Source organism: Zea mays, chromosome 2 (assembly GCF_902167145.1).
Source record: "Zea mays cultivar B73 chromosome 2, Zm-B73-REFERENCE-NAM-5.0, whole genome shotgun sequence".
Lineage (NCBI taxonomy): Eukaryota > Viridiplantae > Streptophyta > Magnoliopsida > Poales > Poaceae > Zea > Zea mays.
In genome coordinates this window covers 90,800,772-90,872,261 of record NC_050097.1, presented here as the reverse complement: position 1 = coordinate 90,872,261, position 71,490 = coordinate 90,800,772, and the positions used below count along the sequence as shown (strand labels likewise).

The 71,490-nt window shown below is 49.0% G+C and overlaps 1 protein-coding gene across 3 annotated transcripts; it reads right to left on the bottom strand.

Moving 5' to 3' along the window:
• Positions 1-31,312: 31,312 nt before the first annotated feature.
• LOC100273106 (uncharacterized) lies at positions 31,313-37,804 on the bottom strand. 3 transcript variants are annotated; one of them, XR_004855884.1, is made up of 13 exons: positions 37,444-37,804; positions 37,229-37,355; positions 36,937-37,064; positions 36,790-36,859; positions 36,597-36,699; positions 35,725-35,842; positions 35,277-35,358; positions 33,922-33,983; positions 33,344-33,416; positions 33,151-33,268; positions 32,433-32,513; positions 32,030-32,306; positions 31,387-31,746 (listed from the first exon to the last, which is right to left on the bottom strand). XR_004855884.1 is itself a non-coding variant. In XM_008669282.2 (12 exons), the coding sequence occupies exons 2-12, from the start codon at positions 37,288-37,290 to the stop codon at positions 31,573-31,575; spliced, it is 1,032 nt and encodes a 343-aa protein (XP_008667504.1). In that variant the 5' UTR covers positions 37,291-37,355; positions 37,444-37,799; the 3' UTR covers positions 31,313-31,572. The 3 variants fall into 3 exon arrangements, 2 of the variants coding, with proteins under 2 accessions (XP_008667504.1, NP_001141027.1); XM_008669282.2 differs by lacking the exon at positions 32,030-32,306 and having other exon boundaries at positions 31,313-31,746; positions 33,185-33,268; positions 36,937-37,059; positions 37,444-37,799; NM_001147555.1 differs by lacking the exon at positions 32,030-32,306 and having other exon boundaries at positions 31,379-31,746; positions 33,185-33,268; positions 37,444-37,770.
• Between the last annotated feature and the right edge of the window lie 33,686 nt (positions 37,805-71,490).

The window sequence follows — 71,490 nt, the reverse complement described above, 5'->3', positions numbered from 1 at the left end:
GAGGCAGAAGTCATTATTGCATTTGTAGCCATGTGCATTCATGGGAGAGGTGTGGAAACTATTATGTGGATGTGGATAATTTGGACTTATGCATGGTGATTCTACTTGGCGTTGAGTTTTTAGTTACTTGTTTGCTTGCTGCAATTTACTGTTCAAAAGAAAAGAAAGAAGTTCTGAACCACGTGGTTGTGTATGCACAGTTGATTTACAATGTCCTATTTATTGTTGTTATGTTTACTTGCTGAGATGTGTTATCTCACATCTTGCATTGTTTGATGCAGGCACCTAATTTCTGCTTTGGGAATAGAGGGATGTAGCAGCACGGCCACTACACCTTTAATAAAGGAACCACCATTTAATAATGTTGTTAATTAGAGTTGGTCAAGTCTAGTGAATTGCTTTGTTCTTGGTTGAGCGTTTATTTTGGGGTGGGCTGAGTTTCTTACCCCATTTGTTTCACTTCAGTTGGGGCATAAATGAGCTTTACCACTTTGCATCTAGTTTCTGCTATGTGAATTATATGTCTTTATATCCTGTATGAACTTCATGTTTTTCCCTCCTTGTTATGTTAGTTTCAAAGGAGGTGCTGCCGGATTTTGCTATATTTTTCTTTCTTTATTACGCCTCTTGTGTTGAGTAAGTTAGACTTGTGGGGTTTTTGGTGATATCCATTGTGTGTTACCAGTGGGGTGTTACAGTTGGTATCAAAGGAATAGGTTGTAGATCCTAGCAAGTGGGGTAATAATAAATTGACACACTGCACATGTAGGATGGGATTTCTGTCTTGCTATTGATATGTTATGTTATTGTATGTGCTAGTTTGGCATTATCTGAAGAGATGTTATGCCAATCTTATTTACTTATTATTCTCATCCCTGTGGCTGCAGCTATGCCGCCTCGTAGGGCTCGAGGTAGTCCGCAAGCTCCTAGTGGGGACTCGATGAGTCCGGCGGCAATGTTAGCCGCGATGCAGGCCATGCAGCAGGAGTTGGCCCTTCTGAGGCAAGCCATTCCTGTCGCCCCTGCGGATGCTGCTCAGGGTGCTGGAGGTGGAGAAGTGCCCGGGGGCGCTGTCCCTGCGGGTGCTGTTCCAGGTGGCGGGGCCGAGGTGCCTCTTTCAGTCAGTGGTCTTTCTCTGATGCAGTGGATGGGCATGAAGTTGGATTCTTTTGATGGCAGTGGTACTCCGGTCGAGGCGGCAGATTGGTTGACTTATGTGGAGGATAAGATGAATGTCTTCGAGATTGCTTATGGAGATCGGGTTCGTTTTGGCACTCAGCTACTGAAGGGAGAGGCTCAGATTTGGTGGAGAGGCGTGCAGGCAGCGCACTCCTCCTCACCAGGAGTCCTATCTTGGGATGTTTTCATCAGGCAGTTTGAAAGGAGATTCTACCCGGTCACCTTTCTAGAGAAAATGAAGATTGACTTGCAGTCCTACAAGTCTGTCACAGAGTATGAGGTGGGCTTCAACAAGATGGTCCGCTTTGTCTCTCATGTGGCTTATAATGAGATGGAGAAGGCGAGCCAGTTTCGTCAGGGTCTGAAGCCTTCTATCAGGCATGCACTGGGGGCCTTTCCGTTGGTGGACTTCCGTACCACGGTGGAGCAGGCATTGGGTGTGGAGATGCAACACCAGTATACCATGGAGTCGCAGAAGTCTTCGGGTGTTGATCAGCCTCGTAGCCAGGACGCGAGGAGGGGCAACACTGGAGGTCCAGTCCACAAGAGGGGCAAGTCTCAGCATCAGCGCCACCATCCTTACCGTGGCAAATCTTCTGACTCGGGTACTTCGGGAGGAAGTACTCAGAGGTTTCGGGCCGTTCCTAAGCCCGGGCTGGGGCTGGTGTGTTTTCGCTGTGGTGATGTGCATCGCCGTGCAGAGTGCCAGTGGAGTGGGAGGTGTTCTATCTGCAGTCAGGACCATAAGGATGTGGTGTGTAGGAGGAATCCTAATGGGAAGCTCAGATAGGAGCCGGTGACTTCCTCCTCTTCTCAGGGCACCATCAACATGATGTCAAGTGCTGAGCAGCAGTTTTCAGTTCCTCTTCCTCCGCAACAGCTCTATGTGCCTGGGACTTCTCAGTTTGTGTCGATGCAGGGTTTTCCTCAGTATCAGGTCGCCCCTACTCCTGCACCGTCTACTCCTATGTCGTCTCAGTTTGGAGCTCCACGCCTGCCTCATCCAGTGGCTCAGTGGGGTTCTTCTGTTAATTTCACTCCGGGGGCTTCCTCTTCTGCGGGTATTTCTGGAGCTTATGTGCTACCCGCTACGGATGGCAGGGAGCAAGGAGACGTGGTGACAGGTACGATTTCAGTTGATTCGTTTGCAGCCCATGCTCTTTTTGACTCTGGCGCTAGCTATTCGTTTGTTTCGGAGGATTTTGTGTCGCGGGCTGGTCTTTCGGTGCAGAGGTTGGGTCACCCAATTTTGGTTAGATCTGCTAATGGCTCCATTAGTAGTTGTTCAGTTTGTCAGGGGTGTTCCGTCATTCTTGCTGATGAGGTTTTTTCGGCCAATCTGGTGGTGATTTCCTTGGGGGCATTCGATGTTATCTTGGGTATGGATTGGTTATCCCAGTATCGCGCGGTTATATCCTGCTTCTGGAAGACAGTGTTATTGCAGGCGCCATCGGGTAAGGAGGTGGTATTCTTGGGAAGTTCCCCGAAGTTCACGTTATCCTTGTTGGCGCAATTGCTTCCTGATCGCCGGTCAAGGAAGTCGGGGATCTTTTTCTCCATGGTGGTGGAGGGTGAGGCTGCCTTGCGGGTGCAGGACATCCGGGTGGTGTGTGACTTTGTTGACGTGTTTCCGGTAGAGCTTCCAGGCATTCCTCCGGAGCGCGATGCAGCTTTTGAGATTAAGCTGATCCCGAGTACGCAGCCTATTCATAAGGCCCCGTATCGAATGGCCCCAAAGGAGCAGATTGAATTGAAGCGGCAATTCGATGATCTGCTGGCTAAGGGTTTCATTACGCCTAGCAGGTCTCCATGGGCTTCCCCAGTATTGTTTGTCGAGAAGAAGGATAAAAGCAAGCGGTTGTGTGTGGATTATCGCGCTTTGAATCAAGTGACAATCAAGAATAAATATCCTCTTCCCCGAATTGAGGTCCTCTTTGAGCAGTTGAGGGGTGCCCAGGTGTTCTCCAAAATTGATTTGAACTCCGGTTATCATCAATTGAGGATTTGTGAGGAGGATATTGAGAAGACCGCCTTTTGCACCAGGTATGGGCATTATGAGTTCATAGTCATGTCTTTTGGCTTAACTAATGCCCCTGCTACCTTTATGGAAGCAATGAGTAGGATGTTGCATGAATTCCTGGATGATTTTGTGGTCGTGTTCCTGGATGATATTTTGATTTATTCAAAGACCGAGGCCGAGCATGAACAGCATCTCCGTCTCGTTCTGGGTGCCCTAAGGAAGAATCAATTCTATGGCAAGTTAAAGAAGTGTGCCTTTTGGCTATCCGAAGTGGCTTTCCTGGGGCACATGATTAATCAGCAGGGTATTGCGGTTGATCCCAAGAACGTTGCAGCTGTGGTGGAGTGGAAGAGACCTTCTAGTGTCTCTAAAATCCGAAGTTTCTTGGGGCTTGCTGGGTATTATCGGCGCTTCGTACCAAATTTTTCCAGCATTGCTAAGCCTTTGACTAGGCTCTTGGAGAAGGGTGTTCCCTTCGTCTGGTCCGGCGATTGTGAGGTCAGTTATCAGTCATTGAAGAGCAAGTTGGTGGACGCCCCTATCCTAGCTTTGCCTGAGAGCGGTAAGCGTTTCACAATTTATACGGATGCTTCGCGTATTGGTCTTGGCTGTGTGCTGATGCAGGAAGGCAGAGTGATTGCTTATGGCTCAAGGCAGTTGAGGAAGCATGAGGGGAATTATCCAACTCATGATCTGGAATTGGCCGCGGTGGTTTTTGCTCTAAAGTCGTGGAGGCATTACCTTTATGGCGAGGCTTGTGACATTTTCACCGATCACAAAAGTCTCAAGTATATTTTTACTCAGAAGGAGCTGAATTTGAGGCAGCGTCGGTGGCTGGAATTGATTAAAGATTATGATTTGTCCATTCATTATCACCCGGGGAAGGCTAATGTGGTGGCTGATGCCCTTAGTAGGTCCGGGGTTCCAAAGGTGGCCTTGCCGTTGATCGCCGATCTGGACCGTTTGGGGATCGCTTTGTGTTATGTCGGCACCGCTAGCAAGGAGACTCAGATGCTTCTTCAATCCTCTCTCATGGAGAGAGTGCGTGTGGCTCAGCAGCAGGATCGTCTATTGTAGGAAGCTCGAAAGAGGGTGGGTGATGGTAAACCGCGGGAGTTCACCATTGATGAGAATGATTTGGTTCGTTTCAGGGGCCGCCTCTGTGTGCCTCAGAAATCAGAGGTGAAGATGGATATCTTGAGAGAAGCTCATAAAACGCCTTACACCGTCCATCCTGGCGAAACCAAAATGTACCGAGATTTGAAGCAAAACTTCTGGTGGAAGCGGATGAAGGTTGACGTTTCTAAGTATGTGGCCGCCTGTGAAGTATGTCAGCGCGTGAAGGTCGAGCATAAGCGGCCTGCAGGTTTGCTGAAGCCATTAGAAATTCCAGAGTGGAAATGGGAGCATATCACCATGGATTTTGTGGTGGGTCTACCTCGTTCCCCTCGTGGCAGGGATGCTATTTGGGTGGTAGTGGATCGCTTGACTAAGTCTGCGCATTTTATTCCCATGAAGACCACAAATTCAGCTTCAGATTTGGTTCCCTTGTATATAAAGGAAGTAGTCAGGCTTCACGGGGTACCTAAGTCTATTGTTTCTGATCGAGACTCCAAATTTGTATCCAAATTCTGGGAGAGTCTCCATAGTGCTTTGGGCACCAAGCTTTCTCTTAGTGTCGCTTTTCACCCTCAGACGGATGGTCAGTCAGAGCGAACAATCCAAACCTTGGAAGATATGTTGCGTGCTTGTGTTCTGTCATGGAAGGGTAGCTGGGAGGATCATCTTGCACTGGCAGAGTTTGCTTATAACAACAGCTACCAGGCTAGCATCAAGATGGCACCATTTGAGGCTTTGTATGGCAGGCGGTGTATCTCTCCTCTGTGCTGGGAGACTTTGGGAGAGAGATCCCTGGTTGGTCCTGATTGGGTTCAGCAAACTTCTGAAAAGGTTCGGGAAATTCGTCAGAATATTTTGGCATCTCAGAGTCGTCAGAAGAGTTATGCTGATGTGAAGAGGCGGGATCTGGAATTTGCTGTGGGTGACCAAGTCCTTCTCAGGGTATCACCCACTAAGGGAGTTGTTCGGTTCAGTGTCTATGGGAAGCTCAGCCCGAGATACATTGGACCGTTCACTATCTTGGCCCGAGTGGGCAGCCTGGCTTATCGCTTGCTACTGCCGGATTCCATGGCAGGGTTACACCCGGTTTTTCATGTCTCTATGTTGAGGAAGTTCTTGCGGGATCCGGACCATCAGATTGAGATGGAACCAATTGCGGTGCAGCAGGATCTGACTCTGGAGTGTCGTCCGGTGCGTATATTGGAATTCTCGGAGTGTGTATTGAGGAAGAGATCAATTAAGTATGTCAAGGTCTTATGGACTAATCAGTCTGAGCGCGAGGCTACGTGGGAACTTGAGGAGCTGATGCGGCAAAAGTACCCGGAACTTTTCGTTGTGGGTAAGTGTTGTTGATTCATTAAACTTTTCTTTTTTCATTCCGATAGAAGCGTCAGAATTCGAGGTCGAATTCTTTTTAAGAGGGGTAGAGTGTGATACCCGGTTTGCAAAGAAGAGAAGTTGGGGGTTGTTCTTTTTTTGTTTTTTTCCTCATCCGGTTGTTGTTTTGGGGATTTGGAATTTGTGGAAAACATTCATAACAAGGGCAGTAGAATTTATTTGGTTTTGCGCTTGCGATGGGGGCGGGAGCTGTCGCGTGGGCTAGTTGGGCCACGATTGGAGATTCGGCCCATTATTCCTCCCAAACCCTAGCCGCCCTCCCTCCTAACCCCCTCCCCCTTGGTGCAGCCGCCCCCCCCCTTCCCCCACACCTTGGCCGCCGCCCTCCTTCCATCTCCTCCTCTCTCAATCCTTGCAGCCACACCACCATACCCTAGCCCCCCCCCCCCCAAATCTCCTCCTCCCAAGGTGCCAAACCTTGCCGCTCGGATCATCGTCACGTGGTACGAATCTTCAATCGTTTTGGTGGAGGGAAGAAGGGAGGAAGGAAAGGGGGAGAATCCAAGGTGATTTTTGTGTTCATCCCTTGTTCATTTGCGCTGCAATTCAATTGATTAGAGGTTGCGTTTGCGATTGGGTAGAGGGGGCTGTCCAGAATTTTAGGTGGTGGATGAACAGCAGTAGTTCTAGCAGTTTCTGTGTTTTTTCGTAAGAAATTAATGGAAATCAGTTTGGGGATCATGTAGAGCTTTGTCTTACCTTTCCAACGAGTATTTATACGCTCAATTTGGAGTTATAAATTGAAAGTTGTCACCGTTTGAATCCGGGTATGTGGCTGTCCAAAAAAACAGATTTTCAGGGGGATGAACAGCCGCAGTATTAGCAGTTTCTGGGGATTTTTCAGGAGTAATTAGGGTTAATCAGTATAAGAATAATGAAGGTCTCTTTCTTATCTTTCCAACAAGTACTTATGCGCTTGATTCGGAATTATATTTTAAAAGTTATCGCTGTTTGAATCCAAGTATGTCGCTGCCCAAAACAGGAAAAACAGATTGCAGGGTTTATTTTGTGGACCGTTTAGGGGTAATTAGATGTTAGAATTTAATCATAAATTGTATACAAAACTTGTGGGGAATTTTTTGTAGTTTCCTCTGGAGTTTTTGTTTGACACCACTGCTGTCTTAATTTTAAAGTTATGGAATTGTTAAGCAGCGCCGCTGCAGTTTGGTTGGTGTGGGGAGAATTGTTACCCGCGGCGGGGTTTGAGATTGCGCGTAGGTGCGGCGTTGCTTTGAGTTTTTTTATGTGAATTTGGTGCACTAAGTTGGGTGTCAAAAACAGGTGGTGGACTTCCAGATCGTTCTTAGGGATTTGCCCAAACTTCCGGTGAAGGCAAGTAAAACTGTGATGGTTATTCCGTCTGTCAGATGAGGAGTCCTATACTTGATTATGTTGTGCTATTGTGTTCATATTCATATTTTCTTTTGAGTACCATCATTTGAAAATGTTCATGTTTCATGGATTTCATATGTTGAGTTTGAGGTTTGATTATGTTACTCAAGTGGTTATTATGTGGAATGGGTGGAAGTAAATGTCTAGCACCTTTTTATTTGGGAAGAACTCATGATGTTGTCATGCATAATGCACTCATCATCCATTGCATTGAAGTTTCGTCGCGATCTTATGGTCCGACCGTACTGGTACATTGAGCATCATATGTTGCCCGAGAAGGGGTATGGTGCAGCTTCATATCCTTAGAGATATGGAGGCAGAAGTCATTATTGCATTTGTAGCCATGTGCATTCATGGGAGAGGTGTGGAAACTATTATGTGGATGTGGATAATTTGGACTTATGCATGGTGATTCTACTTGGCATTGAGTTTTTAGTTACTTGTTTGCTTGCTGCAATTTACTGTTCAAAAGAAAAGAAAGAAGTTCTGAACCACGTGGTTGTGTATGCACAGTTGATTTACAATGTCCTATTTATTGTTGTTATGTTTACTTGCTGAGATGTGTTATCTCACATCTTGCATTGTTTGATGCAGGCACCTAATTTCTGCTTTGGGAATAGAGGGATGTAGCAGCACAGCCACTACACCTTTAATAAAGGAACCACCATTTAATAATGTTGTTAATTAGAGTTGGTCAAGTCTAGTGAATTGCTTTGTTCTTGGTTGAGCGTTTATTTTGGGGTGGGCTGAGTTTCTTACCCCATTTATTTCACTTCAGTTGGGGCATAAATGAGCTTTACCACTTTGCATCTAGTTTCTGCTATGTGAATTATATGTCTTTATATCCTGTATGAACTTCATGTTTTCCCTCCTTGTTATGTTAGTTTCAAAGGAGGTGCTGCCGGATTTTGCTATATTTTTCTTTCTTTATTACGCCTCTTGTGTTGAGTAAGTTAGACTTGTGGGGTTTTTGGTGATATCCATTGTGTGTTACCAGTGGGGTGTTACATAGAGCAAGTTGATCTTGATGAGATAGGTGATGAAGAGGCTCCGTGCATCACGCTAAGGAACATGTCCATTGGGGATGTGTGTCCTAAGGAATCCGAAGAGCCTCCAAATGCACAAGATCAACCATCCTCCTCCACGCAAGCATCTCCACCAACTCAAAATGAGGAAGAGGCTCAAATTGATGAAGGAGAAGATCAAAGAGATGAGCCACCTCAAGATGACGGCAATGATCAAGGGGGAGATGCAAATGATCAAGACAAGGAGGATGAAGAACAAAGACCGCCACACCCAAGAGTCCACCAAGCAATCCAACGAGATCACCCTGTCGACACTATCCTCGGCGACATCCATAAGGGGATAACCACTAGATCTCGTGTTGCTCATTTTTGTGAACATTACTCTTTTGTTTCCTCTATTGAGCCACATAGGGTAGAGGAAGCACTTCAAGATTCGGATTGGGTGGTGGCGATGCAAGAGGAGCTCAACAACTTCACGAGGAATGAGGTATGGCATTTAGTTCCACGTCCTAATCAAAATGTTGTAGGAACCAAATGGGTATTCCGCAACAAGCAAGACGAGCATGGTGTGGTGACAAGGAACAAAGCTCGACTTGTGGCCAAAGGATACTCCCAAGTCAAAGGTTTGGATTTCGGTGAAACCTATGCACCCGTAGCTAGGCTTGAGTCAATTTGAATATTATTGGCCTATGCTACTTACCATGGCTTCAAGCTTTACCAAATGGACGTGAAGAGTGCCTTCCTCAATGGACCAATCAAGGAAGAGGTCTATGTTGAGCAACCTCCCGGCTTTGAAGATAGTGAGTACCCTAACCATGTTTATAAACTCTCTAAGGCGCTTTATGGGCTCAAGCAAGCCCCAAGAGCATGGTATGAATGCCTTAGAGATTTCCTTATAGATAATGGCTTCAAAGTCGGAAAGGCCGATCCTACTCTATTCACTAAAACTCTTGAAAATGACTTATTTATATGCCAAATTTATGTTGATGATATTATAGTTGGGTCTACTAACGAGTCTACATGTGAAGAATTTAGCAGGATCATGACACAAAAATTCGAGATGTCTATGATGGGGGAGTTGAAGTATTTCTTAGGATTTCAAGTAAAGCAACTCCAAGAGGGCATCTTCATTAGCCAAACAAAGTATACTCAAGATATCCTAAGCAAGTTTGGGATGAAGGATGCCAAACCCATCAAGACACCCATGGGAACCAATGGGCATCTCGACCTCGACACGGAAGGTAAGTCCGTGGATCAAAAGGTATACCGGTCGATGATAGGTTCTTTACTCTATTTATGTGCATCTCGACCGGATATTATGCTTTTCGTATACATGTGTGCAAGATTCCAAGCTGACCCTAAGGAAGCTCACCTTACGGCCGTAAAACGAATCTTGAGATATTTGGCTTATACCCCTAAGTTTGGGCTTTGGTATCCTAGGGGATCCACTTTTGATTTAATTGGTTATTCGGATGCTGATTGTGCGGGGTGTAAGATTAATAGAAAGAGCACATCGGGGACTTGCCAGTTCTTGGGAAGATCCTTGGTGTCTTTGGCCTCAAAGAAGCAAAATTCCGTCGCTCTTTCTACCGCCGAAGCCAAGTATATTGCCGCAGGCCATTGTTGCGCGCAATTGCTTTGGATGAGGCAAACCCTTAGGGACTATGGTTACAAATTAACCAAAGTTCCTCTTCTATGTGATAATGAGAGTGCAATCCGCATGACGGATAATCCCGTTGAGCATAGCCGCACTAAACACATAGCCATTCGGTGTCATTTTCTAAGGGATCACCAACAAAAGGGAGATATCGAGATTGCATATATTAACACTAAAGAACAATTAGCCGATATCTTTACCAAGCCACTAGATGAACAAACTTTTAACAAACTTAGGCATGAGCTAAATATTCTTGATTCTAGGAATTTCTTTTGATATCTTGCATGCATAGCTCATAACCATATACATTTGATCATGTCTCTTTCATATGCTATGATTAATGTGTTTTTCAAGTGAATTTCAAACCAAGTCATACGGATATTGAAAGGGAATTGGAGTCTTCGGCGAAGACAAAGGCTTCCACTCCACTCCATGACTCATCCTTCGCCGTCGCTCCGAGCATCTCTCCGTATTTGGTATAATCTTCACTCATGTTTTAATTTGCCAAAGTGGAGAAAATAGTTAGGAGAGGGCTCTAATGACTCCATTTTTGGCGATTTATGCCAAAGGGGGAGAGAGCATGAGCCCAAAGCAAAAGGACCGCACCACACCACCTTATTTTAAATTGATTAATTTCAAATTGGTACCTTACTGTGTTCAAAAGGGGAGAAAGTAGTATTTTCAAAATCGATATCTTAAAACCCTCTTGAACACTAAGAGGAGGATTTCATTTAGGGGGAGTTTTGTTTAGTCAAAGGAAAAGCATTTGAAACAGGGGGAGAAAATTTCAAATCTTGAAAATGCTTCTCAAAATCTTATTCATCCACCTTTGACTATATTGCAAAAGGACTTTGAAAAGGATTTACAAAAAGAATTTGCAAAAACAAAACAAGTGGTGCAAGCGTGGTCCAAAATGTCAAAAATCAAAGAAACAATCCATGCATATCTTATAAGTTTCATATTGGCTCAATTCTAAGTAATCTTTGCACTTACATTATGCAAACTAGTTCAATTATGCACTTCCACATTTGCTTTGGTTTGTGTTGGCATCAATCACCAAAAGTGGGAGATTGAAAGGGAATTAGGCTTACACCTATTTCCTATTTGATTTTGGTGGTTGAATTGTCCAACACAAATAATTGGACTAACTAGTTTGCTCTAGTCTATAAGTTATACAGGTGCCAAAGGTTCACACTTAGCCAATAAAAAGACCAAGAAATGGGTTCAACCAAAAGAGCAAGGGACAACCGAAGGCTGCCCGGTCTGGCGCACCGGACTGTCCAGTGTACCACCGGACAGTGTCCGGTGCACCAGGGGACTCCAAGCCAAACTTCGCACCTTCGGGAATGTTCAGAGGGGCTTCGCTATAATTCACCGGACTATCCGGTGCACCACCGGACAGTGTCCGGTGCTACAGAGGAGAGCAACTATGTACTCGCCAGCTTCGGGAAACCGCTCCGCTATAATTCACCGGACATGTCCGGTGCACACCGGACTGTCAGGTGAGCCAGCGGAGCAACGACTACTTCGCACCAACGGTCGACTGCAACACATTAAATGCGCGCCAGCGCGCGCAGAGGAGCAGAGCACGCGCGGGTGGCACACCGGACAGTCTACAGGACTTGTCCGGTGCGCCACCGGACAGCCAGGCGGGCCCACACGTCAGAGCTCCAACGGTCGGAACCCAACGGCCTGGTGACGTGGCTGGCGCACCGGACTGTCCGGTGCGCCATGCGACAGCAGCCTCCACCAAATGGCTAGTTTGGTGGTTGGGGTTATAAATACCCCCAACCACCCCACATTCAAGTCATCCAAGTTGTCCACCTTCCAACCACTTACAAGAGCTAGGCATTCAATACAAGACACACCCAAGTGATCAAATCCTCTCCCAATTCCACAAAAGCACTAGGGTTAAGTGAGAGTGATTTGTTGTGTTCTTTTGAGCTCTTGCGCTTGGATTGCTTTCTTTCTCATTCTTTCTTGAGATCAAACTCACTTGTAATTGAGGCGAGAGACACCAATCGTGTGGTGATCCTTGTAGGAACTTTGTGTTCCAAGTGATTGAGAAGAAAAGCTCACTCGGTCCGAGGGACCGTTTGAGAGAGGGAAAGGGTTGAAAGAGACCCGGTCTTTGTGACCACCTCAACGGGGAGTAGGTTTGCAAGAACCGAACCTCGGTAAAACAAATCTGCGTGTCACACTCTTTATTCGCTTGCGATTTGTTTTGCACCCTCTCTCTCGGACTCGATTATATTTCTAACGCTAACCTGGCTTGTAGTTGTGATTAATTTTGTAAATTTCAGTTTTGCCCTATTCACCCCCCCCCCCTCTAGGCGACTTTCACTAGTAAAGGTGGAAAAAGCTCTGAAGTCGTTCCCAAGGGAATGCAGAGCTCAAACGAAACACCTAGTAAAGGTAGAAAAAGCTCTAAAGTCGATCCCAAGGGAATGCAGAGCTTAAACGAAACACCTAATAAAGGTGGAAAAAACTCTAAAGTCGTTCCTAAGGGAATGCAGAGCTCAAATGAAACACCTAGTAAAGGTGGAAAAAGCTCTGAAGTCGTTCCGAAGGGAATGCAGAGCTCAAACGAAACACCTAGTAAAGTGGAAAAAGCTCTAAAGTCGATCCCAAGGGAATGTAGAGCTTAAACTAAACACCTAGTAAAAGTGGAAAAAGCTCTAAAGTCGATGCCAAGGGAATGCAGAGCTCAAACAAAAAACCTAGTAAAGGTAGAAAAAGCTCTGAAGTCGTTCCTAAAGGAATGCAGAGCTCAAACGAAACACCTAATAAAGGTGGAAAAAGCTCTGAAGTCGTTCCTAAGGGAATGCATAGCTAAAACGAAACATCTAGTAAAGGTGGCAAGGACTCTGAAGTCATTCCTAAGGGCACACTTGCTTTCTCTCTTCTTTACCATCACCTCTTGCACCATACATCATGCACCATGACATCATTTCATCATTGTCGAGGACCATAATTAGGGGTACCCCCAAGACTCCTAATCTCAGCTGGTAACCCCCATCAGCACAAAGTTGCAAAGGCCTGATGGGTGCGATTAAGTCAAGGCTCGGTCCACTCAAGGACACGATCTCGCCTCGCCCGAGCCCAGCCTCGGGCAAGGGCAGCCGACCCTGGAGGATCTACGTCTCACCCGAGGGCCCCTTCAAGCAGCGGACACACCTTCGGCTCGCCCGAGGCCCGGTCTTCGCCAAGAAGCAACCTTGGCCAAATCGCCACGACGACCGACCATATCGCAGGAGCATTTAATGCAAAGATGGCCTGGCACCTTATCCTGACACGCGCCCTTCAGTCGACAGAGCCGAAGTGACCGTAGTCACTTCGCCGCTCCACTGACCGGCCTGATAAGAGGACAGCGCCGCCTGCGCCGCTCCGACTACTGTGCCACTCGATAGAGTGAGGCTGAAAGCAGCCAAGTCCGGCCTCGGGCGCCATAGGAAGCTCCGCCTCGCCCGATCCTAGGGCTCGGACTCGGCCTCGGCTCCGGAAGACGACGTACTCCGCCTCGCCCGATCCCAGGGCTCGGACTCGGCCTCGGCCCCGGAAGACGACGAACTCCGCCTCGCCCGATCCCAGGGCTCGGACTCGGCCTCGGCCCCGGAAGACGACGAACTCCGCCTCGCCCGACCCTAGGGCTCGGACTCGGCCTCGGCCTCAGAAGACGACGAACTCCGCCTCGCCCGACCCCAGGGCTCGGACTCGGCCTCGGCCTCCACCGACGGTCTCTGTCTCGCCCGACCCAAGGTCTCGGACTCGACCTCGACCTCGGAAGACAGACTCAACCTCGACCTCGGAGGAGCCTCTGCCTCGCCCTACCCAGGGCTCGAACCGACCACGTCACAGGAGGGGCCATCATTACCCTACCCCTAGCTAGCTCTGGCTACGGGGAACAAGACCGGCGTCCCATCTGGCTCGCCCCGGTAAAACAAATAATGATGGCGCCCCGCATGCTCCATGACGACGGCGGCTCTCAGCTCCCTTACGGAAGCAAGGAGACGTCAGCAAGGACTCGACAGCCCCGACAGATGTCCTTCCGCAAGGCTCCAGCGCTCCTCCGGCGGCCACGACATCACACGAACAGGGTGCCAAAACCTCTCCGGCTGCCACGACGGCATGTACTTAGGGCACTAGCTCCTCTCTGCTAGACACGTTAGCACGCTGCTACATCTCCCATTGTACACCTGGACTTTCTCCTTACGACTATAAAAGGAAGGTCCAGGGCCCTCTTAAAAAGGGTTGGCCGCGCGGTGAAGGACGGGACGGCGCGCGCATAAGCCTCTCGCTCCCTCCCGCGCGGACGCTTGTAACCCCCTACTGCAAGCGCACCCGACCTGGGCGCGGGACAAACACGAAGGCCGCGGGTTTCCCCTTTTACGCCTGTCTCCCTCCGGCTTTTTCCCCCCTTCGCGCTCCGTCTCGCGCCGACCCATCTGGGCTGGGGCACGCGACGACAATTTACTCGTCGGTCCAGGGACCCCCCGGGGTCGAAACGCCGACAGTTGGCGCGCCAGGTAGGGGCCTGCTGCGTGTTGACGAACAGCTTCCCGTCAAGCTCCAGATGGGTAGTCTCCAGCAACCTTTCCAGCCCGGGACGGTGCTCCGTTTCGAGAGTCTTGAGTTCATGTCCCTCGACGGCAGCTACGACATGATACTCCTTCCCCCGTCGCGCGACAGCGACAATGGCGGTCGACAACCCGCCCGCCGGCGGCAGAATCGACGACGTCTTCCCCACGTGGCGGAAGAACAACATTCGGGTTTGTCCCGTCGCCTCCCCCGCCGATGGAGGAGGAGGCGGGGCAACCAAGGCCAAGCAGGAGGCGGCACCTCGTCGGCTGTCGAGCGAGTCGACGGCGCCAGCGCCCCAACGGGGGGCACATCGGGCATCGACCTCGCGTCTGAGACGAAGACGAGCGCTGTTTCCCCGCAACACGCCATCTCCAAGCGGACGGACGACGCCAGCACGCTCGCAAAGGACTTGCTGGGCGTCACCCTCGTACCTGAGACGACGGTGCAGTCTGCCCCTGACGTGACTCCGTCACTGCCCGTCGACCAAGAGGTACCGACCGATTCCCATCTCGTGCCTTTTGGATTCAGCCTCGACCCACCAAGCGACTTCGCTTCGGTGGACGCTTTCATAGAGGCGAGTCCAAACCCTCCGGGGTACGGTATGCGGTCACCCTGGGACCGGCTGACAGTCGTCTCGATCTACGGGCCCTCGGGTTCCGAGGAAGATGACGAGCCCGACTTTGGTTGGGATTTCCCCGGACTTGGTAACCCCAGTGCCATGCGGGACTTCATGACCGCATGCGACTACTGCCTTTCCGATTGTTCCGACGGTAGCCGCAGCTTCGGCGATGAGGGCTGCGGCCCGAGTCGTGAATGTTTCCACGTCGATCTAGGGGGTCCCGGCGAAGGCAACCATCTTGGTATACCGGAAAATGGTGATCCCCCTAGGCCTGCGCCTCGCGTTGACATCCTTCGAGAGCTAGCTGTGGTCCCAGTCCCTGCGGGGGGTCAGGACGCACAGCTCGAGCAAATCCGCGAGATGCAGGCCAGGCTCGACGAGGGAGCAGGAACACTTGAGCCGTTCCGCCGGGACATCGGGCAGGAATGGGCAGGCCAACCTCCGGCCGGAAAAGCGCGTCATCTACCCCAGGGCATCTAGCACCGCATCGCCGATGATGTCAGGGAAAGGCCGCCACCGGCTTCGAGTGGGGTCGGCCAGAACCTGGCTGCAGCGGCAATACTTCTCCGCGCGATGCCGGAGCCATCAACCATCGAGGGGTGGCGTATCCAGGGAGAGCTCAAGAATCTCCTGGAGGATGCCGCGGTCCGACGGGCCGAAAGCTCTGCCTCCCGAAGGCAGGGGTACCCCTCGGAGCATCGCGCCGCGACTTCCCGATTCATGCGGGAAGCCTCGGTCCACACCGGGCGCACGCGCAACACAGCGTCTGCGGCCCCGGGTCACCTCGGCAACGAACACCCTCACCGCAACCGTCGAACCCACCTCGATGAGAGGGTGCGCCGAGGCTACCACTCCAGGCGTGGGGACGCTACGACAGCGGGGAGGATCGGAGTCCCTCGCCCGAACCACCCGGTCTGCAGGCTTTCAGCCGGGCCATACGACAGGCGCCGTTCCCGACCCGGTTCCGAACCCCGACTACTATCACAAAGTACTCAGGGGAGACGAGGCCGGAACTATGGCTCGCGGACTATCGGCTGGCCTGCCACCTGGGTGGAACGAACGATGACAACCTCATCATCCGCAACCTCCCCCTGTTCCTCTCCGACACCGCTCGAGCCTGGCTGGAGCATCTGCCTCTGGGGCAGATCTCCAACTAGGACGACCTGGTCCAAGCCTTCACCAGCAACTTGCAGGGCATGTACGTGCGCCCTGGGAACTCCTGGGATCTCCGAAGCTGCCGCCAGCAGCCGGGAGAGTCTCTCCGGGACTACATCCGGCAATTCTCGAAGCAGCGCACCGAGCTGCCCAACGTCACCGACTCGGATGTCATTGGCGCGTTCCTCGCCAGCACCACCTGCCGTGACCTGGTAAGCAAGCTGGGTCGCAAGACCCCCACCAGGGCGAGCGAGCTGATGGACATCGCCACCAAGTTCGCCTCTGGCCAGGAGGCGGTTGAGGCCATCTTCCGGAAGGACAAGCAGCCCCAGGGCCGCCAGCCGGAAGATGTCCCCGAGGCGTCCACTCAGCGCGGCACCAAGAAGAAAGGCTAGAAGAAGTCGCAAGCGAAACGCGACGCCGCTGACGCGGACCTTGTCGCCGCCGCTGAATACAAGAACCCTTAGAAACCTCTCGGAGGTGCCAATCTCTTCGACAAGATGCTCAAGGAGCCGTGCCCATATCATCAGGGGCCCGTCAAGCACACCCTTGAGGAGTGCGCCATGCTTCGGCGCCACTTTCACAAGGCCGGGCCACCTGCGGAGGGTGGCAGGGCCCGCGACGACGATAAGAAGGAGGATCACAAGGCAGGAGAGTTCCTCGAGGTCCACGACTGCTTCATGATCTACGGTGGGCAAGTGGCGAACGCCTCGGCTCGGCACCGCAAGCAAGAGCGTCGGGAGGTCTGCTCGGTAAAGGTGGCGGCGCCAGTCTACCTAGACTGGTCCGACAAGCCCATCACCTTCGACCAGGGCGACCACCCCGACCGCGTGCCGAGCCCGGGGAAATACCCGCTAGTTGTCGACCCCGTCGTCGGCAACGTCAGGCTCACCAAGGTCCTCATGGACGGAGGCAGCAGCCTCAACATCATCTACACCGAGACCCTCGGGCTCCTGCGGATCGACCTGTCCTCGGTCCGGGCAGGCGCGGCGCCTTTCCACGGGATCATTCCCGGGAAACGCGTCCAGCCCCTCGGACAACTCGATCTACCCGTCTGCTTCGGGACTCCCTCCAACTTCCGAAGGGAAACCCTCACATTCGAAGTGGTCGGGTTCCGAGGGACCTACCACGCAGTGTTGGGGAGGCCATGCTATGCCAAGTTCATGGTCGTCCCCAACTACACCTACCTCAAGCTCAAGATGTCGGGCCCCAACGGGGTCATCACCGTCGGCCCCACGTACCGACACGCGTACGAATGCGATGTGGAGTGCGTGGAGTACGCCGAGGCCCTCGCCGAATCCGAGGCCCTCATCGCCGACTTGGAGAGCCTCTCCAAGGAGGCGCCAGACGTGAAGCGTCGTGCCGGCAACTTTGAGCCAGCGGAGACGGTTAAGTCCGTCCCTCTCGACCCCAGCAACGACACCTCCAAGCAGATCCGAAACGGCTCCGAGCTCGATCCCAAATAGGAAGCAGTGCTCGTCGACTTTCTCCGCGCAAATGCTGACGTTTTCGCGTGGAGTCCCTCGGACATGCCCGGCATACCGAGGGATGTCGCCGAGCACTCGCTGGATATCCGAGCTGGAGCCCGACCCGTGAAGCAGCCTCTGCGCCGATTCGACGAAAAAAAGCGCAGAGCCATAGGCGAGGAGGTCCACAAGCTAATGGCGGCAGGGTTCATCAAAGAGGTATTCCATCCCGAATGGCTTGCCAACCCTGTGCTTGTGAGAAAGATAGGAGGGAAATGGCGGATGTGTGTAGACTACACTGGTCTAAACAAAGCATGTCCAAAAGTTCCCTACCCTCTGCCTCGCATCGATCAAATTGTGGATTCCACTGCTGGGTGCGAAACCCTGTCTTTCCTCGATGCCTACTCAGGGTATCACCGAATCAGGATGAAAGAGTCTGACCAGCTCGCGACTTCTTTCATCACACCTTTCGGCATGTACTGCTATGTTACCATGCCGTTCGGTTTGAGGAATGCGGGTGCGACATACCAAAGGTGCATGAACCACGTGTTCGGCGAACACATTGGTCGAACGGTCGAGGCTTACGTCGATGACATCGTAGTCAAGACAAGGAAAGCCTCCGACCTCCTTTCCGACCTTGAAGCGACATTCCGGTGTCTCAAGGCGAAAGGCGTAAAACTCAATCCTGAGAAGTGCGTCTTCGGAGTCCCCCGAGGCATGCTCTTGGGGTTCATCGTCTCCGAGCGGGGCATCAAGGCCAACCCGGAGAAAATCGCGGCCATCACCAACATGGGGCCCATCAAGGACTTGAAAGGCGTACAGAGGGTCACAGGATGCCTGGCGGCTCTGAGCCGCTTCATCTCGCGCCTCGGCGAAAGAGGCCTACCTCTGTACCGCCTCTTAAGAAAGGCCGAGTGCTTCACTTGGACCCCGGAGGCCGAGGAAGCCCTCGGGAACCTGAAGGCGCTCCTCACGAACGCGCCCACCTTAGTGCACCCGCGGCCGGAGAAGCCCTCTTGATCTACGTCGCCGCTACCACTCAGGTGGTCAGCGCCGCGATCGTGGTTGAGAGACGAGAAGAGGGGCATGCATTGCCCGTCCAGAGGCCAGTCTACTTCATCAGTGAGGTACTATCCGAGACCAAGATCCGCTACCCACAAATTCAGAAGCTGTTGTACGTGGCGATCCTGACGCGGCGGAAGTTGCGACACTACTTCGAGTCTCATCCGGTAAATGTGGTGTCATCCTTCCCCCTGGGGGAGATCATCCAGTGCCGAGAAGCCTCGGGTAGGATTGCAAAGTGGGCAGTGGAAATCATGGGCGAGACAATCTCGTTTGTCCCTCGGAAGGCCATCAAGTCCCAAGTCTTGGCGGACTTTGTGGCTGAATGGGTCGATACCCAGCTCCCGACAGCTCCGATCCAACCGGAGCTCTGGACCATGTTCTTCGACGGGTCGCTGATAAAGACAGGAGCAGGTGCGGGCCTGCTCTTCATCTCGCCCCTCGGGAAGCACCTACGCTCCGTGCTACGCCTCCACTTCCCGGCGTCCAACAATGTGGCCGAGTACGAGGCTCTGGTCAACGGGTTGCGCATCGCCATCGAGCTAGGGGTCTGACGCCTTGACGCTCGCGATGACTCGCAGCTCGTCATTGACCAAGTCATGAAGAACTCCCACTGCCGCGACCCGAAGATGGAAGCCTACTGCGATGAGGTTCGGCGCCTGGAGACAAGTTCTACGGGCTCGAGCTCAACCACATCGCCCGACGATACAACGAGACTGCGGACGAGCTGGCTAAGATAGCCTCAGGGCGGACAACGGTTCCCCCGGATGTCTTCTCCCGAGACCTGCATCAACCCTCCGTCAAAACCGACGACACGCCCGAGCCCGAGAAGGCCTCGACCCAGCTCGAGGCACCCTCGGCCCCCGAGGGTGAGGCACTGCACGTCGAGGAGGAGCAGAGCGGGGTCACGCCTAATCGAAACTGGCAGACCCCGTACCTGCAATATCTCCACCGAGGAGAGCTACCCCTCGACCGAGCCGAAACTCGGCGGTTGGCGCGGCGCGCCAAGTCGTTCGTCTTGCTGGGGGATGGGAAGGAGCTCTACCACCACAACCCCTCAGGCATCCTCCAGCGATGCATATCCATCGCCGAAGGCCAGGAGCTCTTACAAGAAATACACTCGGGGGCTTGCGGTCATCATGCAGCACCTCGAGCCCTTGTTGGAAACGCCTTCCGACAAGGTTTCTACTGGCCGACCGCGGTGGCCGACGCCACTAGAATTGTCCGCACCTGCCAAGGGTGTCAATTTTATGCGAGGCAGACACACTTGCCCGCTCAGGCCCTGCAGACGATACCCATCACCTGGCCGTTTGCTGTGTGGGGTCTGGACCTCGTCGGCCCCTTGCAGAAGGCACCCGGGGGCTACATGCACCTGCTTGTCTCCATCGACAAATTCTCCAAGTGGATCGAGGTCCGACCCCTAAACAGCATCAGGTCCGAACAGGCGGTGGTGTTCTTCACCAACATCATCCATCGTTTTGGGGTCCCGAACTCCATCATCATCGACAACGGCACCCAGTTCACCGGCAGAAAGTTCCTGGACTTCTACGAGGATCACCACATTCGGGTGGACTGGGCCGCCGTGGCTCACCCCATGACGAATGGGCAAGTAGAGCGTACCAACGGCATGATTCTGCAAGGGCCCAAGCCGCGGATCTACAACGACCTCAACAAGTTCGGCAAGCGATGGATGAAGGAGCTCCCCTCGGTGGTCTGGAGTCTGAGGACAACGCCGAGCTGAGCCACGGGCTTCACACCGTTCTTTCTAGTCTATAGGACCGAGGCCATCTTGCCCACGAACTTAGAATACGGTTCCCCGAGGACGAGGGCCTACGACGACCAAAGCAATCGAGCTAACCGAGAAGACTCACTAGACCAGCTGGAAGAGGCTCAGAACATGGCCTTACTACACTCGGCACGGTATCAGCAGTCCCTGTGACGCTACCACGCCCGTGGGGTTCGGTCCCGAGACCTCCAGGTGGGCGACCTAGTGCTTCGGCTGCGACAAGACGCTCGAGGGCGGCACAAGCTCATGCCTCCCTGGGAAGGGCCGTTCGTCATCGCCAAAGTTCTGAAGCCCAGGACGTACAAGCTGGCCAACAGTCAAGGCGAGGTCTACAGCAACGCTTGGAACATCCGACAGCTACGTCGCTTCTACCCTTAAGATGCTTTTAAGTCGTTCGTACACCTCGTTCACACACAAAGTCTAACCATCAAGGAAGGGTCAGCCTTGCCTCGGCAAAGCCCGACCCTCCCTCGGGGGCTAGAAGGGGGGAACCCCCTCCGCGTCAAAATTTTCCTCGGAAAAGATCTTTTCTGCTAGAACGTCTTTCGTGCTTTTCGACTACTTCGAAAGTGGGATCCTGAAAACGACGGAGTACACGTAAGCAGCCAAGGCTGACCGAGCCAAGGGACTCCTACGCCTCCTGGATACGGATACCTCACTCATAACCTTCTGCGATAAGTAACTCACGCTCGGATAGGTGATTCCACGAACCGAACAAGTCTTCACGCTCGAAAACTCTTCTGCCGAAACGATTTTCGGGCCTTCTCGACTATATCGATAGCAGAATCCTACGGACGAGTAAGAGTACACGTAAGCGGCAAGGCCGACCGAGCCGAGGGATTCCTACGCCTCCGGGATACAGATACCTCACTCATCACCTTCCGTGAAAAGTAACTCTCGCTAGGACAAACAATTCTGTTACCGACAAATAAGTCCAGATACTCGAAACAAGAGGAAAAGAAACGCAGCTTTACAACACGACGACAGTATGTTTGGGCCTCGGCGGCCGCAGAAAACATACGCACACTACAAGATGAACCGATCCTACAGGCTCGGACCTTGACGGAGGGGGAGCAGCAGCACCCTCGGCGTCAACTACACCTTCGGCGAAGTCAGACCTAGCCTCGGACGGCAACGCGGTCGGAGGATCTCCACTCCGAAGGACGACATCAGCACCGCACCAGGGCCATCGCCGCCAGGGTCTTCTCCAGGAATCCGGCCCGAGCAGACAGCTCGGTCGGCCACCCCGAAGCCTCAGCCAGCTATCCCCCGAGGACATTAGCCCGGCTCGTGGCCTCGGCAACTCGACTCCGGCATCGGTCCCGCCAGTGGATGGCCCGGCCAGGCTCCGGCCGACGAAGTCTTCTTTTCGAGCCAACTCTGCCTCTGTCCACACTGACACCGCTGCCTTCGGCTTCGGCTCATCGAGGAGCGGCCGAGGGATCATTTAACCAGGCAAGAGAAGCCTCGGGCGGCAAGGCCGACCGAGCCGAGGGACTCCTACGCCTCCGGGATACGGATACCTCACTCGTCACCTTCTCACGAGGCAACTCACACTTGGTTAAGCGGTCCAGTTAGCCGACAGGTGAGTCCTAGTGCTCGAAATGAGGAAAAAACACGGCTCCGTGCCGAAAATACATACATGTTCAGGCCCCGACAGCCACAATGAACAGACACCGGCACTCAAGGTGCCATTACAAACGGAACTCCGGTTCCGTCCCCGCGGGTATGAACAACCTCCACACCGGGGAGCCTGCGAGGCGACTCGCCAGCGACCTCTGCAGCAGCAGCCATGGTCCTGGGACGGACGCAGCCACTGAAAGGCTCTCGTTCGCGTCCCCACTCAAGGGACACGAACCAAACATTTAAGCCAAAGAGCCAGAGGTTAGTTCGTAGGCGGCGCTGACGGCCTCGACGATGGGGAAGCTTCCTCCAGCTGCCACCACGTCAGCACCGATGGCGGCGTCCGCCTCTCCACCAACGCCGCACCGGCAAGCGCGGGCCGCTCCAAAGCGCACCGGCAGGTCCTCGCTCCCGTCCTCGCCACGAAAGCGAGGAGGAGGACGGAATGTTGCATCCTAGCTGGGCAGCAACAGTTCGCCTTCCCCGGCATGGCTGGAGGACGCCTCCTCCGCAGAGCTGGAGGATGGTTTCCACCACCAGAAGCTGGAAGAGGAGGTGGCCAGCCGACCCGTGCGGGAGGTAGAGCCCCGGCTCACCTCGCTCTCCACCCCAGCAAGGATGATGAAGATCCTTGAAGCTGAGGGCGGGACCAAGATCGCAGCCCGGCTTGCTTCTCCCCACCCAGGAGCTGGTGGTCACCGTCTTGGGTGACCGCCGGCGAGGGGATGCGGGCGGGCTGCCTGATGAAAATCCTTGAAGCCGAACAATGGCTGAAAGGTACCAACTTCCGCGAAGTTGCGTTCCTCCAATGACAAGGCGGAAGAACTGCGAGTGTCCCCCATCCGGGGGCTCGGAAGGTGGAAAGACGCGATGCATAAGGGGAGCGCGAAGACATGGTTGCCTTTCAAGGGGTCACCCTCCTTTTAAAGACAACTCTCCCCACTTGCATCCTCAGCCATCGCGGGCTGAGTCTTCTCCAACACGCTCCAAGGTCCTCCCCCTACGACACGGGGGCTGGGTCCCACGAGTCATGCAAGCTGGCCCAGGGCAGAAGAAGCCAAACCGCCGCGTGCGGTGCGCACAACTGCCCAGCGGTTACAAGCATTCCTCCACTTTCGCCCAGACCAGCGGGTGAAAGGGCGGACCGCCATGCAGGCGGCATGCAACCGCACCAAGTGGGCGCACCCTTTCAACTCCAACGCGTCCAGCACGGGGGCCCAGGCCCACACGTCATGCAACCGGTGCGCCGGTTGCTACGTGCAAGAAACTGCACCGCCACTCATGCCACTACCGTGCCTCCTCGACTGCGGAACCAGTACCGCGACTCGAGGCAACCCTGCGTATGACCCAACAGTGCCAACCAGGCACGTCGGTCACGGGTCAGTCAGCCGCGGGAGAAGGCGCGACGGTCGATACGGCCAGAAATGGACCGGCAGTAATGGCGGTGGCAGGCGGGCGGAAGCAGCGGTCAAGTCGTCAGCCAAGCTCATGTCCCCTCCAGGGACAGCGAGAGAACCCTCTCCCACGGCGTGAAGACGGTGCGCCCGTGTTTCGTTCCTCGAACGGCTCGCGCACGCGCAACGGCCGCCCCGTGAACCACTCGTCCCGTCGCATTAACTCTACGGTAGGACGGGCGGCACCTTTGGCGGGCGAAGCAGGCGACGCTTCGCTTCCGCCATAATGACCGCGTCAAAAAAGGTGCGCCACGTCATTCGATTTCGTATCATTTTCCTCTTCCTCTTTCTCTCTCTTACAACAGGGACCAGGAAAGGGGATACCTCGAAAGGGATCCTTCTCCGCGAAGGAAACGGGCCCCGAGCCCCCCTACTGATCAGAGGTTCGAAGGCTGGCCCCCCGGAGGGGTTCAACAGCCGCCTCAGAGCGCTCGGGCTCCGCGCCCACTACTGGTCAGAGGTTCGAAGGCCGGCCCCTCGGAAGGGTTCAATGGCCGCCTCAGGCCACTCGGGCTCCGCGCCCACTACTGATCAGGGGTTCGTAGGCTGGCCCTCGAAAGGGTTCGACAGCCGCCTCAGACGCAGAGCGAGGGATGACCCTGGGTACGTTCGATACATAACCAAGGCTTGGGCTACGCTCCCGAGGTACCCTAGAACATTTCCGAGACCAACGGGAACGAATTTTGTAACGGAATCCCATCAGAGGGAGGCATCGAGCCCTCGCCGTCAAAAGGGGACCGGGTCCGGCAAATCACCCGCAGGTACTTTTGGAGCGCGCCTCCGGGCCACTAGCCGACCCCTAACAAATGGGGCACGGGCGTCCACTCGAATTACCCGTTAGCAGCTCACTGGAGACACCATGTTCAGCGCCCTCCAAGGGCAACATGGCGCTTCCCCCCCCCTCCTCCTTGTGGAAAGGCGACGCAGGGGCGTATGTAAAAAAGTCGAGTCTGTCCTTGACCGCCCTCTCGCTCTATGCGGGGGCTCGGGGGCTGCTCTCGCAAACCCGGCTCCGGCCAAACCGTTGACAGCGTCAACATACCAGCCCGAGAACTTGGGACCCGACCGTGCACCCGGGCTACGGCCAGCTCGCATGAGGGAACAACCAGACCGACCGAAGCATCGCGAAACGCATTAAGACCTCGAAGGAGTCAAACCACTCCTCCGAGGCCTCGGGGGCTACACCCGGCGGGTGCGCTCGCGCGCACCCACCGGAACAAAATGCAACCGAGAAAGGCCGGTCCCCTTGCAAAAAAGTGCGACAAAAGCCTCCAAGCGAGTATTAACACTCCCTTTGAGGCTCGGGGGCTACTGTCGAGGACCATAATTAGGGGTACCCCCAAGACTCCTAATCTCAGCTGGTAACCCCCATCAGCACAAAGCTGCAAAGGCCTGATGGGTGCGATTAAGTCAAGGCTCGGTACACTCAAGGACACAATCTCGCCTCGCCCGAGCCCAGCCTCGGGCAAGGGAAGCCGACCCCGGAGGATCTACGTCTCGCCCAAGGCCCCCCTCAAGCAGCGGATACACCTTAGGCTCGCCCAAGGCCCGGTCTTCGCCAAGAAGCAACCTTGGCCAAATCGCCACGACGACCGACCGTATCTCAGGAGCATTTAATGCAAAGATGGCCTGACACCTTATCCTGACGTGTGCCCTTCAGTCGACAGAGCCAAAGTGACCGCAGTCACTTCGCCGCTCCACTGACCGGCCTGACAAGAGGACAGCGCCGCCTGCGCCGCTCCGACTACTGTGCCACTCGATAGAGTGAGGCTGAAAGCAGCCAAGTCCGGCCTCGGGCGCCATAGGAAGCTCCGCCTTGCTCGATCCCAGGGCTCGGACTCGGCCTCAGCCCCGGAAGACGACGTACTCCGCCTCGCCCGATCCCAGGGCTCGGACTCGGCCTCGGCCCCAGAAGACGACGAACTCCACCTCGCCCGATCCCAGGGCTCGGACTCGGCCTCGGCCCCGGAAGACGACGAACTCCGCCTCGCCCGACCCTAGGGCTCGGACTCGGCCTCGGCCTCGGAAGACGACGAACTCCGCCTCGCCTGACCCTAGGGCTCGGCCTCGGCCTCCGCCGACGGTCTCCGTCTCGCCCAACCCAAGGGCTCGGACTCGACCTCGACCTCGGAAGACAGACTCAACCTCGACCTCGTAGGAGCCTCTGCCTCGCCCTACCCAGGGCTCGGACTGACCACGTCACAGGAGGGGCCATCATTACCCTACCCCTAGCTAGCTCTGGCTACGGGGAACAAGACCGGCGTCCCATCTGGCTCGCCCCGGTAAAACAAATAATGATGGCGCCCCGCATGCTCCATGACGACGGCAGCTCTCAGCTCCCTTACGGAAGCAAGGAGACGTCAGCAAGGACTCAACAGCCCCGACAGCTGTCCTTCCGCAAGGCTCCAGCGCTCCTCCGGCGGCCACGACATCACACGAACAGGGTGCCAAAACCTCTCCGGCTGCCACGACGGCATGTACTTAGGGCACTAGCTCCTCTCTGCTAGACACGTTAGCACGCTGCTACATCTCCCATTGTACACCTGGACCCTCTCCTTACGCCTATAAAAGGAAGGTCCAGGGCCCTCTTAAAGAGGGTTGGCCGCGCGGGGAAGGACGGGACGGCGCGCGCATAAGCCTCTCGCTCCCTCCCGCGCGGACGCTTGTAACCCCCTACTGCAAGCGCACCCGACCTGGGCGCGGGACAAACACGAAGGCCGCGGGTTTCCCCTTTTACGCCTGTCTCCCTCTGGCTTTTTCCCCCCTTCGCGCTCCGTCTCGCGCCGACCCATCTGGGCTGGGGCACGCGGCGACAATTTACTCATCGGTCTAGGGACCCCCCCGGGGTCGAAACGCCGACAATCATCATATCACGCATATCACTGCGCATGACTATGAAGGGAAAAGAAGGGAAATTGTTCCCATCGAGATATTGAGAAAGGAGGGGAAATTGTTATTATCCTCATGGTATACAGGTATATTCAGATGTTTTCACGATTCTGTGCAAGTCTTTTTAATGACAAGAATTCTTTGCAAAACGTGAAAAGAAGGGAAGGTGCTTTTCGCTTCCACTCAAAACGGTACATACAACTATTTCACTCTTTACAAATAAATAGTGTAAATACAAAGCATATGTACATTACACAGATGTTTACAAAACAAACCCATGGATGTTCCCAAATATCTTTACACAAATGCCTATCACTCCTCCCTTAGAATTTTTTCAGCTGCATCATTTAGAGCTTCATTCACAGCTTCGTCCATTATTTTATGTGCAACTTCAACTGTGGCTAAAACATCCTTGAGCTCCGGGTCATTCTCAGGTATGTATGGGTCAGGTGGAGGTGAAAGAGCAGCTGTAGAAAAGACAAGTATAATCATAACATAGGAACAGCCCTCCGAAGCGCAAGTAAAATAGGCGAGAAAAATACCTGTAAGTTCTTTTAAACGCAGCGCTTCCCTAGCTTCTTTAGCTACCTTGACTGTCTGGTGAACCTAGAAAAAAGCAAATATCGTATTTGAATAGGGAGTATAAGTAACCAAAGCAGTAAAGAGCAAAAATTTAAAAAATTTATCCAGCATCATCTCTAGCATATTCATCCACCATCTGCCTACCGCCCCTAAGCCAAACATCAGAATAAAATTTTCTTCCTAGTTCTGTAGCTTCGGCTCAGGGAGTCTTCATATCATCTGTCGCAACATCAAAATCTGACTGAATAACCAGCTTTGCATGCTCGCATCCTTACTTCTCAAGCAAGGAGACGACCCCTGATGCGCCCACACAAGCGCAGAAATCCCCTCGACCAGTAAGCACTTCGTCAAAAGCTTCAACCTCACCTTATATTCATTTTATAGCCCCAACGGCATCACCGTGAATAAATTCCTCTTCGCTAGAGAACACTCCAATATTAGTAAACTTGTTCTTCAGCTACTCGCAGCATCTAAAGGCAGCCGAAAAACTTTCTTCCTTCGACTCCCAAAGCTCTTCAACAATCTTCTGAACTATGTTCTTTTCAGTTTCGACAATATCACGCTTCTCTTTCTCAACTTCCAAATCTCCACTCACTTCATCAAGCTTTTCTTTCAATTCGGACATTTCGGCCTCTAACCTTAGGATTTTATCGTATTTTTCTTCAGATAACCTTTTAAAATTAGCACGATCCTCAACCATTTCGTTAGCAAACATATTTAATATTACTTCCTTCTCCTCGGTCTAATGCCAAAGCTCGAAGATTTCCAAAAGTAATCTGAGTGCTCTCGTCATCGACATCCTTTTTAGCCTTCAAGGCCTTACTAAGAATGCGTCCCTATGTGTAAACATACATTAAAAGTTGATCAAAAAGAATCATGCCTATCCAAAAATATACAAAATAAGCATGTCAAACCTTCAAGTTATTATATGACATACAGTCTGCAAGTTGGTCCTTCGACATAGCAGATAGCCCGTATTCGAGCTTCGGATAACCCATCTTATCCATTATCTCACGACAAACTTCAACTTTTCTACTCTCTAGAAGACAGTAGAGGTAGTCGTCTTCGTCATTACCTCCATAGACAAGAGAGCTTGGGGTTACCTTAAATGTTTCGCATAGTTTTGAACTTCAGCAATTTTCCCAGCAGTTAGTTTTCCCCCAAAGCATGGCGAATAATGTATTTGGGGCGTGCAGCCGACGTTTCTTTAACTGCTACTGAAGTTTTCTCAACTTCAGATACATATGTTCTTTCTTCTTCTTTTTCTATGATAACATCTATTGTTGAATAGATATTTGAAGCACTAGCCTTGTCCACAGCAAGAGAAGCCTCTAGGCTGACAAATGCCTTTAGCATAGTGGTCGCATTTTCAGTAGCAAACGCACTGAGTGGACTTTCGATAACCTTCGCCGCTATGGGCGAAGACGTCCTTGTAGGCTTCAGAACAGACTTCAGAACGTTAGCCATCCTTTTTCCTTTTCGGGGTGTTCCTCTAGGCGTTGTCTTAATCTTTGACTGGACCTCAACCTTAGATGGCACCTCTGGTTGCAAGCTAGCGAAGGGAGTTTCGACTTGGATTAGTACCTCTACACCCTACACTAAAATTAAGACATGTCAGAATGTTGCAACATAATAGACAAAACTAAAAATAAATATGAGTCAATATACCTTCGTAGGTGCAGGCAACAGAACCTTCAACATTTCAACCTTCGACTTGTCAGTTTGCACAACCTCAACATCAGTCTCCTCAGTAGAAACTTCAGATGTAGGAAGCTCCACTGCTCTATCCTCATAATAATATTTTGACCGACTTGATAAAATCTTAGCCTTTTATGTTTCAGCACAGCCGAAGGAGATTTCAAAGCATTTTTTCTTTTCTAACCTTTACTCGGAACAAGAAAGTTGTAGTCCGGGTAAACAAAGCTAATAGCATCAAAAACTCGATTCAATCTCCTCTTTCCACGAGCACCGAAGGCGATGGTAAGAGCTTCATCTTCTTTCCTCATGAAATTTCCGAGCATTTCATTGCTTATAGCTTCGATAGCATCCAACCAATCATCATCTGGCTCCCTGAACTAGCTTTTATACCGATAAGTATATTTTAAATAGACCAAGCCTCCTTTTCCAACAACCTGGATAGATGCGTCTCCTTCTTCCATCTTCGACATTTTCCACCCATTCACAAGAGGCCATACTTTAAACAATTAATCCTACTTTAAAAGCTATATACTCTTGAACCAAGTCCCTAGTACAAATATAGCTACAGACAACATTAAACGCTACCAAAACAAGATTGCGCTTCTTCAAATTCTACAACAACTGGCCTCTTTATGCCGAAGCAGGATATGATAGGCCTTTGAATAATACCCTTAAAACCCTCCATTTTGTCCAAGTCATTCTTCACATAAAACCATTGCTTCATCCAGGAGCCAGGCCACCTTTGTCGAAATATTGGAATAGGGCATTTGGCATCTGACCGATATACGAAAGTGTAGCAACCGAAGTTATTGTAATATTGTTCCTTCCCGGTAGCCTTCGCCTGGTAAGAAAGTTCATGGATGTTGCAAAAACAATCGTCATTTGGCTTCATACCTTGACTCCTTACTGCCCAAATGACCACTCCAACCCTGATTAAAGCTTCAAGTGTGGGTTGGTGAAGGTATATATCAAACTTCTTCATAATTTCCACCAATGTCCTATGAAGAGGAAATCAGAGTTCAGCCTTCATAAAACTTCGGTATACAACTATCTCATCTCTTTTAGGATGGGGGACGATACCTTCTCCACCTGACCTTGCAATAGAAACATTATGAAAGTATTTGCCCTTTATCGCCTCAATATCCCCGGTCTTAGACTTTCCAAAAACCATATAGCTAGGTTTCCATGGTCGTTCCTCAGCTTCATCAGTGGTCTCTTCAAAATCAAAATCCTCGCTATCCTCAGAATCATCTGACAAACCAACCAATATCTTATCGGCAATCCTTGCAACATTTGTCTTCTCCATAGCCTCTTGGAACTAAACAATTGCAGCTTCCTCACTTTTGTTGTCATCAGCCATCGCACACAAGAAGTAGACGAAATTGTGTGAGCAATATGAAAACCAACCATCGAAACTACGGAAAAACACGTGAGCTATTTTCAGTGAGCAATATGTGCAGGTTATGAATTCATTTTATATGCAACAATCTAGGTGCGCGTGGGAGAAATAAAATTCATAAAAAAATTCACCGATGTAAGGGGGACCCATATGTCATAATCTATGTGAAGAGCTTATTATCCTTCTGATAACTAAGCTTAGGAAACATGTTTTTCGTAACTTCAACACAAGGCCTTTGATCAATTCGCGGTCCAAGCTCGTTGCAAAGAAACGGACTAATGCCGCAAGGGGCTACCGTTGGGGGCCTTCTTCCCGCGAAGGTTCTTGAAACACCAAATTAACAGTCATTTCTTGGTATATGTTTAAAGCATTACAGATGCCCTCGACCGAAGTACCTTCGGAAGGACTAGTTGGAGGCACAGGAATATGCTTCGGAACATAATCAACAAAAAGCGGATAAACAAGATACGAAGGATGGAAAAGCCGAAGCTATTACCAAAGCAATGAAAGAAAAAAGACAACATCACCCTTGTGTTATTTACTAACGTATTTGTGAATTTCATGGACACATGTGTAATTCCACAGAGTTGTATCTCTCCCCTATAAATAGGTGAATAGTGCCCTACATAATTTTAGCTTTTTTGAGGGCGGTAAACTTCATTTCACTTGGTCTTTGAAATACCTTCGAGCTATCTTATACAAAAAAGCTCGGTATGTTTATAATATTTATATAATATGAAGGAGGATGAAATAAATAATGCTAAGGCTCAGGAGATGAGTTTCATAATTCATTTTTTCATTATCATTTTGTTCGATACTGTTTTATTTATATCTCCGTTTAAAGACCTTCATCCTCAAGTTAGCACTTCGAAGAAGTGATAACTTGAAGATGAAGGTTTAAATTTCTTAACTTGTGTTGCCTTGTTTTTTATGCCATACAATATTTAAAAACAAGATCACAGCAGGTTGCAAAACTTTTTTTGCGGTAAAGATAGCAACAGTTAGACAAATCCTTAGTTGCACTAGCATGTTTGGTTATCTATATAGGTTTTATTTAAGAGATTAATTATTAGCCTAGTTTAGTGCACAAACTCTCTTAGGTGTCTGTGTTCTGCGTTATTTATTCCCGATAATTGTTTAGATAACTTTTCGTAGAGCAAAAATGTTTTTAGTAAATTTAGAGCTCCTAATCTATAACAAAATAGATCTTCACGGCTAAGAATCCTGATGAAAAAAATGGGTACATGTTCCATGCAAGCATGAGCAAGGATTTTACCGCAAAGTCAAAATGGTTATGTCTACAGCTATTGATATACCCCGACGTGGCGACGTATATGTGTTACAACAATTACATAGATCATTTTCACAGCCCCCCCTGCGTGGGCACTGCCCCGTGCGACAGGGCCCACGCGCAGTGACCCAACTACACCCTGCAGTACCGCAGGCAATCCGCTTCCCGACACGCTGTTCAAGTGGATGCGGCTACAAGTCTTTCATGCATCGGTGTCGTGTATTTTGGTGGCAACAGAGAATCGACACTAGCAAAATATTCTTCGTCACTGGATGGTTCCCTGTTTACTGGCTTGTCAAGAACGCTGTCCGATATTGCGTCAAGAGTCTCCTCCAAGAAAGTTTTCACTGTCTGCACAAAGAACATCACACAGTTAATGCTTTACCATTTACGAGCTTCTGTCTTGAGAAAAAAAAACTTGAAATATACAAGAGTTGAATTTTGCTCATTTTCATTTCAACGTCAAAATGAGCCTTAAAACTAATAGTATGCCATTTGTTGTTTGAGTGGCGCAAATTTTAGTGAGTGGATGTGTCGGGAAGGTTTTTTGAGCCTCCATTTGGGAGTTCTTTTCCTTTCTTACAGAAAGGCGAAAGGGCCTCTAGCCTGGTGGTTAAGGACTTCCGAGTGGCACCTCCAAGTCCTAGGTTTGATTTCCCTCGAGAGCGTATTTCCAGGCTTGGTTCAAAAAATCTTCTCGCTGTGTCCCATCTACTCTCGGGTTACGATGTCCTGCCGGTTGGGCTGTTGTAGAGTGGACAGTTGATGCCGGCCCGTTAGTGATGGGTCAGGGTTCGGGGATTTTCTCGGCCGGGACCATTGTTTCGGTCTTTTCTTAATATAATACCGAGATGGTGGTCTTTCCCTCCCCGGCCGAGTTTTTTTTCTTACAGAAAGGATGTGTAGCACTCCTGCGTTGTTCAATAAAAAAACTAATATTATCGCTTGTTGTTTAACGCATTAATAAAAATGCATCTTCATTCTGTAATTATTTGTGGAAGCAGTGATATGGCAGGAGTGAGGTTCTATTATCTTACCTTGCAATGACGCAATGCAGAGTCAGCTTTGCGTTTCCATAGGCTGTTGCCAGGTTCTGAGTGGAATAAGTTTAACAGTGGCTGTATCAAAATCAAGTGATTCCCTCTGTCATTAACAGGGTTAAAAGGAAGTGATCTCAAGTGTATATAAAACTGGAAAAGGCAAAATACAATTAGCACTAGAATTGTCTTGTAAAATATAAACATTTGAAAATGTAGCTGCTACTTAATTAGAGAACAACAATACCAGGCCAAACATATAAATATGCTAGATCATTAGAAATGCTTCAGGTAAGTTCATTTGGCAGCATCACACCTTTTGAGTACTTTTTTTTGAAGCGCAATGGCACGAGCTCTGCCTTTCAATTAAGATAGGGAAAGAGTTTATGTACATGTTTAAATTAAAAAAAACTTCAAAACAGGGCGCCAGACAGCACAGAGGTGCAATAAACCAAAATTACTCTTAAGATTCTACACTTCCCAGGTTAAGGCCCTTTTGAGTACACGTCTCAAGACATATTTATTCCTGATCCAGGAACAATCTTTTATGACAATTTTTATGCATTAGCATTACAAAACTGCAATACACTTTAGTGTAACATGGCACAAAATTCTTTGCCATTACAAAAAAAAAACTTGTATCCAAATGTGATAGAAATATAAATGATTTGCTTAAATGGTAGATTCAGATATCCTCCACTTGTCAGAGTGCTCATACCGAAGTGTTTTTGTCACCAAAATGTAGCTCCTACCTTGACAAGTTGTCTCACATTTGGCCTGCTGGGGCCATACTGGTCAATTATTGAATCACCATAAGCTTGGTAGTTCTCAAGTATCTAAGACAGAGAGTTCATAGTTCAGATAAAGGGAGTAATAGCAGATAGCTCAAATAAATATGTCAACCGCTAAACCTGGCGACGAGAAATGTATCTTGTTTGCTTGCCATAGATTTCCCCATCCACATGTCCTAGCATGTTCCATGGACTGGAAAGTCCAGCAAATATGAAATTATAAAGACGTTATCTGACATTGGAGTTAGTACATAAATCAAATTCTTACAGAAAAGAAAAACCAATGTGACCAATATAATCTCATATATAGGGAAGAACTAAAGTGACCACTGGAACTGCAAAGCATAAGATACACTTGCAGTTGTTTTCTAACACACCAGACAGCTTTGTGTCATTTCGAGATCTATCTAAAAGGGTTCACTTTAGTTTGTGTTAGAGCCCAGATGTGGCATTAGCTGGCTGGACTGTAACATGGGAAAGGCCAGCCCATGGGTGACACAAGAAGCAGGCTCGGCCAATCTGTGTGGCAAGGGGCAGTCAGGCTGCTGCATTCACCAGCACCGTTCATAGGTCCTGTTCATCCACAGAAATGGTGCCAGATACCATATCATGCCATCTCCTGTTCTTTCCTTCCCTTGTATCTTTTGATCCTTGCCAGTAACAGTTTGCAAGTTCAAAAAAAAAAAAAAAGAACATACTTGTTATAAGCAGCCCGGCCAACCATAACTCCGTGTGCACCTTGTCTCATGGATGCACTAACCTATAACAAAACAAAAGAGCTGTAATCAAACCAACATAAGGTTAACATTCATGGAAGGTTTAGTCAACATTGTGCAGTCCCGATTAGCAGGGAAATGCAGATAGTTGGAGATGTCTCTAATGCGCCATATGAAATATCTTTATCTTGAGTGTACAGCAGGTTCTAGTTCTCTAAAAAAATTGGAGCCTAAAACAGTTGATAATTGATGCATTACAAACAGAAATTCATCTATATAAGGATATACAAAATTCAAGTCAACCATTGTTACAGAAAATATGCTTAGAATTTCTTGCATCTTTGCAAGGGATTTCTGAAGGGTAGCCCTGGTACAGTGTTGAGGGCTGTTTCACTGCGTCATCAGGTCACAGATTTCAAAAGAGTTCTCCACATTTGCACAGGTAGGCTTGCCTCGATTTATCTCTTCCCAGGCCATACTCACGTGGGAGCCTCTAGCACTGTGTCCGCCCCTTTTTACATGGGATTTCTGGTTCAGGTTATTCCAAAGGGTAGGCCTACAGATCCTTGCCCCTCGGATTGGAGAAGAGTTCTTTGATAATTGTTGGGAGAAGATTATCCTTGCTGTTGGAGAACTGCAGAAAGGCCTCGACTCCCTTATGAACCATGGGGCTTGGACCATTTGAAATCACTGCAATAGATGGGTATTTGATGCTGTTCCTCCTCATTTGGCCATAGCTTTATTGCTCTCTATCGAGGAATTACAGTACTAGGGTTTTGCCGGGGCTAATAGTATTTCTTACCTTTTCACCTAATCATTGTAGTAGTATGTGTTTAGGTCACAGTCATATCCTTGTAGTTTCCTAGCGCAGATGTGATTGTAATAACTAATAACGTCTTTGGGTGTGTGTGGTTTGTAAGGGTTCTTCACCTTTTTCTTTATAATATTAATGATGCACAACTCTCCTGCGTGACTTTATGCAACTAAAAAGTAGCTACATTTTCTAGCCATGATAAGATCACTCCACTTTAGAGGTCACATGAAATGCAATTACCATTGTAGTTTCCTAGCTACATTATTCAATGAGGTCATGAACTAGTAACCGAAAAGAATTGAAGCAAGGCAGTGAGAGACTGAGAGTGAGTGAAAGGCCATTTGGTTCGCAACCTGGCCTGGGGCACCCAGGCAGGTCGATCCAACCCCAGGTGCTAAAACATGAATACGTGGAATGGATGCTTGGCCAAGGCGATTTTCCCAGGTCAGGAGGCAAACAGGCCCTGAATTTCATTGACACTCTTCTGCAGGTAAGGAACACCAATGGTAATATGAGCACTTACTTGACTAACATTGGTTATGCCACCATTTAGAGTAAATTTTATTTCTGGGAAGTCCCGCAACAAAGCAAAATAGTACTCATATCTGCAATCATGTTGATAAGCAAATCTTAAAATTGTTCCAAGGAACCAAACTGACACAAAATGAAGCATTCAGCACAGGCATGTCCTGATCCAATTCAATAATGGCATTCTCTTCGCTATCTAGGTGCAGTGGCTAGGATTAGAAATACACAATTCAACAATTCCCACTGGTATCCACTTTCTTGATTATCCCAGATTGGATATGAGGATTAAAAATTCAGCCGTACAACACCTAATAGTTACAAATGTTTCAATAGCTACGATAAAAGAAAGAGCAGAACAATCACGGACATGACCATTCCTCTCTAGAGATATTATTGGTGACCATCATAAATGTTTCCTTATGCAAAAAGATGGGAAAACATACTTCAATGGAGGAATCTTCCGATTCTCTGCGGGACTGAGACCACTAAGCAATGCCTTCCGAGCATGAATAATGAAATGCCTGGTTGGAGATTTTGAGATAACTTTATCTACAAATTCACCTGGTGAAAACCAAAAAATGTAGCATATATTAGAACATGTCATTATGCTAACAGAGTAAGGGAGAACTAACCATCAAGAAAGATAAGTATTCCTTAAAAGAAAGTATACCGTGAAAAGCAATGGTTGTTCTGGAGTCAACAAGAAATTGAACTTATTTCTAGAAAAATGCAATTGAACAACAGATTGGAAAGCAGTCAATCATATCGTGCACTATAAAGTCAGAACAAATGAGACTATTGAAGGCATCTAGCATAAAATGAGTAAGGAAATTCTCAAACGACATGGGAGAGTTACGTGTCATTTCAATTATAGAACAAAATGTAAAGAAGAGGCTAATAAGCCAAATCCAAGTGAAGATCAATTACAGACATGCCATGAAACTTGAACCATGTGGCACCAGACTGTTTTATTAAACTTGAATAACAAGGTGTCCAGCTGCTACGAGATTGTTTGAAGTAAAAAGAATTCAAATTTCTAGAGAACCAGATGCTGACGAAGCATTAATCAACTAATGTATGCTGCCACCATTGTTGCTCTATTATATCTATTCTGCCCATATGGAAAACTATCTTCCTTTTGCAGCTAGTCCCCGTTGTTCATTTTCTTTGTGAACATATATGATTCAATACAGTGCAAACTAAACTCAGGTTGTATCAATCCAATAGAGTGTAATCTCAACTCGGGAATCCCGTCCTAATCTTAGGCAAGCCTACTGGACATTTTAGAATGCCAGGATTTGTGAAGAAGACTCACATAGTTCTTCATAAGAATCACGATCGTCAACACCAATTCTGCATTTAACACTAACTGGGACATCACAATTAGCTGCGATAGTTGACATGGCATCTCCTACAAACTTCAGAAAATGGAATCAACATTAAATAAGGAGATAGGAAACAGATATCAACAATCATGGATTTTGATATGTTGAATTCATGGAGCAAACCTCTGGATCAAACATTAAGCGAGCACCAAAGCAACCATGACCAGCAACTTTGCCGCTTGGACAGCCACAGCTGTCACAAAAGTAACATGTAAACTATTCGAAAATAGAAAGCACTGCATGATTACATGAGGTACAAATGAGTGTTACTTTAGGTTGATCTCATCATATGAATAATCATTTGCCAGTTCTGTTGCTTTTGCTAAATTTTCAAGGTTACTTCCACCAATCTGCAGCACAATAGGATGTTGTTCCTCCGGAAATGCTAGAAACCTATCCTGCATATTTGACAGTAAGCAATTAAATTAATCAGCTTTATCAAGAGAGAATATACTTCTGTGGAAACAAAGTGACCCATATATTCCGGAAGAGTTATGTGGACCTATTCTTTATCTGCCAGGCTCGAAAAAAATCAAGATAAGCGGCAACATAACACTCTAACCAGGTTATCCTTCTGATGCACGATGGTCTCGGCGACGACCATCTCAGTATAAAGCCAGGCATGCCGCGAGATAAGCCGCGCGAGCGTCCGATAGTGGTTGTCCGTCCAGTCCATCATCGGCGCGACGCTGTTGAGGGCCGAAAAGAAATACTTGGAATCAGCTTAAACCCAAGAACATTACCTTGTCAGGATGTCCATGTGGATCGTCCGTTCACCTGAACAATGGAGGGAGATGCTTTCCGGCGGCCGGCGCGGTGGTGGAGCTCGCCGCTCGGCACGGCTCCAACCGAGGAGCGATAGACAAGGAACAACCACAGAGGAAGGGGCGAGGACTGCGGGGCCCAAGCGGTGGAGAGAGTATGGCTTGACGCGCAGCGGCCCGCATCGCCATGGCCGTGTCCTTCCAGAGCGCTTCCGAGAGCGGCGGCCAGCACCCTCTACTTCGAGATGCGGTCGCCGGTTGCGAGAGGCCAGTGGCCGGCAGCGCCTTGGTCAGGACCACCGCCCGATCTGAAACGAACGGAAGAAATTGTCTCGTCGGCTTTCTAGCGGAAATTGCAATTCAACGGTTCGGTCAGTCGGCTTGTTTCACTGGAGCGTTTTCAAAATTGTCACGTTATCTAGAATGATAAAACGATGAGTAAAAAAATCCTAAACAATGCAGCATTTCATTTTACGGTACAACTAAGCGTGGAGATGATTAGAATTTGACTATGACTTTGTTGCCTCCTTTATTATATGGATCGATCTGTATCCATGAATTCTGGACCTAAGGATAAAATTTCGAAGGCTAGTGTTGAAAAGGACAAATTTACAAATCTCTTGCTAGTGTGTCGACATATGTCGTTAGGATATGTTGGGACATAGCTCTTAACCATGTGATTCCATGAACAGGAGCCATCTAATCTAAGAACGCACACGTCTTCACATGTCCCTGTGCAACAACAGAACAAAGCGCATGATCACGCACGACAAACCATCCTTTGCACCATGAACCACAATCATGTTTCGTCCTGTTGCGCCTTGTCCCCTCGGTCGTGACAGTATCGTCCAACTTATAAGAGCACAATTACGAAAACATCCGCATCGACAGTCGTTTTAATATACTTGAGCTCATATAGATCTCGTAGACAGCCGAGTATCCTGTGACACCCCAATCCATCTCTTGAGAATAGTAGAGTAGGGGTAGATTTTCAAACAAAAGAGTTGAATATATTATTTGATGCATTCATCTTGGAGCATGTTTTTTGCTTGATAAATAATTGCAATGATTATTTTGGATGTTACAACTATTTGTCCTTGTCAAAGATATCTTATTTATGAATACCTCACAAACACTTTGAAGGTTTACAAGACATATTTTGGGTATAAGTGGTCATGTGTAGGCAAAAAGAAAAAGGAAAGGGATTTCAAAATTCAAACAAAAAAGAAAAAGGGAAATGTCTTCCCCCTCCAGGCGCACGCCCGAATTCGGCCCACTCGTCCCGCACCCCACGCTCATGCCCACGTCCCCTCGCCCTGGCTAACAAGCGGACCCCACACCCGTTTCGCTGAAAGGTGGAGCCCGGCTGTTAGTCTCTTCTCCCCCTTTCCCTGTTCTTCTTCTCCCCTTTCCTTCCTCGCTCCGACGTCATCGTCGTGCCTCGCTGACATGTGCGCGTGCGTGGACGACTGACCGCGAGATCTTTTTCCTCTCTCGGGTGGAGCTCCCTTTCCTTTTCCACGCACTCATTTTCCTTGTCCCACTGCTCTACTTCCTTCTGCATGAGCACCATCGCATCGCCATGGTCGAGAAGATCTGATCAGATCAATCCCGGCCAATTTCCTTCCTTCCCTTACCCTCTTCTGGTCTATAAGTACCGCCCCGAGCTCTGCCACTGATTCCACGCCTCGGTGCCTGCTCCCATGCTCTCATGCGCCTTGCCCACGTCTCGTCATCGTCGTCGTGCCACCGCCCCTTGTGGCTGTGCATCTCCGAAGCCTCCGAGTTCGCCCCGAGGTCGTTGACGTGATCCTCAAAGCTTGACGTCGCTTGCCCGACCTTCTCCGAGCTCGCTCCATCCGCCATTCGACCTCGCCGCGTCACCCCAACCTCATCAAAGCTCCATCGTCCGCCATTCTTCGTCGCCAATCATCCTCGCCCCTTCTACCCTCTCGGTGAGGCCTCTAACGTGCTCGCGTTTTTCTCAGCCTCACCTCGAGCCTTGCCCTAGTCATGTTGGCCGCTCGGAGTGTCATTCCGGCCGACTCTGGCGAGGGTCCAGCCATGTGCCACCACACGCCGCCCCACACCCTAGCATCGCCCCTCTTGGCTCTCGGAGTAGCGCGCTCGAAGCCCAGCCAAGCCCCTGTCCATTGGATTCTGATCGCGAGGATCGTTTTGCTTTAAACCGAGTCGGCTCACCCGATTAAATTAGAGCCCTTGGATGTTGAAGAGCCCGACCTTTTTAGATAATCACGGATAGGTCCTTCCATAGAGTAAAAGCCTTACGATTAAGTCCCTGGTTTTACGGTTAGGTCCCTGGAGTCTGTTTTTCTCTATTATTTGACACTACCAAAGTATTTTGACCATAAAATGCTTGTTTCAAATCCAAATAAATTGATTCTTATTTTGTTAATTTCCTAAATTTATGCTAAACATTTTAGCATGATTTTTATAGCAGTTTTACAATCCCTAAAATTTGAGTAATTCTAGATTATTAGTAGGTTTCTCAGTTAAAGTTTTTAAAAGGGAAAAAGAATCTTTGTTTTCAAAACCAAAAATAGGGAGGAATAATAGGCTAGCTATCTTTCCCCCATGAGCTTAGTTATCTATGCCTTCTTTTGTTTAAATGATTGGTGCATGTTTATTGAATGGTGTATGTTTTCTTTATTTGGCATGTGTGCTTTTAGAAGACGCTTCTATGATAGAGGATCAGGAACAGTTTGAAGAAGACCATCAAGACTTTTGTGAAGAAGGCAAGTGGACATCTTTCCTTGCATTTCTATTTGATCCCAAATCATCATGACAACTAAGTTCATGCTTTATGATATGCATCATCATGATGGGATTACCTACTTAACAATTACTAGTCTTTACCAACTCGTACCTTGATTAAACATGGGTTTTATGCTTTGCTCATTACTTGTTAATGCTTTAACTCAGCTTAATGTTATCACTCCTTTTATGCTATTATTGTTCTGAGGATTAAGCATGTGCTATCATTATGGTTAATTGGATAATTAGAAAGATCATGTTTGTTGAAATTGGAACATGGAGTGACCACTTAGGAAACCATTGCAACCACGAGTGCCATCATGGCTCTAGCTTTAGCAACTAACCTAATATGCTTAGTGCCTAGTAACCTTACTTGAAATATGGGAAAATGGGGGAGCGGTGGATGGTGGTAGCTCACGTTAACATGGGGGTGTAGTCTTGGCTAAGCTACCTCACCTAGAGGGCCTCCACACCGACTTGGAATCCTTGCGGGTTTCTTCGTACTATGTTTTGTGAAAGCCTCATGGTGGATCCCTAGCCATTCACCTCAAAAGTGAATGTGCGAAACACAAACCTAGGCTAGAGAGGATACACGGCTTGTGGGTAAACTTGTACCACTTCTGCAAAGTGTATAAATGGAAATATCATTTGTGCTCACGATTAACAGCGACCTGGACCCTCACATGATAATCAAACATGAAGATGGAGATTAAATCATTATTCTTTTTGGATTCAGGTGGTTCACTTAAGTATAGAGATGGCAATGGGTAAAAACTCCCTAGGTATTACTTGTCCAAACCCATACCCGCGAAGAAAAAATACGCCCGCTAAAAAACCCATACCCATGACGGGTATAAAATTTTGCCCAAACCCATACCCATGCGGGTTTCGGGTACCCAACAGGTTTCCCATACCCACTAACATCAACATAAAAAATAATTCATCATGTAAATGACAATCAATACATTAATAAGCTAGCATAAATGGAACAAGTGATAACTAATTTTAGCCTAAAATTTGTTACATGGAGTTTATTTCAATTAGAACATATTCAATTAATAATATTACGAGACATATTTATAAGGAATGTTGATTTTAAGGCGAGTTTTAAAAACCCATGGGTTTGCGGGTATGGGTAGTGGAAGAACAAACCCGTGCCCACGTACCCGTTGGGTTTCCATTTGAACCCATTAACAAACCCATGGGTAGAGAAATTGACCCAAACCCATACCCTAATAGAGCAAAAACCCATTGGGTTTCGGCAGGCCCGTATATGGCCCAGTGCAATTGGGCCGACGGAACCAGGCCACCAATATCAGTAGGCCTCCAATTATGAATTCTCCATATACACGTGGTCCATGTATGCTGGTCCAGGATATACTTGGCCTCCAAATTTGTGCATTACGATTGAAATTCTAGGCTTTGTTTCTTCCTTCCGTAGTTCCGCCAATCTCGCTAGCTGAAACGACGCCGATCTGGGAGTGCGCCGCCACCACAAACGCTCCATCGCCAGTCATCACGCCATCGATGCCGAGCTACTATGGGGCCGTGATCTCGCCGTTGCCGACGCTTTGACCTTTGCCGCACCTGGACGTTGCAAGGTCGACGCAACAAGCCAATCGAGACTGCAGGTATGTGATCAGGAAACACTCCATTGTTTTTTTTCCTTTGCTTGCAAATTGCAATCGATAGGCAAATGATTTACTTATAAAACTAAAGTTTATGTTAGTTAATTCTCCAATCTAAATACATATGGTTAATTGCAATATTATATAAATATAGGCCTCCACTTTGTGTTTTGCACCAGGCCAAAATAAACTCAGGTACGGGCCTGGGTTTCGGGTAGCGGGTACCCATTGCCATCTCTACTTAAGTATTTTGCTTAAGTATTTTCAAGATGATGATTAATGATACTCATTAGTTGGGTTTTGGGAAATACTTACACTTCGTAAGTAGGTGTTGCTAATAAAAGTTTGACCAGCTAAAATGCTAACCACATAAACTCTCATCCTATCCTTGCTAAGCTTTGCATCTTTCCCCCTCTTGCTGAGTACCCACCGTATGTGTACGCGTCACCCTTGCTTAATTTTGATCAGAAGAAGGCTTTGACGAGGACGTCAATGATGCCTAGATCTAGCGATGCGCCGGTCATCTTCCTGTGAGAGATTACCCATGAGAACTGTTGTGTTGTGATGGAATAATGTTTAAGACAATATGTCATTTGAGTTGTAATACAGTACTCTACTCTTATTTTAAGATTCGAGCATTGTCTCTTGATATTTTACACTTGTGATGTCAACGTATGTGTGGAAAATGGATCCTGGCACACATATGCTATGCATTCGATTTTGCCCCTAAAACCGAGTGTGATAGAAGTTGTATCAAAGTAGTGTTGACCCTAGGTCGCTAGATTAGCTAGAAATGGAAAGCCAAGCCTATTCAAAGCTTATTCTATTTGCTCCCATAAAATCTTACTTTATATAATGGCTTATCTCTCTTATCTTCACTTACCTAAAACATGTTTCTCTTTAGGTCAGATGGCTATCAGCAGGAAGACTGCATGCAAGAGCACCAGCGGACGCATTCGCATCAACACTGGAGCCTTTCCACCACCTTCTTCTCCTGAGGCTAGACTTTCTCGCATCACAGTGAATGACATCCCTGAGGGATTTGATGAGCAGATCGAATACTCAAAATTTGAGAATGAGGAGGAGCCCATGGAGGTCGAGCAACCCTAGGATCTGCCCCAGTAGAACTTGGATGTTGAGCTTCAGCAGGATGCTCAACCCGAGTTGCCTGTAGCACCGATGGTCCCATAAGTTGTTATTCTAGATGATGACGACGAGGACTTGGAGCACAAGATATCTAATGGGAACGTATCCTCAGGAGAGACGGACTTGTCCGATGAAGATGATGAGAACATTATAGAAGCTTAGCCGGAGGCAGAAGACCCAGAGGAGTTCATCGACATCGTTGGGATGGGAACGCTAGAGCGATTGATTTCTGGAGTTCTTGATCCAGAGGCCCCTGCACCTTATGTTCCCACACCAGAGAGCCCATCACCTGTGTTCGCTCCGCAACCCGTGTGGATGACTTCGGTTAATCACAACAATGGTCTGACCCTTCAGTTTTCCCGTATGCTTAGGAACCTATTCATAGCTTTGGGATTGGGCGAAGTTATAGTGACCTAAGTTTGTGTGTGCCTCTAGCATGGTCTTGGACTCTACCCTTTCGAGTATATTCATCCATTTTTTGAAGAAGTTTGTCTAGAGTCTTAGGAGGCTTCCTAGCAAAATACTTCGTTGTTGGACCTGGCCGAAGCCCCTTGATCATTGCTTCAATGATGATTTCATTCGACACTGTTGGTGCTTGGGCCTCAAGTCATAAAAACCTTCAGACGTAAACCTATAGGTACTCCTCATGGTCCTGTGTGCATTGGAATAAGGCCTGAGCTGTCACTGACTTTGTCTGAAACCCTTGGAAACTCATGATCAACATGTCTTTCAACTTCTGCCAAGATGTTATTGTTCCTGGCCAGAGAGAGGAGTATCAGGTCTGAGCAACACTTTGGACCGCCATGACGAAGGACTTGGCCATGACGACTGTATTGCCACCATAGGATGATATGGTTGATTCGTAACTCATGAGGAACTGCTTTAGGTCTGAGTGACCATCATACATGGGAAGTTAAGGTGGATTGTATGAAGGTGGCCATGATACTGCCTGCAGCTCTGTAGCTAAAGGAGAGGCTTCATCAAAAGCAATATTGTCATGGTTAAAAGCTTCATACCACATATTTTCGTGGTTGGGTCCTTCCTGTCAAAGATCTCTCTGGTGTTGTTGATACTCTTGATGCTCAGTATCATGTGCAATGTGTCGCATCTCTTCAGCTGCTTCACCAATCTTCTTTTGCAGCTCAGATAATCGAAGAATTTTTTCTCTTCTCTTTTCCACCTACTGGTGTATGGCTTCAAGGTTATTGATTTCTTGGTCTAGCTCCTCATCCTGTGGGGTTGGGCTAGCGGCCTTCCATTTTTGGCGTCGAGCTTCTCTTAAAAGAACTCAGTCTTGGTTGGTGTCCAGAGGAGCAAGAACAACCTCTAGCGCTGTTGTCTTCTTCGGCGGCATGATGAAGGTGGTCGTTAATGAGTTCAACGTAACGGAGGTGGGTGCCAATGTTGGTTACTTGTTCCCAATTGCTATACATAGTTGAAAACAAGTCAACATAATATTAAAAAGATTGTTGGGGGTCTTCTTCCCTGCCGAAGGTCCTCAGAATAAACAAGCTACTTTGATTCATCTAACAAACATGCTGCAATACCAAATGCCGAAGCTAGAACAGCAAACCGAGGAACACGAGGGATACGACAAGGCTTCGACAAGTATCATAGCTTCGGCTTAAGCTGGTTCCGAAAGTCACACGACAAAACAAATCGAGAGTAGAAGGACTTATTTGTCCTTAGTATTTGTGTTATGGCAAATGTATAGACATCAGGGGCACAATTGTAAACTAGCCTGGGCTGCATCCCCTACCTATAAATAGATGAACAGTACCCCGTACTGTTCATGCGATCATCAAAGTGTAAAGAGTGCAATCTCAATTTCCCATTTACCGAAGGTCATTCTCGTATTTTCCTTCGCATTGATCCAAAGGTACAAACGTAATCATATATTCATGTATTATTCATAATATAATGATAGAAACACATATATAAGCAACTAATGAGGATGAAGCATTTCAACATCCCTGACATTTACCAAAGGAGTTATCTCAATTGTCCATTTACCGAAGCATTTCAACACATATATTCATCTTCGAATGAGTTATCTCAATTGCCCATTTACCGAAGGTCGTTCTCGTATTCATGTTAAAAAAATAATCAACCTTTGTCCTCAAACGGTTATCCTTTCGGGATAACTCCTTCGAAGACGAAGGTTGGGTTTTTAATTGAATAAATCACACCAGTATATTAGCTCATCCATGGCATTTCAACATTTCATCTATCCTCTTTTGTATCATAAATTTACAATTGTACGTTCGGCTCAACAGAATGAATTAGAGCGAAGGTGTACTAGGAAAAGATTACACGAGTCAGTCATTCCGCCCTCCAAAAAGGTACTTTATGCAGGACACTGTTCATCTATTTATAGGGGATCGTACAACTTCGTACATCTGTTGTTGCATTACGATCCCTTTCTATATGGTGGAATTCTATGCCTTCGAATTTATCTTTAATTTTCTTGACCGCAGCGCGGTAGTTGCCCATTGAATCGATGGAGCAATTCCAGTCTTTGTTGACCTGGCTGATGACGACTAGGGAGTCACTGTATACCATCAGTCTCTGATGTCGAACGGCACAACACTGTTGAGCCCATGTATCAAGGCTTCATACTCTGATGCGTTGTTGGAGACTGGGAACAAGAGTTGATGTGTGCTTACTTGGGTTGGTCCCCTTTAGGGGCAATGAAAAGGATCTCAGCCCCTGCTCCTTGCAATTTCAGTGATCCATCGAAGTACATCTTCCAAACCTTGGTTGACTCAAGGTTCTCGGGAACCTGGTGTTTAGTCCACTCTGATATGAAATCCACCAGAGCCTAGGTCTTGATTGCAGTGCGGGGTCAAAACTCTATGTCGTGAGCTCCAAGTTCGCATGCCCACTTGGCTGTCCTTCCCACTACTTCTTTGTTGCGGAGTATGTCTCCTATTAGGAAACATGTGACTACTATGACTTTGCGATTGTCAAAGTAGTGACACAACTTTCACGTAGTGAGGAGTATCACATACAACAACTTCTAGACTTGAGAGTATCTTATCTTGGAGGGCCCGAGGACTTCGCTGATGAAGTAGACAGGGTGCTGAACTAGGAATGCATGTCCTTGTTCTGCCCGCTCGTGTAACACCCTGAATTTGGGGGTATAAAATTTCTTTCCTAATATCCACCAAATTTAAGTGTTACCCTCTCTTTTCTTTAAATTTTCTTTTCTTTTCCTAAATAGTGGAGAGTTATTTTGTGTATGAGTGTATATATATGTATGTTAAGTGTAGTAAAATAGAACCCTAAAAGAGTCCTTGATTTTTTGCGTAACATGCCGAGATATTTTATCGTATGTGAATTGTTGTGGTGGTGCATCCATTCAAACTCGTGAAGTATATTTGAACTTTCGATTCAAAATTTATATCTAAATTCAAATAGAAATAGATAAAAGAATATGAAAAAATAGAAAAAACAAAAGGGCCCAGCCCTACTTCTTTTTTCCCCGTCGGCCCAATTTCCCTTTTCTTTTTCCCCACCGACCCGACTCCCTTTCCCTTCCCCGCGGTCTGCTCGATCCACCCCCTGGCCCACCCCCACGCCTCCATGTCCCGGCCCAGCAGGAGCGCTCGCCTAGGCCCAGCGCCTCGGCCGTTGCGCGCAGCCCCCCATGCCCCTGCCTCTGCCTCTGCCCTAGCGCGCGCCTGGGAGCGCCGTCGCCTGCGCGCGCACTCCCCGGCCGGCCTACTCGCGCCTACCCAGCGCGTCCCCGGGTGGCTGCGCCGCGTGGCCCAGCCGCGGCCCCTCCGGCTGGCCTGCACGCGCATGCCCCTGGCCGCGGTTCCCAGCTCGCCCGCGCGCCCGTTTGCGCGGCTCGTGCCTCCATGCCCCTGCTTAGCCGCGTGCGCGTGCATGCGCGCAAATGCCGCGCCCCATGCAGCCACGACGCACGCCTGCATGCACGCCCGCCCTGCGCGCTCGCCCACGCCGCACGTCGCGCGCACCCACGTATGGGCATGCGCCAGGCGCCGCCAGAGTCACTGTTTTTCTTCCCAAATTGTCTCTCTCGCCTTTGCCGTGCCCACCGCTAGAACCTCACCAAAACCGCCGTGCAGCCATGGCCGGGCTGTTTCCCCGTCGTACGTCCACACCGGAGCTCCAGCGCGTCCCCGGGCGCGGTGGCTAGCCGCTCTGCCCCTGCGCTTTTGAGTCCCGCTGCGGCCTCGCCAGAGCCGTCTCGCCAGAGCCCGCCCGCGCCTAGGCGAGCCTCCCAGCCCGCGCCCCTGTGGCTCCCTTGTCATCCATGCGCCATTGCAGCCCGCGCCGTGGGCTAGAGCCTCATCGCGCTCCCTCACCCATTTCGCCGAGCACCACCGCGTCGCGTCCCCGTCGGCCGTCGAGGTGAGCTCTCTCCTCCTTCTTCTCCCTCCCCTCCCGGTGCAGCTCGTGGCGCGGCTGTTCGTGTCCACCTATGTGGCTCGGCTCTAGCATGGCGAACGCGGCCAGCGCTCAGCTGCTAAGTGTGCCTAGTGCAGCCCCTGCGCACAACCCTCGCATGCTCCTCGCCGTGCCTCGCTACTGTTACTTAGCGCGTTGCGTACTCGTCAAGTCTCGCGCGCGCGGTTTCGCACGTGATCACAGGTATTGCGCGCGCCATCGTCGTTGTTTGCATATTATCCTCACGCTGTTTCGCGCGTGTCGCGCGCACGATCCGCGCACATTAGTTAATCACTTCGCTATAATCGTCCATGCGTAGTAATTAATTCTCGTTTAAATCATTGATTAATTGATAATTCACTTTATCTAAAATACCCACACAAATAATCTATGTTAACTAAGTTGAACTTAGAAATATAGTTTTCTGCGTATAAGCGTAATCTAGGGTGTTCGTTCGTCGCGTCATTATTTAGCCACGGATTGTTAGCTATTCGATGCGTTGTGCGTCGCAAACCTGTTTCGACTTGTTTCGGTCGTGTCAGCTCCGTAGCAGCGTCAAGTTCACATTAGTAACATTATTTTGTCACGACTTAAGTTTTAATCAACTAGTTAATTATTGGTTATTTATTAGAATAACAATTTGAATAAAACTAATTGCTAGTTTTATTTGCGCATTTATAAATACCTGTTTATATGATTATTCTGATCGAAGTGCTTTTGGATTAATATACTTAATATAACATGATATCTGTTAGTGATCCTCGTGTGTCGCGCGCGTTGTTGTGTGCATTGTTTCGCGCACGCACAACGCGTCGTTAGGGTCCCGCCGACATCCGTCTACCCCCTAGACGACGTTCGTCTACCCTTAGACGACTCCCGTCTACCCTTCGTCTACCTCGTTTATTCCCTTGCGCTAATTAATTTCCTATTTAATTGTCAATCAGTAAACTGAGTACTCAATTGGATTAAAATTATGATTTTAGTTAGGCGATTGTAAATATGTGGTAATGTGATTTTAACAACTTAGATGTGGTATTTAATACCTATTTAGTGTTTAGTATAAACGCGATGTCTATTAGCGACACTTGTGAGTCGTGCGCGTCGTCGCACTGTCTACACGCTGTTCGCACGTGTGACGCTCGTCGTGTTGTTCGTGCGTATAGTTCATTTGTTACTCGCGCGTGTCGCGCGTTGCCGTGCGCGTTGTTTCGCGTGTCGCAGTGCTGCTTCGCGAGCGTCGTCGCGTGTGCCGTTCACACATGTTGTCGCGCACCGTTCTCGTGTGTCGTGCGGAGTTTGCGCGGGATAATAAATAGTTTGTCGCTTATAAACAATCATGATAACGATGTTAATGCGTCATGTCATATATTTTAGATAATTAACTTAAGGTTCGCTCGACTAATATTTATTAGATTGATATTTCAATTAGATTAAATATGTAGTGTTCAACCGCGCTTTTATAATATATTAACATGACCAATATGAACTTAACTACTTTTTAATTATTTAATATTTGTTTAGTATAAACGTGTCACCTATTTAGTTTTCTCGCCTGTCGCACGTGCTGTTCCGCACGTGGTGGCGTTCTCGTTCGCGCTGGTCGCGCGCTGTTTTTGTGTGTCGTTAGCGTGCTATGTCGCGCGTGTCCGCGCGCTGTTTGCACGCTGTCGTGCTGTTTCACGCGTCATAAATTCATCTCGCTTAGAATCTCTCGTTTTAATTAAATTATTTAATTAACGGACATTTGTTAGTGTATCAGATTAATCGAACTAACTGATGTATAATATTTATATTTGATAATGTCGAATTAAATGTTATAGTTAATATTTGTTTAACGTAAACGTGATAACTTGTCGACCGTAGCTCTGACCGACGCGTTTCTTTCCCTCGCATGACCGTAGAAGCGAGCTCTATTTTATCTTGCATATTTTTATTTTGTTCTCCTTGGCATGGTGTAATGTTCTTATGCATATGTATATGTTTGTTTGCTTGTGCCGGTTCGCCTTCGCTTTGCGTTGCGATTAGATCGCGATTCGTTTCCGAGCTTTGAGGAATCGGCGGCCAAGGTTGGCAACCAAGTGGTCTGGTTCTTCGAGTTCTACAGAGTAGAAGACCCTGAGCATCTGTTTGGTGAAGGCAAGTGTCCTCGGACCCATTATGTCCCATTCACTTTTAATTCATTGTCCTGCATTACTTAATTAAAACCTAAGGATTGACTAGCTTTCTATTTATCTTATCCTTGTTTACCTTTTGGGTTATCATGGTTAGCTTTACGCTATTGCTTTACTTTAATCAATGAACATGATGTGAATATTATGATATGATGATGTTATCCCGATGAGGATATTATGATACTCTAGGGGGCTCGGGCCTTTTTCCCTGAGTACCTCTATGTAAGGACCTATTTGTGGAGTAACCACCCGGGATAACAGTGCAGCCATGAGGGTGGAATGGGACGCCCTTAGCTGATTAATTAGATGAACCTAGGGTATAGTTGGCTTTGCTGGAGGGCCGTCAATGGGGGCCGGGGCGTAGTGCTCGCTCTGCCAGGGTTGGGGTGCAGAGGTTCATTTGATTTGGTTTTGTTAGTCACCCATCTTGGGGAGGTGTACTGCGTTTGTACGACTGGCGAAACCTAACGAGCAGCTATGCACCAGGGGAGTCTTTGTAAAGGCTACCTAGTGAGACCCTGCTAGGTCACCTTGGTAGTGATCAATGGAAAGTCATGATCTCCGGGCAGAATGGGAATCACGGCTTGTGGGTAAAGTGTGCGACCTCTGCAGAGGGTTAGAAACTGATATATCAGCCGTGCTCACGGTTATGAGCGGCCTTGAGATCCTCTTTGATTAGAAATACATATGATCTGAGATACAATGGTTATGTTTATGGTTTTGGTTCGACTATGATGATGATGTTCCTCGATGAGGAAATGGTTCACGGGTTGGTTATTACTAAAACTTGGCTTCCACTAATAATAAATACCTGACCAACTAAAAGCAACTGCTTGAGCTAAACCCCACATAAAGCTAGTCCACCTCAGCCAAACGGGACATTTGCTGAGTACGTTGATGTGTACTCACCCTTGCTTTCACAAAACACTAGGTTGCCTTTGGTGCAAATCTATGCTCAGCCGCTCAGGTAAAGGAGAAGGCGTCGAGGCAGATCTCCAGGAGTTCCAGGACTTCGACGAGTTCGTGGTTTAGGCTAGCGACCTCCCCCAGTCAGCTGCCTGTGGTGGGTTTATTTACGTTGGCTACGTTTTTATTCTGTGTACTTTGATTCATATTATGTAAATGACTCTAGTCTTTAGTATTATTACTTACTCTTTATTGTTATTCGAAGCATTGTGCTATGATGAGTCATTTATGTAATCGCTGTGTACGTGAATTTCTGATCTAGCACGTACATGGTTCGCATTCGGTTTACCTTCCAAAACCGGGTGTGACATAAGTGGTATCAAAGCCTTGCTGACTGTAGGACCGCTGACCTAGAGTAGCATTGACCGTTTTAAGGACCTATTGATTTTTACTTCACCTCATCCTTGATGTTGTTTCAAAATATTAGTCACGTCGACTAATTCTATGTTTTGCTTCTATATGCCCCCTTGCCAAAAGTATTTTATTCTATTATGGTCTAACCTTTCTCAATCTACTACATCTGATCTTACTCTTGTGCTTGTGACATCTTTGTAGATACCCCCTGACCATAACCTTCTTGTCTTTTTGGGATTCTTTCCTCTTTCATCATTAACATGCTACCATCTGGCGAACTCTAGTCCCTTGGTATTGACATGCTTGTATCCCTTTAATACTCTTGTTTCAAATACTTGCATCTAAATTTCTACTGCCTACTTAGACATGTCAGTTTATATGTCCACGACCTTCCTGTCTTTTGAGACCCTTTCCTCTTCTGTTATTTAAGTCGCTATCTTTCAGTAATTTCTTGTTTCTTGGTATTGGTATGCTCATCTCCTTGAGATCTTTCATACTCTCATCTTTTATGCTTACCTTTATATCCCAAGGTCTGGTTAAGATATTTTATTTTACTTGTCCTTGACCACCCTTGTTTCTTGACGATCCATGAGCGGTCATTTTATTTTGCACATCCTTGGCAATCTCGTTAATTCCTTGTAACTTCCTTCGGTAATGAATTTTTACTTCAACTCTTCTGTCAGAACCTCACTTATCTTATCCTTGTTTGTTTTCTCCACTTCGCCACTTTGTGAGTCTTGCCTTAACTCTATCCTTGATTATGCTTTTCATGATTATCATCTTTACCCTTGTCACCTCTATATCTTACCTTGATGCTTATGTTATACCTGTTCTTTAAAAACTTCTCTCTTCCATCTCAATTTTATAGTTGTATTTTACCTATTTTCCATTGGTTGTATTCTCTTCCTTGTCGCTTATGAGTTTTTAACTCCATCCTTTGTTGTGCTTCGGTTGGGTATTACCTTTACCTTTCTCATCCCACGATCTTACCTTGGTGATTGCACTTTGTTCATTCTCTAAAATCTCCAATCTCCTATCTCAATGTGAGAGCGGTGTTTTACTTACCTCACCCTTAGCTATATCCTCTTCTTCACCACGTGTAAGCTTGGACACAACTCCATTCTTTGTTGTACTCATACCACTAGCTCTTCAATGCCTTCATCTTTTCTCTCATACCCTTGTCTGTTATCGCCTTTGACCCTTGCGATATTTATGTCTTCTACCTAAATGCTTACCTTGAACTTATCCTTTTAAATCCTCAAATTCCTTTCAACCCAGTTTGTGAGCTGTGAGTTACCTATCTCTCCGTTAATTTCTTTTCCCTCCTTGTCGCCTTACAAGTTTTGTCTTAATTCCATCCCTTGCTGTGTTGTTATTTGCTATCACCATCACCTTGTCATCCATCGATCTTGCCTTGATACCCTACTATTTTAAAAAAATCTCTCCTCTCTTCCACCTCAATTTGAGAGTGGAAATTTACCTATCTGGCCCTTGGACGTATCCTCTTCTTTTCCATTTGCAGGTCCTGTCTTAATTCCATCCTTTATGGTACTTATACCCTTTGTCTCATGCCTATTTACCTCCTCTCCTACATCCTTGTCCGTTGTTACCTTTAAAACCCTCGTGATACCTATGCCCTTGCCTTCCTGCTTACCTTGAACCTACCCTTTGAAGCCTCCTCTTTTCCATCCCTGTTCGGGGATAATGCCTTATCTAGCTCATCATTGACTGCTCCCCTTCTTTGACACCTTGCAAGTTTTGTCTAGAATACATCCTTTGTTGTGTGTTTATCCGTTATCACCTTAACCCTTGTCATCCCTCGATCTTCACCTTGATGCTTATCATGTACCCATATTTTAAAACTTCCTCTCCCATTTTAGTTCGAGAGTGTTGTCTTACCCATCCCACTCTGGGTCGTTTCCTTTTCCTCTGTCGCGCTGCTAGTCGTAGCTTTCGTTTGATATCCCCCTTACCCTTGTAATCACTAGATCTTGCCTTGATGCTTATGTTAGGTCTGCTTTTTGGAATCTCCCCTTTTCCATCTCAACTCGAGAGTGGTGTTCTACCCATTATGCCCTTAGTTGTATCCTTCTCCTGGTCGCTTGTAATCCTTGCTTTAACTCCATCCCTTATTGTGCTCATGCCCCTATCCCGCATGTCTTATTATTCCCCTTGCCTTTCGATGGCCTTATAATAATTTCCCCTTGGTAAGAAAAGACCACCATGTAATTAAAAGTTACGTATAGCAACGAGATGTTTGTTGTTGTATGCTTGGGCTGTTTATCTTAGTGTTATGACTGATTTGCTTCTTTGTGTTGAATGTTGATGTGTTGTGGCCCTTGGTCCGCAATGACATCATTTTACTAGCTGATTGCCATAGAGTAAGGTAGTTGGGTGCTCTCCCTTTTCTCTCTTTAATCCATCTATGCTTACCTTTTCTATTTATATCCTTCCCTCTGGCACCTGTCCAGTTGGCATCCTATTCTCTTAATCAGTCAAGATCAGGGTCGGCATCATCTTCACCAAATGCATATCAACACTCTTGTTAAGGGGGTTAGTCGCTAACCCCAATGAAGACAATGTGATCAACATCGACCAACAAGATCAAAGTGGCGCAACGGAAGTGTGCATGGGTCCTAACCCACAGGTCCAAGGGATCCTCAAGAATTGCATCAGTGGTCACGAATATCTGAAGGTCAAAGCAACCAGCCCATAAGTTAATCTTGTAGAGACAAAGTCAAACTCAAGAAAGCCGTGGACAACCTATGAACCAACATTGTTTTCTTGCTAGCTTCTTCTTGAATCTTGGGGGCGAGATTCCTATTAAGGGGGTTAGATCTGTAACACCCTGAATTTGGGGGTATAAAATTTCTTTCCTAATATCCACCAAATTCAGGTGTTACCCTCTCTTTTCTTTAAATTTTCTTTTCTTTTCCTAAATAGTGGAGAGTTATTTTGTGTATGAGTGTATATATATATGTATGTTAAGTGTAGTAAAATAGAACCCTAAAAGAGTCCTTGATTTTTTGCGTAACATGCCGAGATATTTTATCGTATGTGAATTGTTGTGGTGGTGCATCCATTCAAACTCATGAAGTATATTTGAACTTTTGATTCAAAATTTATATCTAAATTCAAATAGAAGTAGATAAAAGAATAGGAAAAAAATAGAAAAAACAAAAGGGCCCAGCCCTACTTCTTTTTTTCCCCGCCGGCCTGTGTAACGCCCTGAATTTGGTGGTAGAATTTATTTTCTTCTTTTCCCTCACCAAATTCAGGCGTTACTCTTTCCTTTTTCCCTTTTCTTCTCGCTAAGCCTTGATCTTTTCCAAAGTCGCAGCGGGTTTTGGCTTTAGACCTCGTGTAAGGCAAAACCTTAAAATACTTTATTTTGTGTGAAGCATCATGCCGAACAATGCATACTTTTTGGGTGTTTAAAAATGTGAATGCTTTCGTCTAGAGAAAATTAGAAATTAGAAAAAAGGAAAAAGCCTTTTTTTCTTTCTTTTTCTTCCCTCTCTTCCCCCCCTTCTCCCCTATTCGGCCCAGCCGCCCCTTCGGCCGGCCCAGCCGCCCCTTTCCCCCCTCCCGCGTGGGCCCCGCGCCGGCCCAGCCGCGCGCCCCCTCCCTCCCCCACTTTGGGCCCAGCCGGCCCAACCGCCCCCCACCCTTTTTCTTTTTTTCCAAAAATCCTCCCGCGGGCCCCGCCCGTCATTCCCTCCCTATCCCCCAACTCTCTCTCTCCCCAAACCCTAGCCGCTGCCGCCCCTTGCCCCCGCGCCGCCGCCGTTCTCCCCTCCGGTGAGACCCTCTCTCCTCCCTCCCTTCCCTCCGGCGCCCTTCCCCCGCGCCATGGGCACGCTCGGTCCGGCCCCGGCCCCGCGTCACCGCCCTCCGGCGAGCCGCCCTCGCCCGGCCCCGTCCCGGCCCTTCCCCGCCCCCGGCCGCCCTCGCCCGACCCGGCTCCGGTGAGCTCGACCGCCCCGCGCCGCCCCTTCCCCGCCCGGCCGCGCCCGCCCGGCCCTTCCCCGCGCCCGCTCCGGCGAGCCGCCCCTCCCCCTCCCGTGTCCGGCTCGGCCCCGCCCCCGGCGAGCCCGGCCGCGCCCGCTCGGCCCCGCCCTCGCGCCCGCTCCGGCGAGCCGCCCGCTCCGCGCCCCGCCTCGCCGTCCCCGGCCCCGCCCTCGTCCGGCGAGCCCGCGCCGCCCCGCCCGCTCGGCCGGCTCCCTGGCCGCCCCAGCGACCCGCGCGCGCCCGCCCCCGGCTCGGCCGCCCGCCTCCGTGGCCGCGGTTATCTACGTTTCGTTTTCGCACTTTGATTTATTGTAAGGACTATATGGACGTCTCAGACGTATGATGTAATCGACTATTATTTCCTTTTTTTAATACTATTTGAGCACTATGTGATGATGTCCATGTTATGTAACTGCTGTGTACGTGAATAACTGATCCTGGCACGTACATGGTTCGCATTCGGTTTGCCTTCTAAAAACCGGGTGTGACATAAGTGGTATCAAAGCCGTGCTGACTGTAGGACCGCTAACCTAAAATAGAATGGTCGTTCTAAGGACTATAGACCTCTGTCCCTGCCTTGACTTTGATATCCCTTCAAAAGTTGGTCATACCGACCAAACCTATGTTCTACTATATAATATACCTTGCTGAAAATTGTGTTTTATTCTAATACTTCATTTACTTATGATTCATTATTTGCTGGTCATATTAATTCTGTTCTCACCCTTTTGCTTGCGATGTCTTTTGTAGATGGCTCGTCTTAGACACACTGCACGAAAATCTGTCATCCCCTTCTTACCCTCCCGCCTTGCTGAGCGTCTGCTTCGCCGTCCCGTGGCCGGACAGTCCAGCCACTTGGAGAGACTGCACCACCGCCTGCATGAGGAGCAGGAACGTCGACGACAGGAGCAGCATGGCTCTTCTTTCTCGCTCCACCAGGAGATAGAGTCCATGAGGAGCTGCTCCCCGTGCTTCCCCTGGAGGCGCCCCCTGCACCATCACTGGGCGCCCCAGCTTCTGGAGTAGCTGCTGGAGGAGACCCAGACGACGGAGATGGCGACGACAGCTCGAGCCATGACACCGACCTTTCTGCTAACCATGAGCTGGAAGGATGGGTTGCTCGACCCATCACTCGCGACGCTGCTCGCGGGTGTCACTTCCACGATGTGCTCAATACCCTACTACGTCGGGCACTTAACCGGCATACTTGGTCTATCGAGTATCGCTGTGTGGTCTACCAGCACAGTCGCGGGGTCTACCCCGACCGCTGGGAGGCAACCTGCTTGGTGCGCCGCCCGGAGAACAGTCTCCAGGGTGTGGAGGCCTGCTTAGAGCACTATTCTATCTCTGAGCGGGACTCAGCTGAGGCAGCCATGCAAGATGCTGCACGGCGTGCGCTTTCGCACTACTGCTCGGTTTTCGGTGGGGTAGCTGACGGTCTCGACCTGAAGTATTACCCCCGCCGTCCATCTGGCAGCACAGGAGGCGTGATTGTTTCACCCGTTGGTGAGGACAATCCTAGGTTGAGCAGCACAGTCAACCTAGCCGCCGTGCTAAACACGGAGCTGGACCATGCATTAGACGAGCTGAGTAGGGCTCGTGCTGAGATCGCCCTGCTGCGGGCTGAGCGCGCGGAACGTCGTCACCTGGATGGTGGTTCCCCCGCTCCCGTTGGGACTCAGCACCCGTACCGCTCACCTCGGCGTGGACACCAGCCTTATGGCAATTCCGACTGCAAGACCAAGATAAATCTAGAACCATAGATCGTTAGAGTTGGATCTTGTAATTAATACGAAATATATACGTAGAAGCTACAGTCTTAGCGTTAGTCTCGGTCTTAATTAGTCTTAGTTAGACAGGGTAGTTTGCTATATCCTGTGCATTTATGTTTGTCATGATGAACTATGTTTGGTTTGGATCTTTGTAATGACTGTCACCAGAGTGTGGGTATCCCCTGCATTTTGGTATACCTATTATGTTAATGGAGTTAGCTATATAGTTGGGAAACCTTTTCATTCAACTTTCCTCTTTATCTGAGAAGCTGTGTGGTCTGTGTTGGAGATCAGTGAAGATGCTCATCTGTTCAGTGCTGTTGAAGGATTCTATACTCTTTTCTTATGCTGCAAGATTTGCCAGATCAGTTCTGATGTGTGGTTGCATTCTGCAGATGTCAGAGAATAGGCGCAGAGGAGGAAGGCGTGCTCAGCAGGAGCGAGCCACTCAACAGGAAGAGGTGCCCCAGCAGCAGCACCTGCCGCCCCCGCCCCCGATGTCGATCGAGCAGATGTTTCTGATGCACACTCAGGCAGTTCAAGCCATCGGTCAGACTTTGGCCGCCATTCAGCAGCAGCAGCAGCAACAGCAGCAGGCCCCACCTCAGCCTCAGATGCCTCAAATGCCCAGAGACAAGCGTGCTGAATTCATGAGAGGTCATCCACCAACGTTCGCTCACTCTTCTGACCCCATGGATGCTGAAGACTGGCTGCGCACTGTGGAGCGGGAGTTGCATACCGCTCAGTGCGATGATAGGGAGAAAGTCCTGTATGGTCCCCGTCTGTTGAGAGGAGCAGCCCAATCATGGTGGGAGTCCTACCTCGCCACCCATGCCCACCCCGACGCTATCACCTGGGAAGAGTTCAGGGGAAGCTTTCATCAGTACCATGTTCCTGCAGGTCTGATGACAGTGAAGAAGGAGGAGTTCCTGGCCCTCAAGCAAGGGCCATTGTCTGTCAGTGAGTACCGGGACAGGTTTCTGCAATTGTCTCGCTATGCTCCTGAAGATGTCAACACCGACGCCAAGCGACAATACCGTTTCCTGAGAGGCTTGGTTGACCCTCTTCAGTATCAGCTGATGAATCACACCTTCCCGACATTCCAGCACCTGATTGACAGAGCAATCATGACAGAGAGGAAGCGTAAGGAGATGGAAGATCGTAAGCGCAAGATCAGTGGACCCCAGCCTGGAAGCAACAATCGTCCTCGTTTCTCAGGCAATCAACCTCAGCAGTTCAGGCAGAACCAACGTCCACCTCAGCAGCATCAGCAGTTCCAGAGACAGTATCCTCAGCATCAGTATCAGAACCATCAGAGCAATCAGTTAGGAGGTCAGTTTCAGAGGCAGAATCAGCAGACACCTCGTCTTCCTGCCCCAGCAGCCCAGCAGAACAATCAGGCAGCACCAGCTCAGGTTGGAAACAGAGCATGTTTCCACTGTGGAGAGCAAGGCCATTGGGTGATGCAATGTCCGAAGAAGGCAGCCCAGCAGCAGTCAGGCCCCAACGCCCCAGCAAAGCAGAATGTGCCTCAGCCTGGAGCAGGCAACCGCTCCCAGCCGCGCTATAATCATGGAAGGCTGAACCACTTGGAGGCTGAAGCAGTTCAGGAGACCCCCGGCATGATAGTAGGTATGTTCCCAGTCGACTCCCATATTGCAGAAGTGTTATTTGATACTGGAGCAACGCATTTTTTTCATTACTGCATCATGGGTAGAAGCACATAATCTTCCAATTACTACCATGTCAACCCCCATTCAAATTGACTCAGCCGGTGGTAGAATTCGAGCCGATAGCATTTGTTTGAATATAAGTGTGGAAATAAGGGGGATAGCGTTTCTCGCCAACCTTATAGTAATGGGTACTCAGGGAATAGATGTCATCCTAGGGATGAATTGGCTAGATAAGTATCAGGCAGTTATCAGTTGTGATAAAAGGACAATCAAGTTGGTGTCCCCACTAGGAGAGGAAGTGGTGACCGAGTTAGTCCCGCCTGAGCCAAAGAAAGGAAGTTGTTATCAGATAGCTGTTGATAGCAGTGAAGCAGACCCAATTGAGAGTATCAAGGTTGTGTCTGAGTTCCCAGATGTGTTTCCAAAGGACTTACCGGGTATGCCACCAGAGCGGAAAGTTGAGTTTGCCATAGAGCTTCTTCCCGAAACCGCCCCTATCTTTAAGAGAGCTTACAGAATATCTGGACCAGAGTTGGTTGAACTTAAGGAGCAGATTGATGAGCTATCAGAGAAAGGTTACATCCGGCCAAGCACCTCGCCTTGGGCCGCTCCTGTCTTGTTTGTGGAGAAGAAAGATGGCACCAAGAGGATGTGCATCGATTACCGAGCTCTGAATGAAGTCACGATCAAGAACAAGTACCCTTTGCCCAGAATTGAAGATCTGTTCGACCAGTTGAGAGGAGCCAGTGTGTTCTCCAAGATTGATTTGAGGTCAGGTTATCATCAGCTCAGGATCCGACCTTCGGATATTCCGAAGACAACATTCATTACCAAGTATGGTTTGTATGAGTTCATAGTGATGTCTTTTGGTTTGACCAATGCGCCAGCGTTCTTCATGAACTTGATGAACAGTGTATTCATGGATTACCTTGATAAGTTTGTGGTGGTATTCATTGATGACATTCTGGTTTATTCTCAAAGCGAAGAAGAGCACGCAGATCATTTGAAGATGGTATTGCAGAGATTGCGAGAGCACCAGTTGTATGCAAAGTTGAGCAAGTGTGAGTTCTGGATCAGTGAAGTCCTGTTCTTGGGTCACATAATCAACAAAGAAGGATTGGCTGTGGATCCGAAGAAAGTGGCAGACATTTTGAACTGGAAAGCGCCAACAGATGCTTGAGGAATCAAGAGTTTCATTGGAATGGCCGGGTATTATCGGCGATTCATTGAAGGGTTTTCGAAGATTGCGAAACCAATGACAGCGTTGCTAGGCAACAAAGTTGAGTTCAAGTGGACCCAGAAATGCCAAGAGGCCTTTGAAGCGCTGAAAGAGAAGTTGACTACAGCGCCTGTCCTAGTCTTGCCTGATGTGCACAAGCCCTTCTCGGTGTATTGTGATGCTTGTTACACAGGTTTGGGATGTGTGTTGATGCAAGAGGGAAGAGTTGTGGCTTACTCGTCCCGACAGCTGAAGGTTCATGAGAAGAATTACCCAATCCATGATCTAGAGTTGGCAGCAGTGGTTCACGCACTGAAGACATGAAGGCACTACCTGTATGGACAGAAATGTGATGTTTACACGGATCACAAGAGTCTGAAGTACATATTCACTCAGTCAGAGTTGAACATGAGGCAACGAAGATGGTTAGAGTTGATTAAAGACTATGAGTTGGAGATTCATTACCATCCAGGCAAAGCAAACGTAGTGGCAGATGCGTTAAGCAGAAAGAGTCAAGTCAATCTGATGGTCGCTCGTCCGATGCCTTATGAGTTGGCCAAAGAGTTCGACAGGTTGAGTCTCGGATTTCTGAACAATTCGCGAGGAGTCACAGTTGAGTTGGAACCTACCTTAGAGCGCGAAATCAAAGAAGCGCAGAAGAATGATGAGAAGGTCAGTGAGATCCGGCGACTGATTCTAGATGGCAGAGGCAAAGATTTTCGAGAAGATGCAGAAGGCGTGATATGGTTCAAAGACCGCTTGTGTGTTCCCAATGTCCAGTCCATTCGGGAGTTGATTCTCAAGGAAGCTCATGAGACAGCCTATTCGATTCACCCTGGCAGTGAGAAGATGTATCAGGATCTGAAGAAGAAATTCTGGTGGTACGGAATGAAGAGGGAAATCGCAGAGCATGTGGCTATGTGCGATAGTTGCCGAAGAATTAAGGCAGAGCACCAGAGACCTGCTGGATTGTTGCAACCGTTGCAGATCCCTCAGTGGAAATGGGATGAAATTGGTATGGATTTCATAGTCGGATTGCCTCGCACTCGAGCCGGCTACGATTCCATCTGGGTAGTGGTGGACCGCTTGACCAAGTCATCCCACTTCATACCTGTCAAGACCAACTATAGCAGTGCCGTATTGGCAGAATTGTATATGTCTCAGATCGTTTGTCTTCATGGTGTGCCAAAGAAGATAGTGTCGGATAGAGGAACGCAGTTCACCTCTCATTTCTGGCAGCAGTTGCATGAAGCCTTGGGCACGCATCTGAATTTCAGTTCAGCTTATCATCCGCAGACAGATGGCCAGACCGAAAGGACCAACCAAATTCTTGAAGACATGTTGAGAGCCTGTGCGTTGCAAGATCAGTCCGGATGGGACAAGAGATTGCCCTATGCGGAGTTTTCCTATAACAACAGTTACCAGGCCAGTTTGAAGATGTCACCATTTCAGGCGCTCTATGGAAGGAGTTGTAGAACTCCGTTGCAATGGGATCAGCCTGGAGAGAAGCAAGTGTTTGGGCCAGACATTTTGCTTGAAGCCGAAGAGAACATCAAGATGGTCCGAGAGAATCTGAAGATAGCGCAATCGAGGCAGCGAAGCTATGCAGACACAAGAAGAAGAGAGCTGAGCTTCGAAGTCGGAGACTTTGTCTATCTGAAAGTGTCACCGATCAGAGGAGTCAGAAGGTTCGGAGTGAAAGGCAAGCTAGCACCCCGCTACATCGGTCCGTATCAGATTCTTGCAAGACGTGGAGAAGTGGCCTATCAGCTTAGTTTGCCCGAGAATTTGTCTGCTGTGCATGATGTCTTTCATGTGTCTCAGTTGAAGAAGTGCTTGCGTGTGCCAGAAGAGCAGTTGCCAGTGGAAGGTCTTGAAGTCCAGGAGGACTTGACCTACGTTGAGAAGCCAGTGCAGATCCTTGAGGTTGCAGACAGAGTCACCCGTAGGAAGACCATCAGAATGTGCAAAGTTAGATGGAATCATCACTCTGAGGAAGAAGCAACCTGGGAGCGTGAAGATGATCTGATGGCCAAGTACCCTGAGCTCTTTGGTAGCCAACCCTGAATCTCGAGGGCGAGATTCTTTTAAGGGGGATAGGTTTGTAACGCCCTGAATTTGGTGGTAGAATTTTTTTTCTTCTTTTCCCTCACCAAATTCAGGCGTTACTCTTTCCTTTTTCCCTTTTCTTCTCGCTAAGCCTTGATCTTTTCCAAAGTCGCAGCGGGTTTTGGCTTTAGACCTCGTGTAAGGCAAAACCTTAAAATACTTTATTTTGTGTGAAGCATCATGCCGAACCATGCATACTTTTTGGGTGTTTAAAAATGTGAATGCTTTCGTCTAGAGAAAATTAGAAATTAGAAAAAAGGAAAAAGCCTTTTTTTCTTTCTTTTTCTTCCCTCTCTTCCCCCCCTTCTCCCCTATTCGGCCCAGCCGCCCCCCCCCTTCGGCCGGCCCAGCCGCCCCCTTTCCCCCCTCCCGCGTGGGCCCCGCGCCGGCCCAGCCACGCGCCCCCTCCCTCCCCCACTTTGGGCCCAGCCGGCCCAACCGCCCCCACCCTTTTTCTTTTTTTTTCCAAAAATCCTCCCGCGGGCCCCGCCCGTCATTCCCTCCCTCTCTCCCAACTCTCTCTCTCCCCAAACCCTAGCCGCCGCCGCCCCTTGCCCCCGCGCCGCCGCCGCTCCCCGGCGCCGCCGCCGCCGTTCTCCCATCCGGTGAGACCCTCTCTCCTCCCCTCTCTCCTCCCTCCCCTCCCTCCGGCGCCCTTCCCCTGCGCCATGGGCACGCTCGGTCCGGCCCCGGCCCCGCCTCGCCGCCCTCGCCCGGCCCCGTCTCGGCCCTTCCCCGCCCCCGGCCGCCCTCGCCCGACCCGGCTCCGGTGAGCTCGACCGCCCCGCGCTGCCCCTTCCCCGCCCGGCCGCGCCCGCCTGGCCCTTCCCCGCGCCCGCTCCGGCGAGCCACCCCTCCCCCTCCCGTGTCCGGCTCGGCCCCGCCCCGGGCGAGCTCGGCCGCGCCCGCTCGGCCCCGCCCTCGCGCCCGCGCCGCGCCCCGCCTCGCCGTCCCCGGCCCCGCCCTCGTCCGGCGAGCCCGCGCCGCCCCGCCCGCTCGGCCGGCTCCCTGGCCGCCCCAGTGACCCGCGCGCGCCCGCCCCCGGCTCGGCCGCCCGCCTCCCGGCGAGCTCGGCCCCCCCCGGTTCAACCGCCCCCATGCCCCGGCTCGGCCGCCCGTCCCCGCGCTCGGCCTCGTCCGGCCGCGTTCTCGCTCGCTCGTGCTCGCTTGCCCCGGTGTGCTTGCCCGCTCGCCCCGCCGTGCCTTGCTCGCGTCGTGTCGGCCCCGGCGTAGCCTTGAGTTCGGCCCAGCGTGCCTATGGCGCGCGACTTTGAGCTCGGCTAGCGCACGGCCCCGACGTGCGCACGGTTAGTTCGTGGCGTGTGCATGCGGCCTCGCGCGCGTGCCCGCGTAGTGCGCGTGCCCTGGCACGACTCGTCGTGCCCTGTCTACCCCCAGACGCCCCGTCTACCCCCCCGTCTCCTATATACGCTAATCACGTTGTTTATATTAATAAGGTAGGAGTCTCAATTTGGAAATTGGTTACGTTAGTTAATTTGTATAGTCAATTGTCTATCTTATTCAATGTTAATCTACTAAAAGTGATCGTGTTTACATTAGTGCATGTAGCTAATCCTTTTGTTAGGACCAACTGGAACTAGAGCGCGTGACGTCTAGTCATTCGTTTACCCGTAGTGCCCCTCGAGCATAAGCCTTAACCCCTGCGAGACCTTCCCTCGTTTCTTTCTAACCAAGGTAAATCCATTATCGTATGTGGTATTCTCTGCATATTTGCTTTACTTGTTCTCTTGTATGGTGTACTGTTGGTTTTCTAATTTCAATGGATGGATGTATGTATGTTTGCACCCGCTTAGAGAACGATCCGGTTGAAGAGCCCGAGGAACTCGCAGGAGAAGCCCCTGAGCAGCAGTCGGTTGGTGGAGGCAAGTGTCCTTTGACCTATCTCTGTCCTATTCATTATTTAATTCACCTCCCGCTTTACACCTTTATGCTTAAGGATTGACTAGCTTTTGTTATCCATGTCCTTGTTTACCTATTTGGGTTGGATTATTATTGTTTAGCTTTATGCTATTGCTCAAACTCTAATCAATGAACATGATGAGATTATCTATGATACGCTGTTTTCCCCTCTCTTATGATGATGTTATACTTGTGGTCTTCAAGGGGGCTCGAGCGGTTTCTCGAGTGCCTCTCCGTAAGGACCTGTTCTATGGATGACCGCCCGGGAAAACAGTGCAACCATGAGGGTGGAATGGGATGCCCTTAGCTGAATAATTAGAGGATCCGGGGTGTAGTTCACTTAGCCGTCGTGCCGTCAATGGGGCTCGGTGTATGCGGCTCGCTCTGCCAAGTTTGGGTTCGCCCCTTGGGGAGGAGTGCGGTGCATTTAGGAAACCTAACGGGTGGCTACAGCCCCGGGGAATCTTTGTAAAGGCTACGTAGTGATGCCCTGCTGGGTCACCTTGGTAGTGATCAATGGAGAGTCATGATCTCCGGGCAGAATGGGAATCACGGCTTGTGGGTAAAGTGCACAACCTCTGCAGAGTGTTTGAAAACTGATATATCAGCCGTGCTCGCGGTTATGAGCGGCCAAGGGAGCTCCAGTGATTAGTGGTACTTGATCAGAGATACTTTGGTACAGGTGGCTATGAGATCGATGGTTTCGGTTATGACTATGGTGCTGGTAAGTGGTATTCTTTCCGTTTGGAATGGGTACATCGGGCTAATAACTTGGGTTAATGCTAAAACCTGGCTTTCTATTAGTAAATAATAATCTGACCAACTAAAAGCAACTGCTTGACTTATCCCCACATAAAGCTAGTCCACTACAGCCAAACAGGATACTTGCTGAGTATGTTGATGTGTACTCACCCTTGCTCTACACACCAAACCCCCCCCATCCCCAGGTTGTCAGCATTGCAACCACTGCTCAGGCGAAGATGAAGGTGTGGAAGGAGACTTCCAGGAGTTCCAAGACTACGGCGAGTTCTAGGTGTGGGTTAGCGGCAACCCCCAGTCGGCTGCCTGTGAAGGCCGCGGTTATCTACGTTTCGTTTTCGCACTTTGATTTATTGTAAGGACTATATGGACGTCTCAGACGTATGATGTAATCGACTATTATTTCCTTTTTTTAATACTATTTGAGCACTGTGTGATGATGTCCATGTTATGTAACTGCTGTGTACGTGAATAACTGATCCTGGCACGTACATGGTTCGCATTCGGTTTGCCTTCTAAAAACCGGGTGTGACAGCCTGGCTCCCTTTCCCTTCCCTGCGGTCTGCTCGGTCCACCCCCTGGCCCACCCCCATGCCTCCATGTCCCAGCCCAGCAGGAGTGCTCGCCCAGGCCCAGTGCCCCGGCCGTTGCGCGCAGCCCCCCGTGCCCCTGCCTCTGCCCTAGCGCGCGCGCCTGGGAGCGCCGTCGCTGCCTGCGCGCGCACTCCACGACCGGCCTACTCGCGCCTGCCCAGCGCGTCCCCGGGCGGCTGCGCCGCGTGGCCCAGCCGCGGCCCCTCCGGCTGGCCTGCACGCGCGCGCCCTTGGCCGTGGTTCCCAACTTGCCCGCGCACGCGTTTGCGCGGCTCGCGCCGCCACGCCTGCAAATGTCGCGCCCCATGCAGCCACGACGCACGCCTGCATGCACGCCCGCCCTGCGAGCTCGCCCATGCCGCACGTCGCGCGCACCCGCGTATGGGCATGCGCCAGGCGCCGCCAGAGTCCCTGTTTTTCTTCCCAAATCGTCTTTCTCACCTTTGCCATGCCCACCGCTAGAACCTCAACAAAACCGCCGTGCAGCCATGGCCGGGCTACTTCCCCGTCGTACGGCCACACCGGAGCTCCAGCGCGTCCTCGGACGTGGTGGCTAGCCGCTCTGCCCCTGCGCTTCTGAGCCCCGCTGCGGCCTCGCCAGAGCTGTCTCGCCGGAGCCCGCCGGCGCCCAGGCCAGCCTCCCAGCCCGTGCCCCTGTGGCTCCCTTGTCATCCACGCGCCATTGCAGCCCGCGCCGTGGGCTAGAGCCTCGTCGCGCTCCCTCACCCGTTTCGCTGAGCACCGTCGCGTAGTGTTCCCGTCGGCCGCCGAGGTGAGCTCTCTCCTCCTTCTTCTCCCTCCCCTCCCAGTGTATCTCGTGGCACGGCTGTTCGTGTCCACCCGTGTGGCTCGACTCTGGCATGGCGAACGTGGCCAGCACTCAACTGCTAAGTGTGCCTAGTACAGCCCCTGCGCACAACCCTCGCATGCTCCTCACCGTGCCTCGCTACTGTTACTTAGCGCGTCGCGTACTCGTCAAGTCTCGCGCGCGTGGTTTCGCACGTGATCACGGGTATTGCGCGTGCCATCGTCGTTGTTTGCGTATTGTCTGCACGCTGTTTCGTGCGTGTCGCGCGCACGATCCGCGCGCATTAGTTAATCACTTCGCTATAATCGTCCATGCGTAGTAATTAATTCTCATTTAAATCATTGATTAATTGATAATTCACTTTATCTAAAATACCCCACACAAATAATCTATGTTAACTAAGTTGAACTTAGAAATATAGTTTTCCGCGTTTAAGCGTAATCTAGGGTGTCCGTTCGTCGCGTCATTATTTAGCCACGGATTGTTAGCTATTCGATGCGTTGTGCGTCACAAACCTGTTTCGACTTGTTTCGGTCGTGTCAACTCCATAGCAGCGTCAAGTTTACATTAGTAACAATATTTTGTCACGATGTAAGTTTTAATCAACTAGTTAATTATTGGTTATTTATTAGAATAACAATTTGAATAAAACTAATTGCTAGTTTTATTTGCGCATTTATAAATACCTGTTTATATGATTATTCTGATCAAAGTGCTTTTGGATTAATATACTTAATATAAACATGATATCTGTTAGTGATCCTCGTGTGTCGCGCGCGTTGTTGTGCGCGTTGTTTTGCGCACGCACAGCGCGTCGTCAGGGTCCCGATGACATCCGTCTACCCCGTAGACGATATTCATCTACCCCTAGACGACTCCTGTCTACCCCCCGTCTACCTCGTCTATTCCCCTGCGCTAATTAATTTTATATTTAATTGTCGATCAATAAACTGAGTACTCAATTGGATTAAAATTATGATTTTAGTTAGCGATTGTAAATATGTGGTAATGTGATTTTAACAACTTAGATGTGGTATTTAATACCTATTTAGTGTTTAGTATAAACGCGATGTCTATTAGTGACTCTTGTGAGTCGTGCGCGTCGTCGCACTGTCTACGCGTTGTTCGCATGTGTGACGCTCGTCGTCGCCGTGTTGTTCGTGTGTCTAGTTCATTCGTTACTCGCGCGTGTCGCGCGTTGCCGTGCACGTTGTTTTGCGTGTCGCAGTGCTGCTTCGCGAGCGTCGTCGCGCGTGCAGTTCGCACACGTTGTCGCGCACCGTTCGCGTGTGTCGCGCGGCGTCTGCGCGTGATAATAAATAGTTTGTCGCTTATAAACACTCATGTTAACGATGTTAATGCGTCATGTCATATATTTTAGATAATTAACTTAAGATTCGCTTGACTAATATTTATTAGATTGATATTTCAATTAGATTAAATATGTAGTGTTCAACCGCACTTTTATAATAAATATTAACATGACCAATATTAACTTAACTACTTTTTAATTATTTAATATTTGTTTAGTATAAACGTGTCATCTATTTAGTTTTCTCGCTTGTCGCACGTGTTGTTCCGCACGTGGTGGCGTTCTCGTTCACGCTGGTCGCGCGCGCTGTTTTCGTGTGTCGTCAGCGTGCTATGTCGCGCGTGTCCGCGCATCGTTTGCACGCTGTCGTGCTATTTCACGCGTCATAAATTCATCTCGCTTAGAATATCTTGTTTTAATTAAATTATTTAATTAATGGACATTTGTTAGTGTATCAGATTAATCGAACTAACTGATGTATAATATTTATATTTGATAATGTCGAATTAAATGTTATAGTTAATATTTGTTTAACGTAAACACGATAACTTGTCGACCGTAGCTCCGACCAACGCGTTTCTTTCCCTCGCATGACCGTAGAAGCGAGCTCTATTTTATCTTGTATATTTTTATTTTGTTCTCCTTGGCATGGTGTAATGTTCTTATGCATGTGTATATGTTTGTTTGCTTGTGCCGGTTCGCCTTCGCTTTGCGTTGCGATTAGATCGCGATTCGTTTCCAAGCATTGAGGAATCGGCGGCCAAGCGTTGGCAACCAAGTGGTCCGGTTCTTCGAGTTCTACAGAGTTGAAGACCCTGAGCATCTGTTTGGTGAAGGCAAGTGTCCTCTGACCTATTATGTCCCATTCACTTTTAATTCATTGTCCTGCATTACGTAATTAAAACCTAAGGATTGACTAGCTTTCTATTTATCTTATCCTTGTTTACCTTTTGGGTTATCATGGTTAGCTTTACGCAATTGCTTTACTTTAATCAATGAACATGATGTGAATATTATGATACGATGATGTTATCCCGATGAGGATATTGTGATACTCTAGGGGGCTCGGGCCTTTTCCCCTGAGTACCTCTCCGTAAGGACCTGTTTGTGGAGTGACCACCCGAGATAACAATGCAGCCATGAGGGTGGAATGGGACGCCCTTAGCTGATTAATTAGATGAACCTAGGGGTATAGTTGGCTTTGTTGGAGGGCCGTCAATGGGGGCCGGGGCGTAGTGCTCGCTCTTCCAAGGTTGGGGTGCAGAGGTTCATTTGATTTGGTTTTGTTAGTCACCCACCTTGGTGAGGTGTACTGCGTTTGTACGACTGGCGAAACCTAACGAGCAGCTATGCACCAGGGGAGTCTTTGTAAAGGCTACGTAGTGAGACCCTACTAGGTCACCTTGTTAGTGATCAATGGAGAGTCATGATCTCCGGGCAGAATGGGAATCACGGCTTGTGGGTAAAGTGTGTCACCTCTGCAGAAGGTTAGAAACTGATATATCAGTCGTGCTCACGGTTATGAGCAGCTTTGGGATCCTCTTTGATTAGAGATACATATGATCTGAGATACAATGGTTATGTTTATGGTTTTGGTTCGACTATGATGATGATGTTCCTCGATGAGGAAATGGTTCACGGGTTGGTTATTACTAAAACTTGGCTTCCACTAATAATAAATACTTGACCAACTAAAAGCAACTGCTTGAGCTAAACCCCACATAAAGCTAGTCCACCTCAGCCAAACGGGACATTTGCTGAGTATGTTGATGTGTACTCACCCTTGCTTTCACAAAACACCAGGTTGCCTTTGGTGCAAATCTATGCTCAGGTAAAGAAGAAGGCATCGAGGCGGATCTCCAGGAGTTCCAGAACTTCGACGAGTTCGTGGTTTTGGCTAGCGACCTCCCCCCAGTCAGCTGCCTGTGGTGAGTTTATTTACGTTGGCTACATTTCTATTCTGTGTACTTTGATTCATATTATGTAAATGACTCTAGTATTTAGTATTATTACTTACTCTTTATTGTTATTCAAAGCATTGTGCTATGATGAGTCATTTATGTAATCGTTGTGTACGTGAATTTCTGATCCTGGCACGTACATGGTTCACATTCGGTTTACCTTCCAAAACCGGATGTGACAGCTCGACTACCAACGCAGTGCTTACTACATGAGTCGTGCAGGAGATGTACAATAGTAGGTCTTCAGCTGGCTGACTAGCCGTAGCTCGGTGTGGTAGCTTGAGGAACAGCGGAGTGGTCAAGAACTTTTTGAGTGCCTCTAGTGCTTCTTGAGCCTCTGGAGTCCAGTGGAACCTGACCACTTTCTTGAGCAGTTTATAGAATGGCATCCCCCTTTTGTCGAGCCTTGAGATGAAACGACTTAGCGCTGCCATGCATCTCGTGAGCCTCTGTACCTTTTTCTGTGACTTCGGTGGCTCCATCCTTAGAATGGCTTCAATCTTCTCTGGGTTAGCCTCGATTCCTCGATGGTTGATAATAAACCCGAGTAGCTTTTCGGTTGGTACCCCGAATACACACTTCTCTGGATTTAGCTTCCAGCGGTAGCGCCTCAAGTAGTTGAAGACTTGTTGGAGATATTCAATGAAGTCATCTGTCTTTACTGTTTTGATCACCACATCATCAACATAAGCTTCCACACGCTTGCCCCAGTGATCAGCTAAGCATGTCTAGATAGCCCTCTAGTAAGATGCTCCAACGTTTTTGACGCCAAATGGCATGGAGGTGTAGCAGAAGGCTCCGAAGGGCATGATGGACGCGATTTTTTTCTCATCCTCGTTTGCTAGGCTGATCTGGTGATTCCCGAGTAAAAGTCTAAGGAGAGCATAGAGTAGCAAGCAATTGAATCGACTACCTGTTCTATTCTAGGGAGCCCGAAGGGATCCTTTGGGCAGCGTTTGTTGAGGTCGTTATAGTCTACACACATGCACCAATCAACTTCATTCTTTTTTAGTACAAGAACAGGGTTTGCTAGCCATTCAGGATGTAGTACTTCTCTAAAAAAGCCTGCTAATAGCAAGAGAGCTAATTCAACCCGTATAGCTTCTCTTTTGTTGGGCGTGAAACGATGCAACTTTTGCTGGATCGGCCTTGCTTGAGGGTACACCTTGAGTTGGTGCTCGGCCAGCTCTCTCGGCACTCCTGGCATGTCTGCAGGTTGCCATACGAACACGCCTCAGTTGTCTTGCAGAAACTGGATGAGCGCGCTTTACTATTTGTCAGTAAGGCTGGAGCTAATAACCATGGTCTTGCGCTCGTCGGAGAACCCAAGGTTGATCCTCTTCGTTTCTTCTGTCAGTGGCATAGAGGTAGCGTCGAATGCTTCATTCGAGGGAATTATGAGGTCGTCCCCTGCTGTTGTGTCGTCGCTCCTTGCCAGGAGTGCCATCGAGGGTCCGGCCATTAGAGCTATTTGGACGGCCCCTCGAAAGCACTCTGTGGCTCCATGGAAGTCAGCGCGGATGGTGATGATGCCCTAAGGACCCAACATCTTGAGGATCATGTACGGGTAGTGTGGGATGGCCATGAATTTTGCCAGTCCTGGTCTCCCGATGATGACGTTGTATCCACAATCAAATCGAGCTACCTCAAACCGTAGGAACTCGGTTCGATAGTTGTTCCGGGCGCTGAAGGTGATAGGCATGTAGAGGTGTCCCACCGGGTACTCTTCCTCGATCGGCACGATGTCAAAGAAGGGGGTGTCTGACTGGGTGAGTTCGACGATCAAAACTCCCAGGGTCTAATACATAACCATTGTCTTTAACATAAACATCAAAGTGCGGAGAAAACAAAACATAGATGATAAGCCTACACAGGCAGCTGACTGGGGGTTTACCACTAATAATAAACTAGAACTCGTCGTAATCCTGGAACTTTTCGAAGTCCTCCATGTTGCCAGCATCACCTCCTGAGCACTGAGTACAGTAGGGACAACCTAGGGTGGGGTGGTTTGTAAAGCAAGGGTGAGTACACATCAACGTACTCAGGAAATGTCCAATTTGGCTAGAGTGGACTAGATGTATGTGGAGTTGAGGTTAAGCAGTTGCTTTTAGTTGGTCAAACATTTATTACAATTAGTAGAGCCAAGTTTTAGTAATAAACCCAGTTATTACCCAAAAGTACTCCCTCCAAGAGGAAATACCAGAGATCAGAATTATAACCAACATTATTAACCATCATCATAAAAGTAACCAAAGTTCTTCTAATTAAAGAGGATCCTAAGGCTGCTCTTAATCGTAAGCTCGGCTGATATACCAGTTTCTAACACTCTGCAGACGTTGTACACTTTAGCCACAACTCGTGATCCCTTTCTAGCCTTGGTTGTATAGACCCGATCTTCACTACCGAGGTGAATGGCCAGGGATACACTACGTAGCATTTACAAAGACGCCCCTAGTGCATAGCTGCT

Coding starts and splice junctions, on each gene's coding strand:
- LOC100273106 (NM_001147555.1), bottom strand. CDS start 37,619: ATGGCGATGCGGGCCGCTGCGCGTCAAGCCATACTCTCTCCACCGCTT. Junction 36,860..36,936: donor TATGATGAGATCAACCTAAA/GTAACACTCATT, acceptor CTTTTGTGACAG/CTGTGGCTGTCCAAGCGGCA. Junction 33,269..33,343: donor GATACATTTCTCGTCGCCAG/GTTTAGCGGTTG, acceptor TCTCTGTCTTAG/ATACTTGAGAACTACCAAGC.